The sequence below is a fragment of the Geotrypetes seraphini genome, chromosome 2 (assembly GCF_902459505.1).
Source record: "Geotrypetes seraphini chromosome 2, aGeoSer1.1, whole genome shotgun sequence".
NCBI lineage: Eukaryota > Metazoa > Chordata > Amphibia > Gymnophiona > Dermophiidae > Geotrypetes > Geotrypetes seraphini.
In genome coordinates this window covers 218054133-218126221 of record NC_047085.1, presented here as the reverse complement: position 1 = coordinate 218126221, position 72089 = coordinate 218054133, and positions in this window count along the sequence as shown.

Genomic DNA, 72089 nt, shown 5'->3' with positions numbered 1-72089 from the left:
CGTGTAATAGCGCAGGCTAAACCGCTGGGCGCGTTAGCCGCTACCACCTCCTCTTCAGCAGGTGGTAGTTTTTGGCCAGCGCGGGGGTGAACGCGTGATGAAAAGTCATGCGCGTTAACCACCGCTAGCGTGCCTTTGTAAAAGGTGCCCTTAAAATGTATAACACTAAGGAGACTTAACTAAAGCCACGCTAAGAAATGGCCAACACAGTTTTTAGCTCGTGGGTTTCCCACACACTAAGGCCTCTTTTTAGTGCAGCTCTGAGATGGCCAATAGAATCACTTACTATACTATTGTCCCTTGATACTTAAATTGTAGAGATCTATTTGGGATCAAGTGTACAATATATTAGAAAATTCAGTGGCATTGACACGTTTGGTACTAAAAGGGCTAAAAGCGAAATATCTGCCCAAAATAACAAACTTCTCTTTATGACAGGGGTTGCTGTACAACTCATTTTGAGGAACTGGGAGAACTGTGATAGATTAAATTACACTTCCTGGTGGGAATCTCTTTGTTATTCTTTTAAAATGGAGCATATGATGACCATACAACAGGGACATTATAAGAAATTTATGGATGTTTGGGAGCCATTGACAGAATTCTGCAAGAAGTGATTGTTGATTTTGCCATTTGATCATGCACGTCTAGGGAGGGTGGGGAGTTATTTATATTTAGAGTGCAATTGTTGGTTATGCATAAAGTGGGAGATTTATGTATGTATTTTGTCATAAATATAATTTGATAGAATTTAAGTGTTGTTAAAGTGTAAAATGTCTGTAAAATATGTTGTACTTATTTTTGGCTTTAAAATGAATAAAGATATTAAAAAAAGAGAGGGCCAATAGTGTCATTTTTCTTAATGACCATGTGAAAATTGCAAAATTAGCATGTGGCCATTAGCATATGAGCCCTCAATGCCACCTATTTAGTAGATGTTAAAGGCTCCCACAATAATCTTGCGTTAAGCGGTCTATGACTGCCGGCCAATGCCCAGGCGCTAACCAATTAGTGCAGGGCATGCCTACTCTCTGTCCCCAAACACACCCCTGCATAAAAGAACAAAATGCATTATTTAGTGCATGGGTGGTGCATGCTGAGCGCACATTTTAGTGCCTAGATTGCCTAGTTGAGTTCCATGCAGAACTCACAATGTGAATTAATTGGCTTAATTGGTATGGTAATTGGCCATGCCATTGAAACTAATTAAAAAATTAATAATCAATTAAGATTTCCACATTGAACTCAGAGTGGTGCTTAGTGACACCTAAGTCAAGGTGCCTACTATTCCTTCCTGAAAAGTAGGTATGATTAGGGGTGGAAAGTAGGTAAGAGAATACTTAGGTGCCAGTGGGCACTTATGTTAGGCACAGGCCTAATATACTGGTACATAACACTAGGACAACTAAGTTAGGCACTGCTAGGCATAATTCTATAAATGGTGCCTAGTTATCTTAATTCTTTAACCATACCATATTCTTCATTATGAATATTAATATCACTGTAAGATAATAGATTTTACCATCAATTAAAAGGACTGCATGAGAATTTACCCATTCAAAGGTGGTGCTCTTTTATTTAGCACCTAGTCCTTGGAATCAGCTTGGTTAGAGATGAATTTTAAAGATTTTAAAACCTTTTTGAAAACACATTTTCTCAATTTAGCATTTGGGCAAGATATTTCCCAGAATTACCATATTTATTGATTGTTTGTATTGATCCTTTTTGGGTTGGATCCAGGGAATTAATTTGCAAAAACGACAATCTAAAAGGATATTTCTATTTAAGATATGTCTTTTCTCTTTTTAATGGAGTTGCTTTCTTTTAATCTATATATATAAAATCGGAGGTATGTATGTGTGTATGTATGTGTGTGTGTATGTGCCGCGATCACGCAAAAACGGCTTGACCGATTTGAACGAAACTTGTTATGCAGATCCCTCACTACCTGGGGTGATATGTTCTGGGGGTCTCGTGGCCCACCTGCACACATGGACGGAGCTACAAACAGAAAATCAGATTTCACCCATTCATGTCAATGGAAAAAATGTAAAAAGCTGCCATTCTCACAGTAATTCCAACTATAAAACACTTTCTATGACACTATAACCACTAGGGACATCGTTTCTATTCTACCACGGACACCATACATATAGAGTTTGTATGTTCTAACTGTGTTTGTAACTGTTTCCTTCATGCACCCCAGTTCATAATGTTATTACATTACATGAGTACTCGCATATCCTGAACTAGGAACACAGGTTCCATTCTGAACCGGGAAAAAACTGCATGGAGTTTCTTTTCAACCTGAGTTTCCACATATTGAGTTGTTTAAATCAATACTGAAACTTTTGGATGCCACTTATTCCAACAGATCTTCCTTTTCAGTTTAAGAGATTGCAAATTCCACTGAGACTTGCATTCTCTATCACAATCAACAAATCACAGGGACAGACTATTACATACTGTGGAGTGGATTTAAGATACCCCTGTTTTTCCCATGGACAACTCTATGTTGCTTGCTCAAGGGTGGGTTCACCCAAGAATTTATATGTTCTTGCTCCTGGAGGTGAAACTAAAAATGTTGTTTATAATCAAGTTTTGCGTTAGTTGTATTGTATTCATTTTGTCAAATATTTCACATTATAATTTGAATATTGTACTTTTTATAAAGCTGTAAATAAATAATTTCATTCACCACTATAAAGTATCTTTATTTGAATCCATTTACAGTGTTATTGCTATAATTAAATACCCGTGCAACGCCGGGGCATCAGCTAGTATGTTATATTATAAACCGCCATGAACAGTTGCATGCTATGGCGGTTTATCATATTGTAATAAATATAAACATACCCCCTCTTTTACAAAGGTGTTAAGCTTTTTAGGGCACGCTATACACGCACGAAACGCTAACGTGTGCTTGTTATCCTATGGATGCATTAACGGTTAGCGCACACGTTGATTTAGCATACACTAAATCCATGCTCAAATGCTTAGCGTGCCTTTGTAAAAGAGGGCCATAGTGGTTGATTGACAACTGCACTTAATAGCGCCTAAGAGTTAGGCACCATTTATAGAATCAGGCCCTTAGTTCATGGCTCCTAAGCGCAGTCCACTTGCACCAATTTTAAACCTGCAAAAGGATCCCTAAATGATAGGGTAGATGTAATTGGCCTCTGAGAAATCTGATGGAAAATTGAGAACTACTGGAATACTGACACCAGAATATAAACTATATTACAATAATAGGATAGATCAAATTGGTGGAGGAGTGGCATGTTGGAGGGAATTCATAAATGGCACACAAAATTTGGCATCAGCAAAAATAAATAAATAAATAAATTGCCATTAAGTGCTATTCTATAAGGCCTGTGTCCTACTCTGGGTGTCTGACATATCCATACCCCTCCCTTTTGGGTATCCAGTATTATCCCTATGTGCACCGAGCATTAAAACAGTGCACAGCCAGATGTGCGCACCAATCTTAATTGGTACCAATTAAAACCAACTGGTTGTGTGCCTCTAATTATTTTTGCTTGTTAATGGCACATTATCCAATTAAGTTGCACACACATCTTAGATCAGCACCTACCGTTGGATAAATAGAATCCAGATGTGTATATTAAAAAGGGCATTGGATCATATAGGATAAAAGAGTATCTATCTAACTTTCCTATCTTGCTTATCTATCTTTAATACAGGACAATTGAAGCCAGAACCAGTAGGAAGAAAAGGATTTCCTTAACTCTACCCTATTCATTCTTTTATCAGGAGCCTTTTAGACTATTGCAGAACACCCAAGCAATATCTTCTATCCCGGCTAGGATTGGGAAAGGGCCTCATCACACTGGGCAGCTGGGTGTTTTAAGAAAAGCAAACATTCAGCATGAGCCCTAGCCAATGAGAGGCCTGGATCCTGACAGGCTGATTAAACAGAGGCACTACTCACGCACAGGAAAGAAACACAGGCAGCCAGCAGGAGCCTTTTCCTAAGGGCGGCCAAGAAGGGCTGCAGAAACCAGGATTGCAATAAAACCTTTGAAGCCCAGAGGATCCATCTTAATGAATCCCTGGATGAGGACATGGCCTCCTGTTCAGAGGAAGCTAGAGCAGTGGGAGAGGAGCATATGGACCTGAGAGATAGTTACTCTGTAGCCACTGAGGAAGAAACAGAAATGCATTAAGAGCCAGTGGAAGGCAGTGGAAAGATGCAGTGGCGTACCTAGGGTATGTGGCACCCGGGGCCCATCATTTTTTGACACCCCCCCCCCCCTCATGTAAAATTTTTTTTTTTTTTTTTTTTGCAATAACCATGAAATGGAATAAATGGTCAGAATAGAAACAGGCAGTGAAAATTTTCTTTTTTTTTTTTTTCCAAAGTATTTTTATTGAGAATGGCAAAAGGTCCAGACAAGCAACCATGGTCTGTACAGAAACTTATACATTATCAAAAAGAACACAGAATGAGAGTAACAGCAACAACAAGCATGAACAAGCCTCTCCCAAGAGAAAATTGCCAATGAGAGGCATAGCAATACACAACAAAAGGCCAAAACTTGGGGCAAGCAAACAAATCCCACCCCAGAACCCACAAGAATAATAAGCCGGACTAGACCCTCAGCCATATTTTATAATGAAAAAAACCCCCACAAGCAACAACACCCAGACCGCTCACCAGACACACCAATCCGCACAACAAGCACCCAAGAAACACCCAGCCACCACCCAGACAAAACTACCAGACACACCTACCCCACCAAGCCCAGACCCAACCCCCCCTCCCCAGAGAGTGCAAGCGCAAAGTGGACCGTGAAAAGGGCAGCTGCAGAAGTGGAAAGCCCCAGATAAGTAGGTTAGCTAAAGAAAGCCCACAGATAGAAGAAATCAGGATAACAGAAGTTCCAACAAATGCTCCCACAGAAAATTTTCTTTTATTGAACCTCATTTATGTAACCATTATTCCAAACATAACATAACATAAATTATGTCTGAATTGTCATGACATCAGAAGTACATATGGAGTAGTTGCAGGTGATGCTTGGGACAGTTCTGATTATGTTAGTTTGGTTTTATGTGTTTTTTTAATAGAAGGGTTTTTATTTCTTTTTTTAAGGTTTTGTAGTTTGTGGTCGAGGTCAATAGGTTGTAGAGTTGGGGGTCAAGTGTTGCAGCTCGAATGGCTAGGAGGTTGTCGAACAGTTTTTTTCTTTTGACGTTTTTGGTTGGAGGGTGTGTGAATGGTGCGTGAGTTCTCCTATGTCTGTTTGAAGTGGATTGAATTATTTAGCTGAAGAAATTAGTTACCCCCCCCCCCCCATTCCACACACATTAATTCTCTTCCATTTTTGTTCCCATTATAAAAAAACACTGATAAGTTCCCAGGAAAAAAATACATTAAAATAAGAAGTGAAAACAAAGGCCCCTACAGATGAGAACATAACATAAGAATAGCCTAACTGGGTCACACCAATGGTCCATCATGCCCAGTAGCCCATTCTCATGGTAGCCAATAGTGCTGCCCGATTCAGAGAAAAATATTTCATTCGATCCGATTCACCCTGTTGAATCGATTTTTCGATTAGATTCACTGTTAATGACACCGCTTTTTAAGTTTAAACAAAGTATAACAATAAATTTCACAACAACAATAAATTTCACAAAGTACTTAAAAAAAAAAAAATCACATTTTTCCATTAAAGCAGTTCTGGAGACATTTGCTTGAACAGTCTTTTTTCCCAGTCCATAAGCAAGCAATATGAAAAAGATTTCCTTAATTATCTACTCAAACATTTTTGCTATTTACTTTCATTGTACCTATACTATTATTCAGTAGAAAAAATGGACTTAACTGTGCAGGAAATGAATCTCCTCATACACCCACCATATAGTGCAAAAATGTGCAAAGGTCTGTTTTTTTCTTTCGATCACTACATAGCCTAATGCCACACAAGCAGCGCTGTTACAAACATATTCTGAAGGTCAATGCTAAGGTTGACAAAGTTTCCTTCCTTGGACCAGAAGGAGATACTGACAAACCACTGGAAGAGATTCTAAAACAACTACCCAGAAATAACACCCAAAGACCCACTCAGTGTGTGAACCAGTTGAGTGGAGTGGACTAACTGGGGGTGGAAATGGGCCCAGAGTTTGCTCAGCAGAATTTCCCAGACTACCTCTTCCTCTCAACACACTGACATGCTACCACCACCACCAACACTAGGAACACCTCACCGAGTATGCCAGCAATGCTTATAAACTTTATAAAACACATTATTATATTTTCTTATAAAGCATATATTTTAACTGAACTCAGCCTTGCCATTCACAAAAATAGAAAAGTTCCCATTTCAAGCTGTCTCATGTACACTTTTCAAATCTAACATATTGTAATCACAAAACAGAAAATAAAATTATTTTTTCTACCTTTTGTTCTCTGATCAATATTCAAATCTTGTTGGTCCCAGGCTCTTGTTGTCTTGCTTGCCAGGGTCTCCTTTCTCCGTGCTAACCATCCGTCTGCCATCTCTGTTCTCCCCTTCCGTTTCCCTTCCCTCTCCCGGAGATCTGGCATCTTTCCTTTTTTTTGTCTCCATCCACAGATTCACCTTTTCTCAACTCCCCACCACCCCAGGATCCACCATCTCTCCCTTTCTGTTCCCAACTATCCTCCTATCCAGTATCTCTATCCCCCCTCCACACCATCCCCTGTTTCCAAGTTCTCTCCCTTTCTGTTCCTTCCCTCCCTAAATCCCATTATGCACCATCTCTCTCCCACTCCTCTGTTTTTAGACCCATTATTTCTAACCCCCAAAGTCTGGCATATGCATGTATCTTTGAACCCCCCCTTCCCTCTCTCCCTCTGTGTACTTTTACACCAGGACCCCCCTCCCCCGAAGGTCTGTCCCCCCTCCGAAGGGCTACACCCCACCCCTGAAGACCTGCACCCCCCGAAGGACTTTACCTCCCACCCGAAGGTCTGTCCCCCTCTGAAGGCCTAAACCCCACCCCTGAAGGACTGCACCCCCCCCCGAAGGCCTGCACTCCCTTGAAGGTCTGCACCCCCCCGAAGGCCTGTCCCCCCCTTGAAGGCCTGTCCCACCCCCTTGTAGGCCTGTCCCCCCTTTAAGGCCTGCCTGCCTGCCTTTCCCCCCCTTGAAGGCCTGTCTCCCCCTTGAAGGCCTGCACCCCCCTTGAAGGCCTGCACCCCCCCTTGAAGGCCTGCACCCCCCCTTGAAGGCCTGTCCCCCCCCTTGTAGGCCTGTCCCCCCCCTTGTAGGCCTGTCCCCCCCCCTTGTAGGCCTGTCCCCCCCTTGAAGGCCTGCCTGCCTTTCCCCCCTTGAAGGCCTGCACCCCCCTTGAAGGCCTGCACCCCCCCTTGAAGGCCTGCACCCCCCCTTGAAGGCCTGCCTGCCTTTCCCCCCTTGAAGGCCTGCACCCCCTTGAAGGTCTGCACCCCCCCAAAGGCCTACACCCCCCCCCGAAGGTCTGCACCCCCCTGAAGGCCTGCCTGCCCCCCTTGAAGGCCTGCACCCCTTGAATGTCTGCACCCCCCCCCCGAAGGCCTGTCCCCCCTTGAAGGCCTGCCTGCCTGCCTGTCACCCCCCCCCCCCTTGAAAGCCTGCTTGCCTGCCCGCCCGCCCCACCCTGAAGGCCTGATGCCCCGACCCACCCCGAAGGACCGCTCGCCCCCCTGGCCTCCCCGCACCACCTATGAACAGCCGCAGCAGGATCGCGAAGTCAGCGTCGGGTACCAGCCCTAAGGGGGTGTTCCCGGCCTTGCCGTTCAGTCCCCCGCCACCCCCGAAGGACCGCTCGCCCCCCTGGCCTCCCCGCACCACCTATGAACAGCCGCAGCAGGATCGCGAAGTCAGCGTCAGCGATCCCTGCTGCTTCCTGCGCCACGGTCCCGCCCCTCCTCTGACGTCAGAGGAGGGGCGGGATCGCGTCGTAGGAAGCAGCGCAGGGATGCTGACGCTGACTTCGCGATCCTGCTGCGGCTGTTCATAGGTGGTGCGGGGAGGCCAGGGGGGCGAGCGGTCCTTCGGGGGTGGCGGGGGACTGAACGGCAAGGCCGGGAACACCCCCTTAGGGCTGGTACCCGGGGCGGCCCGCCCCCCCCGCCCCCCCCTAGGTACGCCACTGGAAAGATGTGAGTATTTTACCATAAGTTCCTGCTATGTATTAGATTAGGAGTAACTAGCTAAAGTGAAGCCAAGTAAAATGCAGGGAAGTTTCCCTAGTTGCTAATAAAAGTATGGGGAGTTGAGAAAGTTAATAGCTCTGATGAAACCAACCATTTCAGGTTTAGTGGGAAGCTGCTGTATGGGGAAGGGGATTAAAACCTTTTCTTTCCTAAGCCGTGCTAAACAGCCATAGTGCCCAATGGAAAGACACCAAGCCAGAGAAACTGGAGAGCATTCTGCCTGGATGGCATAGCAAAGCCCCTAGAATACTTCAAGTCCATCCTAAGGTGGAATTTTGGGAAGGATTAATTAATCTAATCTTGGGTGGATAGGTTCCCTTCCCACTGATCCAGGGCATAGTGTTGGGTTAGGTTAGCGAGGGTATATTGCTACTATAGATGGCAGGAGAAGCATTCTAAATAAATGGGGGAGGGGAAGAAGTCATTATAGAAGAAGGTTTGAAGAAGGGGCTTACATAAATGCTCTCAGCAAGATGAATATAAGTGTGAGAAAAACAGAAGGACTGGGGGGTCCAAGTGGCCCACTGGGTGAACCGGATAATAAATCAGCCAGAGGAGGATGCCATATGAGGATATCATTTTTTTTTTGCCAAGAACTGTGCTGTATTTTGGGACTGATTTTTACTGAGTACATTATTGAGTTAGAGTGAGTGAACTGCACATGGGCATGGACTGTGGTGGTCACAAGACTTTACCTGGTGCACTTTAAACCAGGCAGAATAAACGCCATGTGGAAATTTAAACCTGATTTTGATGTTTTGCAATTACTTTTTCACATCCAATCCATCTGGCCACTCTAGGATCGCTCGGCCTGGTGCTGCGCCAGGGTATAGGGACCTGGCATCTAGTCTGGTCTGCTCCCCATCTACAATTGAGATGCAATTTCAAGAATCAGGCCCAAAACATTGGAAGTCATCTAACTAGGGGAAGAGAACCAGAAGACACAACAATTTTGAATGAGGAGGGCTGGAAACTGAACAGGGAAAAATGTAGGGTAGTCAAAGACACACTTACATGGACACAGAAGTCAATCAGGCAATAAAATCGGATTTCCTCTAGCCACCATCACAAGCACTGAACATGTCTAGAAGGCAAGTGAGGTTGGGCATATGCATGATTTATAGCAAGTGCAGATGCCAATGTTTAGACTTCCAAGTGCCCAAATGAAGTAAGCAATGTGACATGTACCAGCTCTACTCCACACCATCCATCAGTGGCATAAAAAAGCACCCTACATTAATATAACAAGTCTTCAACAATTTGTAAATAATGTGTGCAAGCCATAAATTTAAAGTACAGTGGTACCTCGGTTTGCGAGTGCACCGGTTTGCGAGTGTTTTGCAAAATATTAGCAAAATCGGCGCCTCAGAAACTGAGTGTGCCTCAATTTACGAGCGCCCCCCCATGATCCAGCACCATCCCCCCACAATCCGGCACCCTCCGCTTGCGTCGCATCCCCTCCCCGCCGTGATCCGGCATCTCCCAGGTATCCACCCACCCACCCACCCAATCACATTTCTTACCCCCGTTTGGCACCAGCACCGGCACCAACGCACAGGACATGTCGGTGAGAACGGGAACCCAAAGGCCTTGAACATGCTCAAGGCTCAGCATGAAGGAGGCAGATCTTCGGGCATCAGAACCGGCATGTCCTGTGCGTTGGTGCCGGTGCCAAACGGGGGTAAGAAATGTGATCGGATGCCTGGGGGATGCCGGATCGTGGCAGGGAGGAGGTGCAATGCGAGCGAGGGGGTCGTCAGATCGCGAAGGGGGGGTAGCCGGATCACGGGGGGAGGGGTGAAACGTGCAAGGGGATGGCGGATCACGCAGGGGGGGCCTTCATGAGCGGGGGGAGCATTGCCAGTTCTTGGGGGGGGAACAGCGCCGCTGGCCTCGGGGGGGGGGGAAATGTATCAAAGCGAGTTTCCATTATTTCCTATGGGGAAACTCGCTTTGATATATGAGTATTTTAGTTTATGAGCATGCTTCTGGAACGAATTATGCTCGTAAACCAAGGTACCACTGTAAATTGCTTATCTGAGCAATGAAGCGATGGAGCAATGAAATTTCATGCAGTCCACCATTGTTTTTCTAAAAAACAGAGCAGTGAAATAAGCTTTCAGATCCCCCGATTGTGGCCATCGTTCCACGGCTAGAAACACTGCTGCTTCAGGGCACGGGATCAGCTAAATACATAAGCATATTGTTTAAAAGGTAAAGTTTACAATAAGGACTCAAAAATTGGTGGTTTTGAGAAGAGCTGGTGCATGACACATTGTTCACTTCATTTGTGCACTTGGAAATGTTTCTTAAGCCATCTGAGGGTTGTTGTTTTTTTTCTTCATTTCTCAAATTAATTTGTGGATGACATATACTATTCAGTCTCTTCTAGCATTAGTGTTATTTATGTGCATGTTATAGTAATTCCCCCAGTCCTTTCTGGGTTTTATTTCCATATTGATGCCATTTCTCTAAGTAAATGCCAGCATTTCAAAGTAGAAATCACAATAATATACAATCATGCATATTAAGGATTTGAATCAGTTAGTACTCGTTGTTATAAGGCTTATGGGGACAGACTTAAAGATCTCAATCAGTATATTTTGGAGGAAAGGCGGGAAAGGGGAGATGTTTAAATACCTGCGTGATATAAATGTGCATGAGTCGATTCTCTTTCATTTGAAAGGAAGCTCTGGAATGAGAGAGCATAGGATGAAGTTATAAGATGATAGGCGCAGGAATAATCTAAGAAAATACTTTTTTTTATAGAAAGTATGGTAGATGGATGGAATAGTCTCCCAGAAGAGGTGGTGGAGGCAGAGACTGTGTCTGAATTCAAGAAGGCCTGGGATAGGCATGTGGGATCCCTTAGAGAGAGGAAGAGATAATGGTTACTGTGGATGGGCAGACTGGACGGGCCATTTAGCCTTTATCTGACATCATGTTTCTATGTTTAAAATTTTTATGTATGCAGAATCAATTTTATGCATATCAACTTACACATTAATATACATTCAATTTATTTACTTAAGTTGTTATGTATTAACATTTTTAAATTAAAACACACATCTAAAAATAAAACCGATAAAAGCTTCAAAATTACAAAAGTGTGAAATAGCTGAAAAAAAACAAAAATATTTTTGCATATAATTAACATATCTAAACACTCATCACAACTCCATATATACCCCCACAGAGCTGACACTCATAGATTCTTGCCAACTAAGGGCTCCTTTTACGAAGGCGTGTTAACGGTTTAATGTGTGTAATAACACACGCTAAATTGCCGGCTGCGCTAGACGCTACTGCCTCCTCGTGAGCAGGCGGTAGTTTTCCAGCTAGCGCGGGGGTTAGCACGTGATTAAAAGTCACACAGGATAAAGCCACTAACGCGACTTTGTAAAAGGAGCCCTAAATCATATTCTTTAATACCTACAGAAACCCATATGCAAAAAAGTTATTTGTTAGGTCAGCAGGCTAAGAATCATGAGAATCCAAATTCCTCTTCTACCACTTTGGCTCCTTTTTGACATTGGGTAAGTCTATTCACCCTCTATTGCTGCAAGCCCCCTTATTCTTGATGGGACCTGTTCAGTTTTCATTTAAGGGGGTCTTTTACTGAGGTGCGCTAGCCAATTTTGCACATCCATAGAATATAATGGGCACGTTAGCTCTTAGTGCGATAAATTGGCTGGTGCGCCTTAGTAAAAGACCCCCTAAATGCCATCTGTAGCCTTTGAAGTTACACTTGAAAATTCAGCACAGACTATTAGCTAGATTTTGGTGGGCTTAGTGGAAAAAGCTGTGAGTATTCAAATAATAGTGATATTCAGTGCCATTACTGAACAACTGCTCCGATAGTAGGTTTTTTGTTTTTTTTTACCTTCCTAGGTTATCCGGATAGTTATCCAGGCATTGAAATTGAATATTGCCAGTTTTGGAGTAATTCCTGGCTGTATCCAGTTTCGGTCCCTAGAGTAAAGGGATGCTATCCAGATAGAGTCAGGGTGGTATGAAGGCTATTGACCAATCAGTATCACTTACCAAAGTAGCAGCACCTGTGATCCAGATAAATGCCACTGAATATCTGATGATCTGCACTTACGGCCTCTTTTACAAAGCCGCGCTAGTGACTGCGCTGCGCTAATGGCCCCAAAGCCCATAGTGCGGCTTTGTAAAAGAGGCCATTAGTTCAAATTAGCAAGTGTTAGATTATTAACATGAGTATATTAGTAAATGCATCCCTTTCATTGTAAGCTCTCTGGGAGAGGGGAATGTCTACTTTATCAGGTTAGGAAAGAAAATTAAATATCAAATCCATATAAACTCATCACAAATACTCATATCTTTTTACCTCCACACTTACAAACATACACTTACAAAGCTTCAAAAACAACATATGCACACAGACACAAACTCCTTTATATGCAGCTAGGCAGCAACCTCAACTACACATATATATTCCCACTCAATCATCACACTGTTAGACCCTTGTGACTACACATTCTTACTATATATATGTCTATCATTTGAAACCCTATTCATTACTCCAAATTCAATTCAAAACCCCTACATAGTTCTACATATCCACACAAAAGCACATTGTAAAACATACATTTCTGTACTCACATAACTACAATATCTATACATATCTGCCAGACACATAGAGAGGCATAAACAAAACATACTTTTAAGTCCGATTTGGGCATTTGATGCTAGATGCCCAAAGTTGGTAGTGGAAAAATGCCCATTTTCGAAAAATATGTCTATAAACTTTTTTTTCCGAAAATCATCAATCTGAACGTCCAGGCTATTGTCCGTCCAGACCACTAGGACATCTATCTTTATACCACATTTTCAACCAAAATTTTGTCCAAGTCCCAAATACCCAGAACAAGACCATTTTTATGTTGGAGGGGCCAATCTTATAATGGACTGGCCACCCGGATATACAGTAGCAACAGAGCAGTGGGGCATCTTACAGGGCACTGCTGTGAATTTCACAAAAAGGATGCCACATAAACATCTTTCCAGAACTCCCTTATAGGTTATGGTGAGTCCCCAAAACTCACTATACCACCTGTCTATAACTCCAATAGCCCTTATGGCAGCAGGTGGCTTCTATATGGCAGTAGAGTAGGGTTCGGAGGGGTTTAGGTGGGCACACATGTTGTGGTTAGAGTGGCTTATGGGACTTGCTACTCCTCTCTATGGTTCACTAGCGACCCCAGGCTATTTAAGATACCTGTGTGCAGCTTTACTAGGCTTTCCTATACCAGGTGCTGATGTTCTGGAGACAGGTATGTTCTTTTTTATTCTGATTTTTGTAGAGGTTTGAGGGGGTCATTGAACACTGGAGGAGTGTGTGTGGGGTCTTTCCTGTGTCTCTGTAGTGGTTACCTAGTCACTTTGGATACATTTTTGGCACTTATACCTGTTTTTACATAGACTCACAACATTTAAGTTTTGTCCAGGATGTCTGGTAAAACATTTGATTATCCCTGCAGGACGACTAAGTCTAGGACAAAATATCTCCCATTCACGTACTTCCCTAACCACTCCTCCAGATATGCCCCTTTCAGCTCTGGGTGCACAGCGGCATTCATAGGCAGAAAAGGTCCTGTGACATGTCCGGAAAGTCATTTTGATTATCGACACTTGGACAACTTGTCTTTTAGGTCATTCAAGTGCTGACTTGAGTGGGTTTTTAGATGTGTTTAAGTTTTGATTATGAGCCCCATATTATATATGGTTTCATATTCCCAATACTATCTTCCTACACCACCACAGAAAAATACAAATCCAAACACTTGGCTAACACACACTCCCATAAACTCAAATCCTTCATATCACTTCTACAAATTTATATTAGACAGCATTCTCAACTCTAAACTATGCTTCATTTAATTGTTCGCTAAGCTCTAAACAACTAAATGCTAAACTAACTCTAAAACAGCTTTAATATGAAACTGAGACTTTAAATGCTAAACTATTATCTAAACTTCCTTTACTAAGCTAGCAGAGTAACTTAAACACACTGAAATAAGCTATTCAATTCTAAGTTTCTCTCACGTTCGAATGCAATTTTTCAGCAGAGAAAAAAAATTAGTTTCACTCCACCCAGCAGATCCTCTTTCAGCACCTCTTCAGTTAACAAAGTCACCTAAGGATTATCAGTCAAAATGAAATTCTCCTCCTCTCAGCGGATCATTTCTCAGTATCTCTTCAGAATGAGTACTAGTTTAACACAATGGCACAAAGAGGTCATTTTACTAAAGGGTATTTGGAACTTAAAACATGGTTAATGTATGGACATAGGCTACCAAATGACTGCATTAAAGTTTTATGTTAATTATTGAACATTATGGAATTTTCTATTGGGGCAATAAATTTACCACACACAAAATGGCTTATCTAACATAACAAAGGACCACTCTATGCCTCCTAAATAGGAGTTGCTATGGGCCAGATTCTAAAAGAGATACCTGAAGTTATAAACCTTAATTACATAAACCACCTTAATAGTTTCAATTATGAGCTTTAATAAGCTCATAATTGGAAGAAAAAAAAAATTGGCTAAAAGGAACTTACCCAATTCTATAACAAGTAGGTGCCTATAACATGGCGCACAGCAGTGCCTAACACCTAAGTTGGCATGTTTAGGGGTAGAGTCATACATAGGCACTGCTAGGTGCGATTCTCTAAAGAATTTAAGTGCCTGCAATATAGGATAGTAAAACCCTGACCTACATTACCAGTGCCTAAGTTCTTTAATAGGTGCCATTAGGTGCGATCCTGAAAATGGCGCCTGATGATTTAGGTGCTTTTTACAGAATCTGGTCCTATGTGCTTCCATGTTAAGCAAGAGCTTGTACCATGCATTGATAATAATAATAATAACTTTATTCTTTTATACCGCCATAACCAAGAGTTCTAGGGGATTTATTCTAAAAGGAGCTGGACATTCAGGCCCAGATTCTGCAAAGTGCATTCTGATTTTAGGCAGCTGTAGGCGTCCTACAGCTGTCTAAACAGCCAATTGAGACACACTTAAAAAAAAAAATGCTCCCCTTGCCGCGATAAGTATAGCGGCCGCATCTTGCAGCATTTTGCTGGCCTACATTGTAAGCGTCTCTCCCTCTACTAGGGAGATGCATAGGGCCACCTTGGTTCGCCTAAGGCCTTTAGGCAAGCTTAGGCGGTCTTGCGAGCCTCCCTAGGCTCGTGGAGGTGCCTTCAATATAAGCGAACTGCCTGGGAACATTTAAAAAAAACAAAAACATACATCCCGATTGGCTGATTAGACAGCTGTATGATACCTACAGCTGCCTAAAATCAGGACGCACTTTGCAGAATCTGAGCCTCAGCAAATTTGAATGAAACAGTAGGAATGCAAACATTTCATAAAATACAGTTTCAATAATAAAACTCTCATTAAGTAATATACTTATTGAACAAAGTAGTCTTAATTAATTTTTGAAAAGAACAATAAAATAACATGGCTTGATGAATACATTTACCTAGCCAAAATTGCTGTTTATCTGCTTGAAACGCTAGGGTTTTATCTAAGAAGGTCTTATATCTATATCCATTAATCTCTGGATAAGCTAAAAAGGTTAAAACTTTTAGTTTTCCTTGATGGTCTATACCAGGGGTGCCCACACTTTTTGGGCTTGCGAGCTATTTTTAAAATGACCAAGTCAAAATGATCTACCAACAATAAAAAAATTTTTAAAACCCCACAAAGCACACTGAAAGGCAGAGAAAATGTTAATTATCATTCATATTCCGGGTTTTTTTCAAAGAGGTCAAGGCAGATGACTCTATGCAATGTCATCTCAATAACAACCATACAAAAATAGACAAATATAACCCCTCCCTTTTTACTAAACCACATAGCAGTTTTTAGCGCAGGGAGTTGCGCTGAATGCCCCACGCTTCTCTCGACGCTCATAGGCTCCCTGCGCTAAAAACCGCTATTGTGGTTTAGTAAAAGGGAGCCATAGTGCAAAATATAGACAGCAGATATAAATTCTCAAAACAGACACATTTTGATCACTAAATTGAAAATAAAATCATTTTTCCTACTTTTGTTTGATGATTTCATGAGTCTCTGGTTGCACTTTCTTCTTCTGACTTCTTCTCACTTCACACTGGCTGCACTTCTTCTGACATCTTCTGATTTCAGCCCACTCCTTCTTTCAGCCTCCTATATGCTTTCTCTCTTCCATACCTCATTCTCTCCCCCAACTTTTTTTTTCTTTCTCCCTGCCTCCTGTTCTTTCTTTCTTTCTCTCTCTCTCTCCATGCCCACTTTCTTTCTGTCTCCCTGCTTGCCCCCTTTGTTTCTTTCTCCCTGCCCTCCCCCAAGCCACTAGGTTTGCCATCGCCACCGGGGAACAGGCCTCCAAGCCACCGCCCCCCAAGCTCTGCATGCAGAAGCCTTGCACTGACCAGCATTCTGCTCCCCTTCAATTCTGATGTCGGAGAGGAAGTTCCGGGCCAGCCAGGCAGCGATTGGTTGGCCCAGAAATTCCTCTCCGATGTAAGAATTGATGTCGGGGAGAGGAATTCTGGTCAGCGTTAGGCTTCTGCAGGCCCAAATCTCTGGATCCCCAGGGCCTAGGAAAAGAAAAGAAAAAAAGCCAGTCTTCCATGAGAGCCGTTCCAGTCTCTTTTTAGCACGACACTCAACTTCCCATTTTCAGGCTCAAGACGTCAGAGCAGCAGCAGCAGCTCCAGCATTTTTGGGCAGAGCACCTCCTGCTCCCGACCGCCTTTCTCCAGTCTGGCTTATCAATTCCGCCAGGGGCAGCCGGCGCTCAGCTCTCAAGGGTCGTGACTTCCCTAGACCTCCCTCCCGCCTTCTCCCGAAGGAAGTGACTTCATCCCCCAGTCGGAAGACTGGTTCTGGCAGTCGGGCAGGAAGGGCGCAGCAAGAATGAGTGTGCGTGGGGAACCTTGGGGAGATTCCGGTGGGGAACCTTGGGGAGAGGAAGGCTGATCGGCCGGCCGATTAGAACGGCAACACGAGATCGACTGGCGTTGCCTTCCCGATCGACCGGTCGATCGCGATCGACGTGTTGGGCACCCCTGGTCTATACAAACCAAAATGAGGAAAAATGTTAGCTGGAGAGAATCCCGATATTAGCTTAAAGCAGATGTAGCTTTGGTTGTGAGCTTTCCACACATCAAAATTCTGTGTTATAGCACGTTAAGCCCAAAACCTAATGCCCTTTAGTATTTGGTACCCATAGTCAAATTGTCATTTAGTTGATTATAAGATCATGGGGTTTATTTGTAGCAAGAGAGTTACATTTTGTTATAAATAGTTTTGTTTTTATTTTTTCTTTATTTATTTATCAATTTATATTTTAACAAAATCAAACATTTTGTACAGAAAGATTGTATGTTATTACAACTCTTTAAGAGAAGCTAAAATTTTAGAATAACTTCATTATATTCAAACAATCTCAAGTCCTCTTTTTCATCCAAGAGTCTATGAGTGAACATAAAGAAAATTCAAAAGATATATTCTAAGCAAAAAGGGTATCTGTCGACTGGTTCGAGGAGCTTAAATCTTATTTATTAATCCAATGTTCCTTCCTTTTCCAGTCGTTTCAGGGTCAAGAAAGTTATAAGATGGGCCGGTTCAAAAAACACATATTTATTTTCTCGATACCTTATAATACATTTACATGGTAAATATAAGAAGAAAATACCATGTAACTGATTAACACCTGGTTTCAATAAAATAAATTGTTGTCTACGATTTTGAGTTTCCTTAATAACATCTGGGAAAACTTGAATTTTCAAACCTAGAAACTCCTTATATTTATTTTTAAAGAACATTTTTAATATCCATTCTTTATCTGGTAATAATGCCATGGATAATAGAAGAGTTGCTGGTTTAGCCAGCCTTTATCAGACATTTCCAAGATTGCTGTCAAATCTAATTGAGGTTCCTGCTCAGCCTGGTTCTGATTCTCCGCTTGCTGTTCCAATGCTTTACTGGGCAAATAATACACAGTTTTATTAATTGTAATGTACGTCCTGTGGCGTTTGGCATTTCCTGATGATATGGAAAAGAAATGTATTGACTGCACTAAAATATACAGCAATATAAAAGAGAAAGAAAAGGGTTTTCAGCGCTAATAATCAGGGTACAGGTCTACAAAAGCAACAATGCCTTTTATAAAATAACTTACTATAAATCTTAAATTGTTTTCATTCTCAGTTTGGGTCGTATGGTTAAAAATGATTGACAGTCATTAATGAAGTTGAACACTTTTGCATCCTTTGTATAAAAATCAACATATTGGCTTAACCCCAGTTCTCTAATTATTTTAGCTTTAGTTGATTTAGACCATTTATCCATAAATTGAGGTGACTAGGGTTAGTATGATTCAACCTTGGAGGAAATAGAATTGAAAAGGGGCAGCAGGACTCCCTCTGTATTCTTGCTTATGAATCAGATCTTTTAATGAACTTTTAGGAAGATGTTTGGTTTAATTGACTATCATTCATAGCACAGTTTTGTTGACTGTTTCAAATTGTTCTTGTGCCCACGTAATCATTTGCCAAAAGTGGATTTTTATCATATTTATTTGTAAAGTAATAGCCCAGAGGGTAAGACATTGAAAATGAAACTGGTAAAACTATGTCAACTTCTAATTAACTCACAGTTTAAACATAGCAATGCTAAATGTTTATGACAAAATATCACATTGGTGATTCTTGTCTTTTTTTGTTTATTATTCACATGAAAAGATATAAAGCTCATTTTAAAAAAATCCTTGTTGGATAGTATAAATATTTCTTCTAAAGGGAAATACATCTTTTTTTCTAATCGTATATATGATTTGGACAGGAACAGAAAACATTAACCCCCACTTTTACAAAACCATAATATGTTTTTTTAGTTCTAGCTGCAACAGTAACAGCTCCGATGCTGATAGGAATTATATGAGCATCGGAGCTTTTACCGCTGTGGCCGGCGCTAAAAACCATGCTACTATTTTGTAAAGGGGGGGGGGGTGTAAATATGATAAGATACAAAGGAATAAAAAATCTGATTCAATTATTTTTACAATCATAATCCCCCTCTTTTACAAATGCATAGTGTGGGTTTGCTAAAACCTGCGCTATGCTTTCGTAAAAGAGGGAAAATATGTCACATACCTTAGGACAGAGTAATTAATTACACTATTTTAAATGAAAAATCCTTATTATCGAAAGTCAAAGAAATGTGTGAGCATTGAAACCCATTACATCTTTCTTGGTGGGGCAGAGTCCAAACCATTAAAATGATGATTTTGCCTGTAGTTTGATACCAAATGAGTATGTTGCTGTAGATTACCATGTGCAAAACCGCGCGATAGATGAAAATACTAACGCAAGCTCTGTGGAGGCGTTAGCGTCTAGCGCGCACGGCATTGTAGCGCGTGCTATTCCGTGCATTAATGCCCTAACGCACCTTAGTAAAAAGAGGCCATAATTTTATGATAGTCAGTCTGGTTTACTAAAGCTTTTTTCTTGTTCATTCTTATGGCAAAAAATAGTAAACAAATTCATAGTTGTGGTTTTTTTTTTAAATATATATAGGAACACAAAATTTATGAGAAGTCTAATACAGGAAAAGGTAGATTTTATACTTCATCAGCAAATTGTTCTCTTCAGTCTGAAATGAGAACAGGTCGTAAATATGTCATCAGTAGGGACACTTTCCTTTATTATTCTATTGAAGGATTAATTGACTTACATTTTTTTAATCAAACTTCTGAAAAGAAGGTTCAGATTCCCAGATAAGTGTATCTGTTCACTGTTATGAAATAATAAAATAAGTAAAGATAAACATTTTTTTACAATTTCTATGATTGCTGGCTGTGGTATCTGTTTTAAGCTTATATTATAAGGAAAAGTAGGTTTTTTTTTGTTTTCTTTGCAAAATAATACCACAAGTAGCATAGAATACATGTATATCAAAATGCAACTGCTTATACCAGCCCTATAGCTAATGCAAATGCCCACACCTAGGGCTCCTTTTCTCAAGGTGCGGTAGGCGGTTAACATGCGGAATACCACACGTTCAACTGCCTGCCACGCTAGTCGCTAACGCCTCCATTGACGAGGCATTAGTTTTTTGGCTTGCCACGGGGTTTAGCGCATGATGAAATGTCCAACGCGCTATCCCCCATAGTGCACTTTGATAAAAGGAGCCCCTAGATGTATACCGGTAATAGTTAAGGGATAGTCTCTTATAATATCCCTTATAGCAGGAGTGCCCAAAATGTCGATCGCGATCTACCGGTCAATCGTAAAGGCAACGCCGGTAGATCGCAGAGCCAATGTTCTCTCTAGCATTCCCCCAGTCACTTTCTCACCTTTAAAGTACTGTAATTACGGCAGCCTGCAGAGCGAATGTTGCAGGCTGCTCTCAGCCTCTGTAGCATGTTCCCGCTGCTGCGGTCCCGCCCTTGACATCAGACCACAGAGAAAAGCTAAGTAATAGCTAATACTTATTATAATAATGAATGATACCTGTTGAGTGTGAAAATATTATTTATATTTAAAGACAAAAAACACAAACAAAATATATATTTATATATATATATATATATATATAAAATATTTATTTAATAAAACTTTTGATCCAATGACGATGCAACACATAAAGCTTTTGTGTAATGAAAATTTACTGTTTCTGAGGATCGTGGAAATTTCTGAAGGTTGTTATTCTATAAGGGATATTATAAGAGACTATCCCTTAACTATTATATTGTCTGGAATAACCCCCACTACTATCAACTATAATAGTGCTAGTTATATGACACACCTAGATGTATGCATGAATGTATATAAATGATTGCAATTTTAAAGTATACATGTGTGTTCCACACAAACTATATCCATGCATACATCCATTGGCAAAGTACAGGCCACTAAAGTATGGTTCATACCTATTTGCTAGTCAATATTATATGAGGTCATTTACATGCATAAATGACTATTTACATAAATGTCTATAAAACCACCATGATAACATAAAAACTGAGAAGGAATAACAAAGGAGGTAATTCCCCAATAATAGAACCAAAAAGAACATTGTTTGAAAAAACACCCACAAAAATAATAATGACAATTATTAAAAAATATATACCGTATTTTCGCGGATATAACGCGCGCGTTATACGCGTTTTTACCTACCGTGTATACCCCTCGCGCGTTATATGCCTGAGCGCGGTATACAAAAGTTTTTAAACATAGTTCCCACCCCGCCCGACGCCCGATTCACCCCCCCAGCAGGACCGCTCGCACCCCCACCCCGAACGACCGCTCGCACGCGCTCCCACCCGCACCCGCATCCACGATCGGAGCAAGAGGGAGCCCAAGCCCTCTTGCCCGGCCGACTCCCCGACGTCCGATACATCCCCCCCCCCGGCAGGACCACTCGCACCCCCACCCCGAAGGACCGCCGACTTCCCGACAATATCGGGCCAGAAGGGAGCCCAAACCCTCCTGGCCACGGCGACCCCCTAACCCCACCCCGCACTACATTATGGGCAGGAGGGATCCCAGGCCCTCCTGCCCTCGACGCAAACCCCCCTCCCCCCCACCGACCGCCCCCCCCAAGAACCTCCGACCGCCCCCCCAGCCGACCCGCGACCCCCCTGGCCGACCCCCATGACCCCCCCACCCCCCTTCCCCGTACCTTTGGTAGTTGGCCAGACAGACGGGAGCCAAACCCGCCTGTCCGGCAGGCAGCCAACGAAGGAATGAGGCCGGATTGGCCCATCCGTCCTAAAGCTCCGCCTACTGGTGGGGCCTAAGGCGCGTGGGCCAATCAGAATAGGCCCTGGAGCCTTAGGTCCCACCTGGGGGCGCGGCCTGAGACACATGGTCGGGTTGGGCCCGTCTGTCCGGCCAACTACCAAAGGTACGGGGAAGGGGGGTGGGGGGGTCGTGGGGGTCGGCCAGGGGGGTCACGGGTCGGCTGGGGGGGCGGTCGGAGGTTCTTGGGGGGGGCGGTCGTTGGGGGGGGAGGGTGGGAGGGGGGTTTGCGTCGAGGGCAGGAGGGCCTGGGATCCCTCCTGCCCGTAATGTAGTGCGGGGTGGGGTTAGGGGGTCGCCGTTGCCAGGAGGGTTTGGGCTCCCTTCTGGCCCAACTACACAAAGGTACGGGGAAGGCGGGTGGGGTTGTCGTGGGGGTCGGCCAGGGGGGTCGCGGGTCGGCTGGGGGACGGGCGGAGGTTCTTGGGGGGGGGCGGTCGTTGGGGGGAGGGGGTTTGCATCGAGGGCAGGAGGGCCTGGGATCCCTCCTGCCCGTAATGTAGTGCGGGGTGGGGTTAGGGGGTCGCCGTGGCCAGGAGGGTTTGGGCTCCCTCCTGGCCCGATATTGTTGGGGAGTCGGCGGTCCTTCGGGGTGAGAGTGCAAGTGGTCCTGCCGGGGGGGGGATGTATCGGACGTCGGGGGGGGGCATCAGGCTTTCAGGATGGGGACAGACCTTCAAGGGGGGACAGGACTTCAAGGGGGGACAGTGCACGGAAGTCAGGGGGGTGAACGGAGAGTCGGGCATCATGCGCGGTATACCCGTGAGCGCGGTATACAAAAGTTTTTGTACATATCATCGTGATTTCTGCGCGCTATACCCGTGTGCGCGTTTTACACGGGTGCGCGTTATATCCGCGAAAATACGGTATATATTATATACCTGTATATATGAGTTTCAGTATACAGGAACTCAGAGTAACTGAGAAATCCCCAAGCTTGTTGGCAAAGTTTCAAGAGAATTTGTGGGGATTTCTCAGTTACTCTGAGTTCCTGTATACTGAAACTCATATATATATATATTTTTTTTTGGGTGTTTTTTCAAATGAGGTTCTTTTTGGTTCTATAAAACCAACAGCCATGCATGTAACTGGAGCACAATTATTGTTACTCCCTCAACGCTGAATTTGAATTCAATGTTTCTTCCAGGAACTTGTCCAAACCTTTCTTAAAACTAGCTACACTATCCGCTTCTACCACTCATAGATAAGTTTCTGGTTTCAGTTGTTTTGATTCTTATCTGTATATACATGGTTGGATCAAAGAGGTCCCATTGTCTGGGCATATCCTATGTGGACACAGTGCAACAAAGCTCCTGAAGCTGAGAAACACAAGTTGATATGGTTTGCCCTAAGCACACTCCTTTATGCCAAGAAAAATACTGGCTTAAATGGCAGTGTGCCTAAGAATTCAATGAGTGTCTAAGATCACTAAAAGTCCCTAAATGTGATTCTATAAACAGCACCTAGCGGATGGTTGACAATCATATTCAATGGCACCTAGAATTTAGGTACCATTTATAGAATCAGGCCCTTGAAGAGAAATTATACAAATGGTGAAAAATGGTAAAGTTAAAGCACCTACCAGTGCCTAAAAAAATCTGTGCTGGCATCACACCTCCATAGGTGCTTTAGTCTGCTTAACACCACTGTGTGTGTGGCTAACACCTAAAGTAGCATTAGGTGGCCTAAAGCAGCTTTATAGGCACAAATCATGACAAAGATAGGTGCCGGAATGTAGGCCTAGAAAACCCTGGCCTACATTTCCTGTGCCTATCTTTCCTAAAAGCAGTATTCTGTATACGGCACTGTCACATGATTGACATGCGATTGGCGGCCACTTTTTAGGTGGCTGACGATACCGGCACCATATAGAGAATTTGAGCCTTACTGTCTACAAAATAGGTGGTGGTAAAAGCTCATGCACTAATCCTTTTTAATGGTCATAACATAAGAACATAAGAACATAAGCAGTGCCTCCTCTGGGTCAGACCAGAGGTCCATCGTGCCCAGCAGTCCACACACGCGGTGGCCCAACAGGTCCAGGACCTGGACTGTAATCCTCTATCTATACCCCTCTATCCCCTTTTCCAACAGGAAATTGTCCAATCCTTTCTTGAACCCCAGTACCGTACTCTGCCCTATTACATCCTCTGGAAGCACATTCCAGGTGTCCACCACACGTTGGGTAAAGAAGAACTTCCTAGCATTCGTTCTGAATCTGTCCCCTTTCAACTTTTCCGAGTGCTCTCTTGTTCTTTTATTATTCAAAAGTTTGAAGAATCTGTCCCTCTCCACTCTCTCTATGCCCTTCATGATCTTGTAAGTCTCTATCATATCCCCTCTAAGTCTCCTCTTCTCCAGGGAAAAGAGTCCCAGTTTTTCTAACCTCTCAGCGTATGAAAGGTTTTCTATCCCTTTAATTAGACGTGTCGCTCTTCTCTGAACCCTCTCGAGTAACGCCATATCTTTCTTAAGGTACGGTGACCAATATTGGACGCAGTACACCAGATGAGTCTCCATCGCAGTACTCCAGAATGGTCATGTGCTAATTTTGCCATTAGCACATGGCCATTAATACAAACATTTGGAAAATTGGCCATTGTACTGCTGCACTAAAAATGGTCTTAGCATGCGGGAAAGACTCGTGGAATGGTGTGCAAAGGACAATTTTTAATGCTGCTTTGTAAAAAGGCCCCTATTCAGGACCACTACTGTCAACTAAAACAACTTTTTGTTACAAAACAGATATGACCTTATTCCTCTGTATCCTCTCATCCTCCTTCCAGCTGTCCCTCTTAAATGACACAAACCAAATTTGATATATTTTCTTTAGATATCATTTATATCTCAGAATAGTCTAAAATAGATAAATTTATTACCAAAAGTACTTAAAGGCCATGGACATTATTTCAACTGGTTTATGATTTATAATATGTCAAGCTGCCTTGTCAATCCAGGCTAAAAATATATAAAACAAATGACTCCTACAGATACTGTTGATTCAGGAGGCCACCATTAAATCAACAATGAATTTATAACAGAAAAGAATGTAAGACATATTTTTTGTTCTATAATTTCTTCTTCTATATCAGATCATCTTAGAAGTGTTGTGTTAACAAGCACAACATCATGATTATGAATTTATTATCATTCTGATCATGCAATATATTCATATTTTAATCATGCAAAGATCAATTGTCCGCTGATTTGTCTAAAAGCACTATTCCTTCTTCTTTGGCTCTCTTTCACTATCCAATATTCCTACTCGCCATTCCTCTTCTATATCTTCTTTCTCCCTGGATCCCTTCACCTCTGTTCCACCATTTAGGGCTCCTTTTACGAAGGTGACTAGCGGTTTTAGCGCATGCTTAGTGCACGCTACAATGCCTCACATGCTAGATGCTAACGCCTCCATAGAGCTGGCATGAGTATTTTCCATGTAGTATGGAGTTAGCACGTGCAGCATTGTAGCGTGCGCTAAAATCGCTAGCGCACCTTTGTAAAAGGAGCCCTTAGTGGCTTGCAAATTAATCTGCGGGCTTATAACACTGGCTGAGCCAGTGAAGATTGTTGTGGTTTTTTTTTTGGGGGGGGAAAGGGTTAGTTAAATATTAGGAGGTAGGGAGGTGAATGGGTAGTGGTTTGTTAGGCAAGGTAAGCAAGGGGAGGGGGAGTGGAAGCAAGAAGTGAAGGGATAGGTGTAGATTGAAAGTGAGTTAAGATTGGCTGGGGAACGGGCTTTGTTCAAATTCAAGCTAAAGGCCCACTTTTTTTGAAACTGCTTTCAACTCTTAACTCCCCCTCACTGCTGTCAGATACCTATACCCACTATAACCTCCCCCACCATGAAATGTCCTGTCTAATTTAGATTGTAAGCTCTTCTGAGAAGGGACTGTGACAATGTACAGTGCTGCGTAAGCCTTTCAGCACTATAGAAATAATAAATAGAAGTAATAGGGATTGGAGGAATTTTGTGAGGAGAATTGGCGGGCAGTTGAACATTAGGGGTTTTGAGGGAGTGTAGGGAGGTTTAGGTTGGTGGGGAAAATTGTTAAACCCTTCCGTTCCCCCCTTCACCATTTTTGGGGTCAGCTCTTTGGAGGGTTTTGGGGGTGGGGGTTGGTTGCAGTTTTGTTGGCAAAAGAATTATATGTTGGGGGAACAATTTTGGATCAGTGTGGTTATGTAACAGATTTGGTGGCTAATTTTGTTTAATTGCTCATGTGTGACACCACCATGGGTGGCGGCCAGACTCTGTGGTACCATAAGTCTTGCCAAAAGGGAATGGGTGAGAATTTTGGAGAGGAGCTAGATCAACACCGAGTAGCTCCACAATTTTGTGACTAAGCTACACTGTATTGAAAATGTTGATAAATTGATTTTATTAAGATTGGTTATTAATAACAATAAAGCTGTGGCCCATTTTTGCTACTATATGTGAGTTGGTGTTTTATTTGAACAATCTGAGTGATGGTGCGAATTCTAGTGTTAACTATATTCCATATCTTCCTTGCTACCACCTAGCTTCTCAGGTAGATTAATCTTTGGTGGTGCAGTATAGCATTCTACCTATATACAGAAACAATCACTGCTTTATAATAACCATGATTATAATTTTGAGTTTCAGATTTCAGTTGTCCCAGTGTTGATTGGGTTAATTTCTCATTGGAAAATGAAAAATAAGCAAAACTTCTAGGTACCAAAAATGACTATTTAATCTTGCAGTTGGTCTGAAATCTGACTAAAAGAGAAAGTATTTTAAATGTAGTCCTTACTGATACACAGGACTTGGTCATGGAGTAATGGTGGTAAGACCAATGGACAAGAATTATTACAAAGTGGTTAAATGTATTATAATATCTCTTAAAATACCAGGTTAGTAGCTTAGTAAAAGTGCCCCAAAGTTCATAAGCAGTTAATAACAAAACATACTCAAGGAAAGACTCAGCATATCTCTGAGGGCAAGCAACATGAAATCTACCTACTTTTTAGAATTCTACTACATTCTTATAACCTGGATTCTTCATCAAAGGAAAATGACATACAGTGGTGCCTCGCATAACGGACGCCTCGCACAGCGAACGCTGCGCATAACGAACTTTTTGTCTTGCTCCCTATAACGAACTTCGTTTCACACAACGAAGTCGCCCGAGGGGCCCGGGGGGGGGGCGGAACTACTCTCGCCGCTTCCTAATGTGAGCCGGGAACAGCAGCACCCTCCTGTCTGAATGCAGTGTTCCATCATCTCCCTCCACCTTACCTTAGATGCCGAGTTTTCCGGCTTTCTTTTTCGGCCAGCCACACACTTTCAAAGAGCAGCACATGCGCGCATGCTCTGTTGTTCAATCTTCTCCTCTGACGCAACCGGAAACCGGAAGTTGCAGGAGAGGAGAACATTGATCAACTCCAGCAGCTGTGCGTGCACAGCTTTTTGAAAGCGTGCGGCTGGGTGAAAAAGAAAGCTGGCAAACTCTGCATATAAGGTGAGGTGGAGGGAGGGAAATGTAGGGCTGCAGAACGAATTATTTTGTTTTACATGTATTCTTATGGGAAAACAGGGCTGCAGAACGAATTATTTTGTTTTACATGTATTCTTATGGGAAAACGCGTTTCACACAACGAACTTTTCGCATAACAAACTTGCTCCTGGAACGAATTAAGTTCGTTGTGTGAGGCACCACTGTACTGCACTTGATGGTCTTTAGTATGACCCAGTACTTGCCCAATTCTATATATGGTGCCCAAAAAAATTGGTGCTGATCACCATGCCACATCACGATTCTATAAAAATCACATTCTATATATAGAATCACACTTAGCACCTGTACTGTACATTGTATAACATTTAGTCATACCCATTTAGGCCAAGGAAAGCCAGGCCTAAATACCTAAATGCCAGGTCTAAGTTGTGTGCAGATTGGGTGTACTTTATTCTTTAACAGTGCACCTAAATTTTAGGAATTCCAATGATCCACAATTGCTCCTTCCTTGGGTATGCCCTCTTTTGAGATTCATGCACTAGAAATGACATGCTCCACATTATAGAATATGCTTTGATCGCTTCACCCCTCTATTTATCCAGCACCACTGAATTCCTATTCCTTTTCATATTCAATTCAAAATCCTGATCCTAACCTTCAATTCACTGCAACAGTCCAGCCTATTTCTCTTCTCTCATCCATTCTTACTGTCTCTCAAGAGCCCTACGTTCTTTGAAGATCAACTTCTTCATAACCCTCCAGTCCACTCAATTCCTTATGAGCTTACCCTATCAAAGATAGAGCCTTTTTTTGCATTTCACCATCTCTTTAGAATTCCTTCCCCAGATCAATCTGCCTTGAGTATACAGGTTTGAAGTTTAGAACTCTCCTGAAGACATATCTAAAAAAAAAAAAAAAAAAAAAACCCAAAACTTTTCTATTCAGCTGGATGGTTATGAGGTTGTGAGGGTTTATTAAAGATGCAGTCAGTAAACTATTTTGTGATTTATTAGTTGGCATTTGAAGAAAAGAACCTGCTTAACCTTGTTTACTATTGTATTCTTGCAATTTATCAATTGACATTTGCAGAGAAGAAATTGTTTAATTATGTAGATCTTATGATATAGTTTGTTTTTTATCCCTCGTATGTTGTAATGGATATAACCCATTTACCTCCTCTTCTATTAAACTGTGCTAGCAGCTTTTAGTGCAGAGAGCCACACTGAATGGCTCGCACTGCTCCTGATGCTCATAGGAATTCTATGAGCGTCGGGAGCAGCGCGGGCCATTCAGCGCGGCTCCCCGCGCTAGAAACTGGAAGTGCAGTTTAATAGAAGAGGCCTTTAGTTTTTTCTAAACGGTATAAAAAAGTTTTAAATAAATGTTTTATGTAACATAATAATTCACTTGTATACCGCAACTACCTTGCAGTTCAGTGTGGTTGACAATATAATAAAGTACTGTACATTCACAGTGAATTATAATCCCAATTTTTTTTTTAATTTAACAAATAAGTATGTTTTATAACAGTTTTCTAAAAGCTGGATATGCCATTTTGGGGGGTTCAGGGAGGAGGGGGCACTGTCAGGTTTTTTCATTTTTTTTTTTGTTAGGCAGATATTTTGCTTGTGAAATTCATCTTGACTGGTTGGAATTGGGATTGATTGTGACTTTATGATTATTGGGCAGTCTATATATGAGTTGCAGACCCTGGGATGGGTGGGGTGTGGGGAAGGTGGGAGGGAGTAATGTCCCAGTGAGTCAACAAGATTCCTATCAGCAGCTGAATAGGAGGGCCTAGAAATTGAGACACTATGATAGAAATTCTGCTGGAATCTACCATTTTTCCCTTTTTTAATTTAAATATATTCCCAATAAATCTAGCTAGCAGTTTCTGTGCTCTAATCTCTAACTACAGATTAAACCTTAAAACTGCTTTTTGTTCTGGCTGGCTATGTAAAATAAGTCTTGCCTGCAGTAGAAAAGACAAGAGTTAGTCAGAAATGTTTATCCCCTCTAATGACAGAGCTAAGCAGAAAAAGAAGAGAAAGAAAAAGGAGGGAAGGCTTTGTTTTTTGTTGTTTGTTTTTAGATGGAGGGGGGTGGGTTTTAGGTTAGAAGACAGAGGAATTACACCACACTATGGATAAACAGTCATTTAAGTTTAAGTCCCAAATAATTAAATAATTAATAAAGCCTGTGCTCAGGTCTAGAGAAATACAGCCAACAATTTTAAATCTCAAAATTAAATAAATATATATTAAAGTCTATGCTCATGCCTAGATAAACACAATCAACAGTATTAAATCTCCAAATTAAATAAATAGTAAGGTTTGTGCTCAAATCCAGAAAAACAGCAGTTTTAAATCCTAATAATTTATTTATTTAATAATTATTTAATAATCTATTTATGATCCTAACAGGAATAGCCATTCAATTGATTATCAGTAATTGGAAAACCCATGATAGAATAAATTATACTTTTTGGTGGGTGAATGTGTGCACTACGTACAGATATGAACAAATTAACGCAGAGTGTAAGGGTTTTAGTGATGTTTATAATAAAGTTTGGAGCCCATTGACTAAATTTGTACAAATATAATAATATATATTTATCATATCTTTTCTTTGGTTCATTTATTTTTACACATCCAGAGGAGGTGGGGGGTTGGAAGGTAGGGAATAAATATTGATAGTGACATTTGGGTAGCTTTATTTTTTATTTGTGTTAAATATTAGGATATATTTTGTTATTATATGTAAGAAACTGAAATTATTGAATGATATTAATGTTACCAGTACGGATATTAGTGTAATGTATGTAATACCTACTGTTCTTTTATTTGTATGACACTGTTTTTGATTAAAAATCAATAAAGAATTAAAAAAAAAAGTCAATGATCAATTCTAGAGTAAAAATATTTCAGGTAGCAAAATCTATTTGCAGTCAGTTGAGATATTTAAGAATAAAAACTAGACTTTTAAAAAATTTCCAGTTCAGCTCCTAGTAGAACAGCACATGGAGTTGAAATCATGCGGTGCACCATTTTGTGAATCGTGTCAGTTAGCAGCGATTGTTGCTAAACCTGTGAAAACAGGTTTAGCAATGATCACTGACTTTAGTGAATCAGGGCCTTAGGAACATCCAGGAGCTGGAGTAAGGGGTGAAGGTGGGAGACTAGAAACTAAAAACTAGCTTCAGTCTCCACAGGGAATTGCATAATAGAAGTTCCTGGTGAACTGCAAAATCAGTTCCTGTGTGGCATTTATCCTGCACTAATCATTAGTGTACACTAAATCTATTATCTCACTTTAGTAAAAGGACACATAGGGATCCTTTTTACAAAGGTGCGTTAGGGTCTTAACGCGTGGAATAGCGTGCGCTAAATTGCCATGCGCGCTAGCCGCTACCGCCGCCTCTTGAGCAGGCGGTAGTTTTTCAGGTAGCGCGCGCTAAAAACGCTAGCGCACCTTTGAAAAAGGAGCCCATAGTTGTATGCATATTTATATAAATGCCTCAAAAAAACAAAGACAAGCAGGGGCATATATTATTTTTTTTTTAAACTGGATATAGTGGCACTCATGAGCAAAATACCAAAACACACATTCTGCAACACCAATGCTCCTCATACCTGACCATCCTTGAACTCAAGATATGGCTAAGGGCATTTACAAAACTCTAAGATGTCCAAAAATGGCATAAATCAGCTCTTGGATGTCCTAATCGTCAGGGTGTCCAAGTGACAATTTTTTGAAACTGTCTTTATGGATGTCTCGTGTGGCATTCCAGCTGCTGTGCATCTGAAACTAAAGGGGTATGTTGGAAGCAAGTTCTGGGCTGGCTTTGGGCAGGCTTAGGCTTGGACATCTTGTGGTAATAATCAAACCTCTCAAGACATCCTAGATGGAACTTAGACATTCTATGCTTGAACTGTTTTAAAAATGGCTATGTGCCAAAAAGGTAACCAAACTGGTCAGATGACCACTGTAGAGAGTAAGATATGACACCGCTATTGCGGTGATAGACAGATGGGTATAGTAGGTTTGGGGAGAGCTTTGGAGGGCTCATTATACATTAGAAGGTAATTATGGTGAGATGTACTTCTGGCACCCCTTATGTGAAGTTCACAGCACATACAAATCTTGGGATTACACACAGGTTTGGAGTATTTTTTTACATAGTGTACCATTGACATAATGTACAAAGAGTTATGCTTTTGGTGCTATGGCTAGATTTGTCATCTACAAACCAGACTCCTGTTGCAGGCTTAGTAGCCAAAACACAAATCATATTGAGTCACCTTTCAATAAATTTATCAAGTTGATTGCCATAGAATTATAGGGGGGGGGGGAGGTTCCATCTCCTCCACTGTGCCTTTTGTTGATTTTGGATTTGTAGTAGATTGGTCTTCTGTCATTTGTCTTCGTCATACAAACCTTTTAACATGCAACTTAAAAGGGACATGGTCATGAGAGAGGCACGGGTGGGTCAGGAGCATTCACTGAATATGTGTACAATATTGCAAAATGCAAGATTAAAGCATTGCAGTTAGTATAAAAGTTGCAATAAAAATATTGAAACAAAAATGCTGCAGCTCACAGTGGGTAGCCTGGAATGATCACATTATTCCAGTACTGAAGAGTTTACACTGGCTACCAATTCAATTGCGGATTGAATACAAAATACTGACAATTATTCATCAGGTAATTTATGGGGAGACACCTTTGTCCCTGAGACAGCTTTTGAAACAATATATACCTTCCCAGAAATTTGTGATCACAATCCACAATGAGGTTATCGATTGATGCATTAGGCGAGACACACTATAAAAAACACAAGCAACAACTATTTCTGTTGCTGGTCCATATCTGTGGAACACATTGCCAAGGTTTTTAAGACTCTACAGAGAGAAATTGTCATTTAAAAAGCATTTGAAAATGTACCTTTTCATTAGCTCTAAAGAGAAATTCATTTTACAGTTCATATGGGGTGAACTTTTTATTAGCGTTATGCTACTTTTAGTTATTTTATTTGGAAGAATAGGATAGAAGATGCATGCTATAATATGTCTGAGTATAATAATAATTTTATTTTTATATACCACAAACAGTTCAGAGTGGTTTAAAGAGGAAGAGACTATATGCAAACAGCGATATTATATTAAAAAAAAACTTTCAAAATTACATTAACATGGTAAGATTAATCAATTTTTCCTGGAAGTGTTTTAGAAGTACATCATGGTAGAAATGGAGTCAGAGAAATTTGTCAAAGAGATAAGTTTTTTTAGAAAATATCTTTATTCATTTAAAGCCAAAAATAAGTGCAACATATTATACAGACATTTTACACTTTAACAGCACTTAAATTCTATCAAATTACATTTTATGACAAATACATATATCATCCCCCCCTTTCTACATATCCAACAATTGCACTCAAATTAAAAGTATCTCCCCACTCACCCACCCTGGACGTGTATGATCAAAGGGCAAAATCAACCATTATTCCTTAGGAATAAGTTTTGATTGACTTCCTAAAAGATTGGTAAGAAAGAGCGTTTGAGATAAAGTTGGTTAAACATTCATTCCATTTGCCTCCTTGGAATGATAATGTTCTATCGAGGAATGTTGTGTATATTTTGTATGTTTTTATTGTAACCCGCCTAGGGAAGAAATGTTTAAAATAAATATTTTAGAATTTAAGAGATCGGCCCCTAATTTACAAGTGAGGATTTACATCAGATTTCAGTTGGTGTAAATCCTCACGCACAAAGTAGTGTGTGGATCTAGGCACTATGTACTATGCACTATGGTGCCCAACTTTGGGGAGAGAAGAAATCCATTGAGACATTACATGTGAGGAGGGATGTCATTGGGGGGAGGGTTTGCTATTAATAGGGTCTCATTGGGAGTTGTACAGGAAAGGAGGATGGCATGGGAAAAGCAGTGCTATGGAGGAGAGCTGCCTCTGAACAGGGTTCTTTGCAGATGGAGCAATGTTTTGAAATTTGCTCCCACATTTATGGGAAGGGAGGATTGTATATTTCCCCCCACCCCCACCCCATGTGCAGCTCTCCAACATTACTGCTCCCTCTAGGCATGGAGAAGCTTTGACGCACAACCCTGCTTCTTTTACAAGAGGCTGTACATTTGGCAATACTCCTTGTAAAACAATATGAAAAATTCCCCACATCATACAATTGTCTGAGTTTCTAACTTTTGGTAAATCAACAGCCAATTGACAATAAAAAAAAAAACTAATCAGAGCAAAGAATGATTTTGAAAAGGAAACAGGTATTTCTATTGCCAAAACTAGGATGTTCTTTCAGAAATGGATGATTATGTGAACATTTTTCCAGTTGATAAAAATATAATTGAAAGTAACACATGCATGTGGAAGCCTTTGTTTAATTAGAAATTTAATTTTCATGCCTCTCACTAGTATTTTCAAAGAAAACAGATTGTTCAGACAACATTTAGTCACACAGTAATAGTGCAGCAATCTTTTATCTCAATGTGTGTGGTATGATTCCAAATTGGAGAGCAGCTATTAGGTGTGTCTCTGTGTGTAATCTCAGCAACCACCATATTTCACTTTCTGTGTTACAATCAAATAAATCACCTGCTTGCCAACAATTTGTTGATAATTTTCTGTCTTCGGGCAAATCATCTCTCTAGAAAGGGAAGTGTGAGTCTATTTTTCAAATATGTATACTCTAGTCTAGTATATAGCAAAGTTCCTTTTAAATAAGGCTTTAAACTTGTACAGTACACTGCCTGCATCAACTGATCAATGCTACTTACTAATAAGTTAGACCAATTAGGCTTTTGCAGAAGCTATGATAGTTTGGAGAAAAAAGATAATGCTCCAGTATGCAAAAGAGTTGTCTTAGCAATTGACCTTTGGGTTTCATTACCACCTACTATTCTTAATGATGTAACTCTCCGTGGCGTAATGGGAAGTATTGATTGCCTGGAAGAATAATTATCTGATACCGTTCTGGTGCTATTTCAAGAACAAGCTACAAGAGATAATAAATGGAGGACATTGGATCTTCTGATTGATTGTGATATTATTATAGTGAATAGATCATTTCAAAGTAGTCCATGCTATGATAATGTCACGACTTGATCACTGTAATGCCCTATATATTGATCAGACCACCAAGACTTTGTACCAGCTCCAAGAATGCTGCAGCATGACTGATAGAGACTTGCAAGCAGTGTAGCTACATCAACCCCTTCCTGTAAAAATTGTACTGGATACCAGTACCAACCAGGGCCAAATTTAAAACTATCTTTCATTTCATGACCCTAGAAGTAAGTGAGCCAGAGTAGCAAAAATAATGTTAAAAACCTCAAGATAGTTTTGAAGGTTAAGATCCTCTCAAGGAGAAGTCCTAAATGTACCGTTGTAAAAAAAAAAAAAGATTATGCAGTGAACCACATGCCAAACAGCCTTTTCAGAAGTAGCCCCTACACTCAGGCACTTACTCACAAGATGGCTAAGCCTATCTCAAAACTAGCTACTTCAGGAAGCAGGTAAATTCTGGCTCTTCTTCCAAGATTTTAGCAGCTTTTGCAGTGAGACAACCTTCATTGTAGCACAAAACCATCCTCCTACCACGAGTATTTGGCTCATCCACACATTTTGGGGCTCATAATAATAATTTAAAAAAAACATCTAAAAAGTAGCCTAAATGGCTACTTGGACGATCAAAAAGCCTGATCGTCCAAGTACGCATAATCAAAGCTAGTTTTAGACGTATCTAAAACCAGCTTAGGCCTTTCCCCTGCCTCTAAACGCATAGAGCGAAAAGAGGCATTTTTAGAGATGTGGAAAGGGCGGGGGGTGGGAGGGAGGTGGGCCGACCTACACCTAGGCGTACAACAGGTATAACCAAATGTTTTGACAGGTTGCCTAGTCGGCACTTATACGTTTTGTCTTAGACCAAGTCAAAACAGGTATAAGTGCTGAAAAAGGGGCCACTGAGCTGATGGCGGCTGGAGCGATCAGCTCAGTGGCACTGCAACCTACCCACCCCCCCCACTGCAACCATCGGGGCAGGAGAGATGACTCATCTCCCCTACCACGATAGCGATACCACCAAGTGCTGAAAAATGCAGCACTTGGAATCGCTAAAGCGGCAGATGGGTCATCTCTCCTGCAGCGATCCACCCCTCCCCCTGATACGATCGGGCAAGGAGAGAGCCCAAGCCCTCCTGGCCCCGCCAACAATGATACCCTGGGGATACCCTCTAACCCCCACACCCCACTAAAATACAGGCAAGAGGGATCCCAGGCCCTCCTGCCCTTGATGCAACTCCCCCATGACCACCCCCCTTAACCCCCGATTGGCCCCCCCGCTGACCCTCACGACACCCCCACCCCCAATCCCAACCTCTATACCTTGAAATCGTTGGCCGGATGGATGGGTGCAAAGCCCGCCCATCCGACAGGCCAGCCATCTCAGGAATGGGGCTGGATTGGCCCAGGCAGCTCAAACCCCGCCCACAGGTGGGGCCTGAGGCGCCTGGGCCAACCAGAATAGACCCAGGAGCCTTAGGCTCCTCCTGTGGGTGGGGCCTTAGGCACATGGGCCAGGTTGGGTCCGTGCGCCTAAGGACCCACCCACAGGAGGGGCCTAAGGTGTTTCTTAAACAGAATTGCACATAAACACGATGGGACAACCAGGTGGGTTCAGCTATATTTTATGAACAGTATACCGTATGGGGCTCATAATTGAAAGAGAAAAACATTAAAAAACCAGCCTAAGTTGGCACTTGGACGATCATAAATGAAAGACATCCAAGTGCCGATAATCGAAACGGGTTTTGGACATGTTTGCAAACGACTTAGGCCTTCCCACTGCTGCTGAATGACCAGAGCTAAACAGGATGTTTCAGGAGGAGTGTCGATGGCAGGATTTGGGTGGTACATGGGCCATACTAGACTTGGCCGTACTGAATGTAGAACTGAAAGTTTTACAACACAGCCTGGACGGAATTTGGACGTGGTGATTTAGGCTATTTAAAACATGGTCTAAGTCACAAAAACCTATATAAAGTGACCAGATAAGCACTGCAAACACATAGTACAGACCCCCATACATTACCCCAGTGATCAATGACCCCCCCCACCCCCCTAAAAATCATAATGACAACTTTAAATATCTGCCTCCAGAACATCAGCACCTGGCAGCCTGCCATAGGAAAGCATAGAAAAGCTGCACAGAGGCAGATTAAGTTGTTTTGGGGCTGGGTTAGGGACCCATGGAGAGGAGGACCCATGCCCATAAGCCACTGTAATCAATGCATTCATGGTAAAAATTGTGCACTCCCCCCAAAAACCCCAAAACCCTTTTGTACTGTCATATAAGTGGTTCCTGCAGCCATAAGGGCTATTGGGGTTGTAGACAGGTGGGTATAGTACATTTTAGGAGTGTTTTGGGGGGCTCACCATGACCTATAAGGGAACTGTAGTGAGATGTTTATGGGGCACCCTTTTTGTAAAGTTCACAGCAGTACCCTGTAAGATACCCCACTATTCAGGTGCTATGTCTGGGTGTCCAGTCCATCACTTTGCTGACCCCTCACACATCCAACAGGGCTTATTCTAGGTGCTTTTGACTTGGATTAATATTTGGATGAAAATGTGTGATAAAGATGGATGATTTAGCAGCTTGGACGATCAGACGGCTGGATGTATAGTTAGACGATTTAAAAAAATATATATTTTGGACGTATTTTTCGAAAATATGTCTTAAGCTGTGTCTGACTTTGGATGACTTGCGACTTAGGTGAAAACCGACTTAGACGTTCCTTTCGATTATGCCCCTCCATGTGTGGATTAGATGAATGTTCTAATTGTAAAAAAAATGGCCTCCTTCAGGGTAAATATACCACAATGTAAAGTTGGTTTCACTACAGTTATATCTGAAATGGCATTTTATAATTGAGGCATGGGATCTTCTGATGGATTTTGATAACAAGATAGATTATAAAGTTAATTAGTAGCTTCCTGATGATACTGGTCCTTTGTCTGAATCACTGTGGCTCCACCTTTATTAGCACGGAGAATGATTGGCTCCAAATTAAGGTTAAAAAAAAAAAGCTTTCCATTCTTACTGTGAAATATTTTTTCAGTCTCCATCAAATGGATGAATATCCTCAAGCCATCTCAATTATTGCCTATGGATTTCTCTTTTAAGATATTATCCAAACCTTTTTTAAACCCTGCTAAGCCCATTGATTTCACCACATTCTCCGGCAATGAATTCCAGAGTTTAATTTCATGTTGTATGAAGAAATATATTTTCCAGTTTGTTGTAAATCTACTACTTAGTAGCTTCATCACATGCCCCATAGTACTAGTAATTTTGGAAAGAATAAACAAGCGATTCACATCTTCCTTTTTCACTCCACTCCACTTATTTTATACACCTCTATCCTATCCTATCATCCCTGTGCCGTCTCTTCTCCAAGCTGAAGAGTCCCAGCTGCTTTAGCCTTTCCTCATAGGGAAGGCATCCCATCCCTTTTATAATTTTCAGTACCCTTCTTTGTACTTTTTCTAATTTCAGACAGTATTTGAGGTGCGGCTATACCATAGAGTAATACAAGGGCATTATAACTGTTGCATTTTGAATCACTTGAGTAATCCTTGAATGCCTGCTTTTTCTTCTGAAATCTCAATTGTTGTCATTCAGACCACGGATAAATTTGTTTATGTTGATAATCATGCTCATCTCTCAAACTACTTTTTTATCTTTGATGGAAATTTTCACAAAAGGAAGAAATGTACTATTTAGTAATTATAATAATAATAATAACTTTATTTTTATATACCGCCACAATCTTGCGACTTCTATGTGGTTCACAAAGAAGAAGAGCTATACAATCAGCAAATTACAGTAGATTAATACAAGGTGGTTGAAAGGAAAATTATACATAGGTTGAATTATAAGAAATTAACTATTTTACATCTTACAATTGAAAATAGTCGGACACCAGCGAATATCAGGATACAATTATGAAGCGAGAATTTTAGCAGACAGGGAATGTGGATACCTAGTGTGAGAAAGAAATTCAGGATAAGGTGTGGAAGCTATGTTCACGGGAGAGTGTCTGGCTAGGACAAGAATTTCTTAAACAAAGTGGTCTTTAGTTCTTTCCGGAAGATGCTGTAGGTCAACCTAGCGGTATCGATGAGATAGCCTAGCCATGATTGCTGTCTACCAGCTTGAAACTTGAAAGTTCTGTCCAGGAAGGTTCGATATCTGAAGCCAGCGATTTTTGGGTATGCAAACAGGTTGTGGTTTCTGGTAGATCTAATGGAATTCAAAATGAGGTAAAAGGTAATTGGGGGCCATTCCCCAGATTAATTTATAGCAAAAGCAGGAGAACTTGAATAGAATTCTTTCTTCGATTGGTAACCAGTGCAGCCGTTTGTAGAAGAGTATCCCCTAGCCTTTGTAGTTTTTGGAAAAGTAAACAATGTGTGTTTATCTGTTTTATCCCACTTGTGATTTTTATAGACCTCTATCATATGCCTTCTTGGTTAAGAACATAAGAAAAGCCTTAGTGGGTCAGACCAATGGTCCATCTAGCCCAGTAGCCAGTCATCATGGTGGCCAATACAGGATCTTTGGAAAGTGCAGTTTAAAGCCTGGCTTCTTGCAGATGGCTGGAAGAGTTAATTAATATTTCCAGCACTTGAAGAAGGGGTGGGGGCTGAATTACTCTCTTAGCAGTGCTGCCCATATAACAGAGGCTACTGACAAAAAACAGAGAGAAAGGAAGCCTTCTGTAAAAGGAAAGTGAAAGACAGGTGAAAATCCTTGGTCAATATAGTCCCAGAAGAAAGGGAAGGGAGGAACCCCAATTTAATGTTTGCAAAGAGAGTGTTGAGATGCTACTTCAGTAGCTGGGGGGGAGGTGAACAGGAAAATCTGGAGTGAACCTGCTGACAGGGAGAAAAACAAGGTGTTCTCTGCGCCAGAGGTTTGGTTTAACCTGTGAAGACAGGCTGCTGAAGTATCCTTCTTAAGGAAACATAAAGAGGTCAGTCTCTTAGGAGGGGCCAACTGCAGAAAGAAGGGCGAGACCTAGAGGAGGAGATCTGAGCTTAGGGGAGCTGAGCTGGTGGCCCGGGATAAAGAGACTGGGGATGGGAAGGAATCTCCTAAAATGGAAGTAAGGGCCAGTGAAAGAAAGTCAGTCTCTTGATACATGGGCCCACTGAAGAAGGAAATGAGATACTGGAAGGGGGTTAGAGCTTTTGGGGAGCTGAGCTGAGGGTCCCAGAGTACGACTGTGAATAGGCAGGAAATCACTAAGTTGAAAGTAAAGAGTCAGAGAAAACTGGGAAAAGAGAAATTTCCTTAGTGAAAGTTTAACAGAAAACAAGGAAAGCACAAAACTTGCCTCGAAAAAGTAAAAAAGTCAACACACAAAAAAGAGGCAAGTGAGATGTCTAAATCCAACCAATATTGCTGCATTTATTAGACCATAACATTGTACAACAGAAGAGATTGCTTCTCTGTGTTAGACAATCTTATGGACTAATAAATATAGCAATATAGGTTGGATTTAGACATCTTACTCGCCTCTTAGTGAAAGTTTGCCATAAGAGGGAAGAAGAAAAAGGCAAGCCTAGGTAAATAGGGTTTTTTGGGGTTTTATTTTTCCCCAAGATGAGCCCAGAGAGCAAGCTGGGAGAGAAAAGATTCAAAAGAGTTTTGGTTACTGCTACAGAAAAGTAATTGCTTATGAAATGTTAAAAGAAAGAAATTATGTTAGCTTGGCAAAACAGCTAGAGGGGCATAATCAAAAAAATAGTCTAAGTCCCCTTTTGGCCTAACTCCTTAAACGTTCAAAGCAGAAGCAGGGAAAGTGTCCATAATCAAAACAAACGTCCTCCCACAGGAGGGGCCTAAGTATCCCGGGCCTATTCTGATTGACCCAGGCACCTCAGGCCCCACCTGTGGGCAGGTTTTCTGCCACCTGGGCCAATCCTGCCCCATTCTGGATCCGGCTGGCCTGCCGGACAGAAGGGCTTGGCACCCGTCCGTCTGGTTAACATTAAAGGTATGGGGAAGGGGTGGGGGTGGGGATAGGGGGGGTCGGCCGGGGGGGTCCGATCGGGGGTTCTGGGGGGGCGGTTGTTGGGAGGAGGGGGGTTGTGTCGAGGGCAGGAGGGCCTGGGATCCCTCCTGCCTGTATTGTAGTGGGGGGTGAGAGGTAGGGGGTCGCCGGGGCCAGGAGGGCTTGGGCTCCCTCCTGGCCCAATCCAGTTGGGGGGGTCGCCAGGGCCAGGAGAGCTTGGGCTCTCTCCTGGCCCGTTGTATCGGAGGGGGGGTCGCCGGGGCCAGGAGAGCTTGGGCTCTCTCCTGGCCCGTTCGTGTTAGAGGGGGGGTTGCCGGGGCCAGGAGGGCTTGGGCTCTCTCCTGGCCCGTTGTATCGGAGGGGGGTCGCCAGGGCCAGGAGAGCTTGGGCTCTCTCCTGGCCCGTTCGTGTTAGAGGGGGGGTTGCCGGGGCCAGGAGGGCTTGGGCTCTCTCCTGGCCCATTGTATCGGAGGGGGGTCGCCAGGGCCAGGAGAGCTTGGGCTCTCTCCTGGCCCGTTCGTGTTAGAGGGGGGGTTGCCGGGGCCAGGAGGGCTTGGGCTCCCTCCTGGCCATATCGAGTCTGGGGGGCACGATTGCCAGGGCAAGAGGGCTTGAGCTCCTTCTTGCCCCGATATCGTTGGGGGGGTGATTTATCACAGCAGGAGAGATTGGCCATCTCCCCTGCCGCGATGCGATCACTCCTGTACCTGAACTGACACAACCCGCGGCAGGAGAGATTGGGCATCTCTCCAGCTGCGGGTCTCGACAGTTCAGGTAGAGAGGGGTGATCGCATCACGGTAGGGGATATGAGGCATCTCTCTTGCCGTGATGGTTGCAGTGGGTAGGTTGCCGAGCCGCTGAACTGATCACGCCAGCGGCCATTAGCTCAGCGGCCCCTTTTTTCGGCACTTAGTCCTGGTTTGACTTCGTCTAAGTCAAAAAGGTCTAAGTGCCGACTAGGCAACCTGTAAATTGTTTTGGTTATATGTGTTGTACGCCTAGGTGTAGGTCGGCCCACCTCTCGCCCACCGCCCACCCTTTCCCTTCCTCTAAACACGCCTCTTTTCTCTCTGTGCGTCTAGAGGCAGGGGAAAGGCCTAAGCTGGTTTTAGATACGTCTAAAAACCAGCTTTGGTTATGGGTACTTGGATGATCAGGCTTTTTGATCGTCCAAGTAGCCATTTAGGACACTTTTTAGACGTTTTTTTTTATTATTATTATGAACCCCCTAGTGTTTTCTGAAAGAAACCCAAGAAAGGAATTGGAGGAAGGGGGTGGTAAACCTGGCATAGGAGTTTGAAGCTGCCTGTGATTTTATTTATTAATTTTTTTTCCAGAATTTACTATACTACCTTAACTGTGTGTACAGTCTAAAAAATAACATATAGGAAAATGAACTATAATTCCAGATAGGAAAGCATCAATAACCTAGAATTAATACCAAAGTGAGACACCAGGAGGCATTATGGAGCAAGAAGAAAAGCTCCTCTTGTTCCATACCTTTGAAAAGGGTGGAAGTGATGTTTTGTAACATTTGTAAGTTGTGTTGTAATGAAATGATTAATTTGCAGTATAGAAAAATAACAATTTATAATTATTACAATGTTTTGATCTTGTGATGATTAACAGGAACCCCAGGGAATGGAGCTTTATATGCTTTTTCTTTTGAATGGAAAAAGGCTGGAAAGCTGTTGTGTTGGAACCTCATGATTTTGTACAATATTTATTTATTTATTCAATTTTCTATACTGTTCTCCCAGGTGAGCTCAAGAACGGTTTACATGAATTTATTCAGGTACTCAAGCATTTTCCCCTCTCTGTCCCAATGGGCTCACAATCTGTCTAATGTACATGGGGCAATAGGTGTATTAAGGGCTCCTTTTACGAAGGTGCACTAAGGGTTTTACCACAAGCACTGGATTAGCACATGCTATAGCGTGCGCTAGCCGAAAATCTACCATCTGCTCAAAAGGAGGCGGTAGCGGCTAGAGCACATGGCAATTTACCGCACGCTATTCTGCGCGTTAAGGCCCTAGCATGGCTTTGTAAAAGGAGCCCTAAGTGACTTGCCCAGGGTCACAAGAAACAGGCTGTAGCTTTAACCACTGCACCACACTCTCCCCTCTATAAAGTACTTCAGTAACAATTCTGGGAGTTATTGGTTCATTTTTCAAGTGGAATCCTTGGAAGGGTAGGAACTGGGTGTAATCTGGGAGGAGAATAGGAATGGTAGAAGGGAACCGCAGAACGCAGCATACAGGTTCCCCTCTAGTCCATAGAAACCCTGGTGCTAAGTATTGCCAAGTCTGGTAAATGTGACAAGCCACTACTTCTAGACCTGGAGAGCAGTGTGAGCACCCCCGGAGCGTGACAGTATTCATCAAATTGTAAATGATTCTACATTTTATAATCACCATGCAGATCCAGTTAGCCAGATAACATAAAACAAAGCTGGGCTGGCTGGGCTTCTGAATAACTTTTCTGAAAATCAGGATATAATTGCATGAAGTTGTGAAATGATGCAAACATTTTTATTGAAAATGTTTGTGATCCAGGCAGAGATAACTGCTCTTCACTCTCCAGGGGCTGGTTTCCTAACATCCTGGTATGATTTTCCTTTGAAGTATATACTATTTTCAATTTTATAGTATATCTACAACAGTAAAGTACTGTTGCAAGGAAAAAAAAAATAGCTTTGGAGACTGAACTATTGTGTTTAGGTAATATAGTATTCCAAAGTCATTATTCTGCAACATTACTTGATAATGTTGTTATAAGTCAACATTTCCCAGAATGAACTCAATAATGTTTGTTGAGTATACCCGTAAATGTCTCAATAAAACAATATATGGTCCCTGAGGAGTCTAGAAAGCAGTCATCAATAGCTATTATACAGTGAATAATAAAATGTGTAAATGACAAGTCACTATGAAAGTGTCTCTACCTATTGGAGTGAAGCATAGTGGTCTATGTTTTGGGGCATGAAGCCTGTATTAAAGAAACCCCTGGGACCCATGGAATGCTCATAAAATTTTAACCAGCTTTCTGATCTTGGATAAATCACTTTTCTTTTCTATGTCCAAGTTTATTCAGTTGTAATAAACCAATCCTCTATCCCTTTTAGAATCAATCATGAAATGTGCATGACCTAACAAGCCTGGAAGTAGCTTCTTGGATATCTTTCCTGAAGTCGAGATTTTGTTTAAATGAAAAGTGATGATGAAAAATGTACAATATTGTTCTGGCTAGTACTTGGTTCAGAAAAGACTAAGTGCTAAAGTATCTTTTAGATGAAAAGGAAATTGGCTCACTTTATTGTACAGGGTAATGAATATGTCCTTGTACATTGCAATGAAAATATTAAAGGTGAAAACTACTATAGGTGAGGGTGAGAGGTGGTTCTCATCAGGTTTTGGTATCACATTGGTATCGTGTCATTAAGGGACACATAAAAATATTAGCAGGCACAATTAATAATTTTCAATTACACGAAGGGGTCCTTTTATTAAATTGTGTTAAGCATTAGTGTGTGCTTATCCCACATTAAAAAGGCTTTCCATGGGACTTATTCTGGCATCCCTCAGTAAAATGGCCATTTGTGTGTGCACACTGCACGTTAAAAAAATATTTTTAATTTTCTGGGAAGGGGACATGCTAGTGGATGGAGAGTAGGTGTGAAAGCACTAATCAGCACAGGAGACATTATCATATGCTAATTGATTTACTTTACCAAGTATACAATAGGTGGAAGTGGGGTCGTACATGTTTGGTTTATTTTAATGGTTGTGTGCTAATGGAGAAATTTGTGCATGGCCATTAGTTAGGAAAATTGGAAAATCAGCCTATTTCTGGCCACAGTCAAAGTGGCCTTGGCATGCAGCAAAGACCCACAGTAAGATCACTTTTGCCACAGCTTTAGTAAAAGGTCCCGTTAAATTCTTACTAACATCTTATTTATGATGCTAATGAGAAATAGAATATGCACCCACTGGTAGGAGGAGTGGCAATAGTGAGTCCAAAAAAGATGGCTGCATACATATGAAACTCTTCTGTGTACCTCCAGAATATAAGCAGTGATCTAGCAAACCAATGAGCTAGAGGCAGCAGCAGCAATTTGAAGGAGCCAGCTACCACGGGCAGAAATGATTGAACATTGCTTCTGCCATTAGACTCCAACTACACCATCAGAATATATCCTGGTAAACCAAGAGGGACTTACAGGGTTGAGAGTGATGGGGTAGGCACAGTCAAAGGAGGAACATGAATTGGAATGGGGGGCTTCTTTTGAGAGGTTGGGAGTGGAGACAGAAGGGGTGGTACCGTCTTTGCTTCCAAGAGTGGGAGGAAGGGAAGGGGAATCAGAAGAAGAGCTTCTGGGGGGTGGGAGGGAAGAAGAATGAATTAGGGGGGTGCAAAGACTAACTGTATTCTTTAAGCAGGTCCCAGAATGATATTCAGCCAGGGCCAGCATACAATGGGTTTGCTGAAAAGTTCTCAGCCCAACCAAGAAGGAAATGAAGTGGAATCATGAAAATTGCAAGTTATTCTACATATTCAACCCTAAGCTCAACACACTTGGCACATCATGTCTGAAACTTCTATAACCCTTCCAAAAAATACTCTGATGTTTGCTCACTGAAACACTGCTCCACTGCTGCAATCACTCAAACATTGTTGCCCTTTCAAACTTGTTTTAAGGTTTGGAAACTGAAAATAGATGGAGCAAGATCTAGTACAGTATATCTCAAACTGTGTGCCAAGGCACACTAGTGTGCCTCCTGAGATTTCAGGTGTGCCTCGGTACACTGGGAAGATAGGGAGGTGCCAGTGCCAGCTGACTGCCTACAGGACATGCCTCTCATGGCGAGAGTGGGCGCCAGCACCAATCCTTCTCTCTGGCCCTCTTCCCTTCTGGCACCCCCCAGTGGCATCTAAGGGCCCGCCTGGAGGGCTTTCATACATACGCAGACATCGACATGCACACATGCACATGATGTCATCACGGCAATATCCACACACTTCCAGGTGCCTAAAGCCACGGTCACTACCTTTAGTGTGCCGCGGCTCGAGAAAGTTTGCGGGACATTGATCTAGTGAGTAGGTGGATGGTCTATGCACTAAAACCCCACTGCATCAAAACATCCATTTTTTTGCCAGCCTTGTGAGCAGGTTAAACAATGTAATGCACTAGCCCCATCCTTAGGTACCCAGGAATAATGATAATTGTACAAATATTTCCAGTCACATATTGTTTATTAAAATTTAACAGAAATTTTGATTCAAAAGGCATTTGTACAATGGAGCCATATATAGTCAGGCATGACAAAGTTCTTCCTAGGCAATATGAACTTAGAGAACCACTCCCACTATATTCACTTATATACATAAGAACATAAGAGTTGCCTCCGCTGAGGCAGACCATAGGTCCATCTCGCCCAGCAGTCCGCACCCGTGGCGGCCCATCAGGCCCACTGCCTGAGCAGTGGTCCCTGACTAATTTTATAGCTAACCATTTAAATCTATCCCTATAATCTACCTCTATTTTTATCTATACCCTTCTATCCCTTTGTCCTCCAAGTACCTATCCAAGGCTTCTTTGAAGCCCTGTAGCGTGCTTCTGCTTATCACATCCTCCGGCAGCGCATTCCATGTATCCACCACCCTCTGTGTGAAGAAGAACTTCCTGGTGTTTGTTCTAAACCTCTCCCCTTTCAATTTCTCTGAGTGCCCCCTTGTACTTGTGGTCCCCCTTAATTTGAAAACTCTGACCCTGTCTATTTTTTCTATACCTTTAATGATTTTGAAGGTTTCTATCATGTCTCCTCTAAGTCTCCGCTTTTCCAGGGAGAAGATCCCCAGCTTTTTCAGTCTGTCAGTATATGAGAGATCCTCCATGCCCTTTATTAGTTTAGTTGCTCTTCTCTGGACTTTCTCAAGTACTGCCATGTCTTTCTTGAGGTACGGTGACCAGTACTGAACACAGTACTCCAGGTGCGGTCGCACCATTGCACGATACAGTGGCAGGATGACTTCCTTCGTCCTGGTTGTGATACCCTTTTTAATGATACCCAACATTTTGTTTGCTTTCCTTGAGGCTGAGGCGCACTGCTCCGACGCCTTTAGTGTTGTGTCCACCAAACTCCCAGGTCCCTTTCAAGGTTGCTCACCCCTAGCGGTGATCCCCCCATTTTGTAAGTGAACATCGGGTTCTTTTTCCCTATATGCATGACCTTGCATTTCCCTATGTTGAAGCTCATTTGCCACTTTTTGGCCCATTGTTCTAGTGTTGTCAGATCCTTTTGGAGATCTTCACAGTCCTCCATGTCATTTACCCTGCTATATAGCTTGGTGTCATCCGCAAATTTGATAACCTCACATTTTGTTCCTGCCTCCAGGTCGTTAATTAATATATTGAACAGGAGCGGTCCAAGTACCGACCCCTGAGGAACTCCGCTCGTGACCCATTGCCAGTCTGAGTAATGGCCCTTTACTCCAACCCTCTGTTTCCTGTCCGCCAGCCAGTTTTTGATCCATTGGTGGACCTCCCCTTGCACCCCGTGGTTCCATAGCTTCCTTAGCAGTCTTTCATGTGGTACCTTGTCGAAGGCTTTTTGGAAGTCAAGGTAAATGATGTCTATGGATTCCCCTTTATCCACCTGGCTTGTTACCCCCTCAAAGAAGTATAATAAGTTCGTGAGGCATGACCTGCCCTTGCAGAAGCCATGCTGGCTCGACTTTAGCTGCCCATGTTTTTCGATGTGTTCCCAGATGCTGTCTTTAATCAGCGCTTCCATCATCTTACCCGGGACCGAGGTCAAGCTCACCGGCCTGTAGTTTCCTGGGTCTCCCCTTGAGCCTTTTTTGAAGATGGGCGTGACATTTGCTATTTTCCAGTCCTCCGGAATCTCACCAGTTTGTAAGGATAGGTTTCATATTTGTCGAAGTGTCTCAGCTATTTCATTTCTTAGTTCCTTGAGTACCCTTGGGTGAATGCCGTCCGGCCCTGGTGATTTGTCGCTCCTTAGCCTGTCTATCTGCCTGAGGACATCCTCCTTGCTGACCTCTAGTTTGACCAGATTTTCATCCTTATCTCCTTTTACGATCTCCTTGGGTTCCGGAATGTTGGTTGTGTCCTCCCTCGTGAAAACTGACGTAAAGAACTCATTTAACCTGTCGGCTATCTCTTTTTCCTCTTTTACCACTCCCTTTCTGTCCCCATCATCCAAGGGTCCCACTTCCTCCCTCGCTGATTGCTTCCCCTTAATGTACCTGTCAAAAATCAACCAATCAGCCAACAGAGGGTGGTCTTATGTATTTGAACAAAGACATTCCTTTTAACATAGTTACCAAGTTCAAAGAAAAGTTTTACAAAATTATATAGTTGTTATAATATACCCCAAAACAAACTTCCTTCTCTAAAATTTAAAATTCAAACAGCTTTCTGACTAAGACTCTGTAATGCTGACAGCCTCAGGTTTCACAGACACACAAAAGAAAACCCAGACAAGCCTTCCCTTCACAAGTTTCTATGGTAGGCTAGCTTAAAGGTCAAATAGATCAAATTGCTCAGGATTTCTCAACTTCTCAGCGTTTAAAATATATAAAAATAAAATTTTCAAAACCATTTTCATATTTAAATACTCATACAATTCATATCCATCCAATCACACACACACATATGGGATCCATACAGTCACTCACAGCCACTGGGATCCCATATAGTCACTCACAGTCGCATGTCATATTTCATTCATATTTAAGTTATATTCAATACTTCTTTACAGCATATTTTAGAACTTTAGGCTTTCTTATTTATCCAGCAATGCCAGGCATATCTGTTTTCACTCAGGCCATGAGGTTTCTCCTATCCCCATGGGTATGGCAGTCCACACAAAGGACACCAGAAAACCCAGGCTTTTTTAAGCGGGAAACTAAAATATGTTTTAGACAAAGAAACAAAAAATACTGAAAAGAGAGAGAGATAGAAATAGATTAATACCTCCATGTATTATGTATACATATATCTAATGTCCCCATGACCTTGCTTAATCCAGCAAAGTACATAAAGAAAATATTATATTTTTCCTTCCTAATAACCCCTAGTGTTTTCCTGTTTATATCTCTAGGTTTTTTTTTCTGGCCTTTGCTGCAATCCATATTCAAATTTTTATATCTCTATGTACCAAACAACAAGCCACAGTGGTTCTCTATGGAGATCTCGGACCTCATCAAAGAGAAGAAAAAAGCATTCGTCTCTTACAAACAATCAGGGAAACAGCACTCTAGAGTAGAATATCTGGCCAAGTCAAGAGCCGTCAAAGCAGCAGTTAGGGAGGCCAAATTCCGCATGGAGGAGTCTCTAGCAAAGAACAACCAGAAAGGGGATAAATCTTTCTTCAGGTATATCAGTGACAGAAATAAGAACTCGGGCGGGATAGTACGTCTCAGAAAACCAGACGGAGACTATGTGGAGACGGACTCGGATAAAGCCCAACTGTTAAATAAATACTTCTGCTCAGTCTTCACCCGCGAGGTGCCGGGAATCGGCCCTCAGCCACAAACAAGGGTTAAACCAGTTGACCCGTTTAGTAATTTCAAGTTTACACCCAGCAGCGTCTACTGAGAGCTGTCAAAAATCAAGGTCAACAAGGCAATGGGGCCTGACAACTTACATCCTAGGGTGCTCAGGGAGTTGAGTGATGTCTTGGCGGAACCACTATCCGCACTCTTCAATCTCTCCCTTAGTACAGGTAACGTCCCGATGGACTGGAAGACGGCTAACGTCATTCCACTCCACAAAAAAGGCTCCAGGATGGAGATGGCAAATTACAGACCAGTGAGCCTCACATCAATAGTGAGCAAACTAATGGAAACCCTAATCAAATGCCAATTGGACAGGATCATGGACGAGGAGAATCTACAGGATCCCCGCCAACATGGATTTACTAAAGGGAGATCCTGCCAATCCAACCTGATCAGCTTCTTTGACTGGGTGACGAAGAAGCTGGATGCTGGTGAGTCCCTGGACATCGTCTACCTGGATTTCAGCAAAGCATTTGACAGCGTACCACACCGTAGGTTGCTGAGCAAGATGAGTTCTTTAGGATTGGGCGACACATTGACCAAATGGGTTGGGAACTGGCTTGGAGGTAGGCTTCAGAGGGTAGTGGTGAATGGCACCCCCTCCGAAATGTCAGAGGTGATAAGTGGAGTGCCACAGGGCTCCGTTCTTGGCCCGATCTTGTTCAACATCTATATAAGAGACTTGACAGAAGGGCTCCGAGGTAGAATAACATTATTCGCCGATGATGCCAAACTAAGCAATGTAGTGAGCAAAAGCACAACAGACAAAAATTCAATGGCAGACGATATGATGCATGACCTACTTCTACTGGAGCGCTGGTCTAGGTCCTGGCAACTCAGTTTCAATGCCAAAAAATGCAAAGTCATGCACCTGGGGAGCCGAAATCCATGCAAGGTTTACACCCTAAATAGCGAGATCCTGACAAGAACTAAAGCGGAAAGAGACTTAGGGGTGATTGTCAGGGAAGACATGAAATCTGCAAACCAAGTGGAGCAAGCTTCATCCAAAGCAAGGCAAATCATAGGCTGCATACGCAGGAGTTTCGTCAGCCGCAAACCGGAAGTCATTATGCCACTGTATAGATCCATGGTGAGACCGCACCTGGAGTACTGTGTGCAATTCTGGAGGCCGCATTACCGCAAGGATGTGCTGAGACTGGAATTGGTCTAGAGAATGGCTACCAGGATGGTCTCGGGACTCAAGGAGCTCCCATACGAGGAGCGGTTAGGGAAGTTGCAGCTCTACTCACTCGAGGAACGTAGAGAGAGGGGAGATATGATTGAGACATTCAAGTATCTCACGGGCCGCATCGAGGTGGAAGAGGATATCTTCTTTTTCAAGGAACCCGCGACAACAAGGGGGCATCCGTGGAAAATCAGGGGCGGGAAACTGCACGGTGACACTAGGAAGTTCTTCTTCACTGAAAGGGTAGTTGATCACTGGAATAGTCTTCCAATCCAGGTTATTGAGGCCAGCAGCATGCCAGATTTTAAGGCCAGATGGGATAGACATGTGGGATCTATCCGCAAAGATAAATAGGGAGGGTCATTAGAGTGGGCAGACTTGATGGGCCGTGGCCCTTATCTGCCGTCTATTTCTATGTTTATGTTTCTATGTTTCTATGTAGGCTTCTAATTAGGCGTGGCCTTATATATTACATGTGCATTACTAGCTAGATTTACCCAGAATCATATGAAAAGTAGGCATCTTATATGTAGAAAAAAAATCTACTATGTATACCACCACATAATTCTTTTTTACTGAAAGGGTGGTTGATCGCTGGAATAGTCTTCCACTTCAGGTTATTGAGGCCAGCAGCGTGCCTGATTTTAAGGCCAAATGGGATAGACATGTGGGATCTATTCAACGAGATAGGTAGGGGAGGTTCATTGGGGTGGGCAGACTAGATGGGCCGTGGCCCTTATCTGCCGTCTATTTCTGTGTTTCTATCTTTACATATCTTACACACTATCCATTCTAATACAGCATACCATAGCGCCCTCTGGCTACGAGTTGCCACTCCACAAGATGCATTGTCTTGTAGAAAGAGAGCTCTTTTCCACAGCTTCCTTCATTTTTCTTTCAATATCTTTTTTAATCAACAGAGCAATTTACAGTAGTACTCTGCATTAACTGTTTGGCCCCTTGGAGAATAATCAGTCATTACAACACCTTCCTGATCCTAAAACACTGTGGTCATTATCTTTCCTGCTGACTTCTGGGTCTTCAATTTCCGTAGCCTTGGAGAACAATCATGGTTTATTATACATTTCATTATATGTTTTGTAATATGCTTTATTATATATTCTTTTAACTTTCTACTCATATATAAGGTTTTTATGTTTTGAATCATTTTATTTTAGACCCCTGAGGCAGGCCTCACGGCTGAAACATGTACATATTGGGTCTTGAGTGAATAAAAAGATTGAGCACCACAGGTCTCCCCCTTTGTTTTTCTTTGCTCTACTTTGAGGAGGTAGGATCTCCTGTTTGGTTGTGTGAAAATATTTGATCATTTCAACTTCAAAGGTTTTACATTCCTGGATGGTTCTGAAATTTCCTTTTAGTATTCTCATCAGAAAGTAAGTTATTCCTGCAGTGTTCTGATCTGGTAAAATGCTGTCCTACAGAGGTGTCACCCTGGTTATCACTATCGTGTTTGCTGTTGTGTCTGTGTAGATTCAATTTTTTCTTATGTATTTGGCTTATCTCTCCGACATAGCATCCTTCTTCACATATTTTGCATTGAATAATATACACTACAATTGAAAATAAGCATGTGTAGCATGATGAATGTTTTTCTCATGTGGGATATGTGGTATGTGTTGGCTTAGGTAGCCATAGGAAATATCCACGTGCCACTGAATGTTCAACTCTGAGGAATTGAATCAGACAGGAGCCTCTCCTGCATATGGGATTTCTCATGTGGGATTTGTGATATATATTGGCTTAGGTAGCCATAGGAAATGTCCACTGGTATTAACCATTTAAGTGCCACTGAATATTCAACTCTGAGGAATTGAATCAGACAGGAGTCTCTCCTGCATGGTTAAAATCTTTGGAACATTGGACCCCCAATATCCAATATCCCTCTTGTCCATAAAGCCCTTAGGCCTTCAAAACACTTAGGATTAATTTCTAGATAGAGATGGAATGCCTTTTGGAAGGCTAGAGACTGCAGAATGGAATGTACAAGGTGCAGGAATCTTTATTTAAAAAAACATACAAAACTGTAATCCTTGAGAAATGGCTCTCATATACATGGAGTACGGACCCAACACAGTGCATGGTTCAGAGAAACACTCCTTCCTCAGGGGTCCGGGATGTCCAATATATCACATGTAGAGAAGTAAGATCCTACTTTCGCCAAAAACATTTTGCAGTTCTCGTCCAATCCATCATCCTCTCCAAACTTGACTACTGCAATGCCATTTACTTATGCCTAAGAAAAAAAAGTCTTCAAAGACTCCAGCTTATACAGAATACTGCAGCCAAATTGATCTTTGCAAAACGCAAATCTGACCATGTCTCCCCAATCCTGCCCAATCTTCACTGGCTCCTAGTGATTTCCAGAATCCATTTCAAATGCTCCTGCCTGGCTTTTAAGATCATTCACGGCATCCTTCCTCCCCTAATCCCACTATCCTTTAACTCCTCGAGTCCTGATTCCACCAGAACCGCCCAAAGATATAAACTATCCTTCCCCTCTCTATGCGGTATTCTCTATGCAGGTAAACTGGGAAAATCTCTTCTCTTCAAAATCACAAGTCTCTGGAACGACCTTACTATCCCGTTGCGGAACCTGGGCTCTCTCCAACTATTCCGCAAGCAACTGAAAACTTGGCTCTTCTCTAACATGTAATTCTATTTTCCCCCTTACTCTTCCATTCTATATATAAGCTCATGTAAACCTTTTCCTTTCTCTTATTATATTTTAAGTTCTTGTAAACCGTGCCGAGCTCCACTTCTGTGGTGAGGATGCGGTATATAAACTTAAGGTTTAGTTTAGTTTAGTTTAGTTTAGAGAGTAATGTGGAAAACAACATTGTAATAAAATCATTAAAATGTTTGAATCAGAGGCAAGAAATATTCCTTCTGGGTTGGCGCACAGGGTGAGTTCAGCTATCGAAAGTGCGTCAGCCCAGAAGGAGAATTTCTTGCCTCCAATTCAAAAATTTTGATGATCTTATTACAATGTTGTTTTCCACATTACTCTTTACATGTGATAAATTGGACATCCCAAACCCCTGAGGAAGGAGTATTTCTCCGAAACACGGACCATGTTGGGTTCATACTCAATGTATATGAGAGCCATTTCTTAAGGATAACAATTTTGTATGTTTTTTAAATAAAGATTCCTGCACCTTGTACATTCCTTTCTGCAATCTTTTCCTTGTTTTTGGTGTTCACCTTTTACCGTAGACCCATTGGATTTTTCTTTGTTTTGGAAGGGTAGGCCATTTCAGGGGTAGGATTCTTCTTGGTGGAGGGGGAATATGATCTTATTCAAAGGAAAGGGGGGAAGGTCATACATTGAATGATTCACTGGGTAAACGTTCCTAATATGTGCCAAGAAGGATTTCTCTCAGGGAAGGGATTTGAAGGATTTGATTTTATGTACCATAGGTTTTAGTCTTTAGGGATATAGCTCAGCAGTGGGGAAATAAATGGCTTAGTTATGCTGGAGATGATGATACTTGAGAGCAGATGAACACTTTCTTTTGTTAGAGTTCGGGGGAGAGGGAATTTCTTGAGCGAACTGGTTCAGATGAAAGGTTTAGTTTGCTCAGACAACTCAGAAGGTAGCTAATATGCAAAACAAAATTGTTTTGTTTTCCATAAGGGAGAGTTGTTTGACAGTTTTATTATTCAAGCTTGTAGGATAGTGTGGTTTAAGTGGGATGTAATAGTCTGTCTGTGAAATACTGATAAGCCAACGCAGAACATTGCATCATCTGTTTTGTGTCAGTAACAAAGAACTGTGAACTAAGGATCCATTTGTGCTCATTTGCAAGAAATGACATCTGAACAAAGACAATGAATTCTGTCATTTACAAGAACAAAGACAGTGAACTAAAACTCAACATAAGGATGTCTATTGCACTTCAGCTAAGCAAGAAGCAGGTGTACCGGATTGCACAGACCAGTAGCTACAACATAATGAAGGCTCCATGCTCATGACTGTGCTGACAAAACAACAGATATGTCACTGGGCGAGATGTCCTTTGTAGATATAGCTCTGGCCAGATTGTGGAAAAATGCATATAACTAACCTCTGAACAGAGTCATTTAGAACTGCAGAATATAAAAAATAATTCCAAGAAGGATGGGAAATCTGCACAATAGGCCAGCCAAAGTGACTCTCTAAATTTTGAGTGAAACCCAACCCTCCTCCCCCCATGAGTCCTCACTGGTGACTATCATTTAGTTAATACCACTGTTGACTTTCTAAAATACACATGTAACAATAAAGCAGGTTCAATTTGCTGCAATCAAAATGTGCTGTTAAGAAGACTAAAGAGGTTGCCAGACACCTTAACAGTAGAAAAACCATCCTGTGGAAATTTAGTGTGACTATCAGAATTTTCAAAGCCAGATTGGATGAAATCTGACTGCAAGTAATTGAAGCTATACACTTAAAGACAGAGAATCTACTGTGATATAATCTACTTCTATTTTTCTATGTTGTTCCTATACATGTTTAAGTTGTACTGACCAGCATATTTTTTGATATGAAGTTTTAAACTTATTACATAGACTTCCAATAGTTGAATCCACTGAAGGTGGAAGTGGACATATGGGCCTTACTATAACGTCCTTGTGCTAGACTTTACAGCAAAGATACAACCCACAGGGCTCTACACTTCTTACAAGCTATTCAATCATACATCTACCCCCCTACACACACACACACACACACACACACATCTCACCGAGCACGTTTGAAGTCAGTTCATCATTGAAACATTTTTTGTGCCTCTCTGCTACTTTGGAATTCATTTCTTCTGGGCTTACAAACAGGACAAACATTTTTGAAATTTTATTTTACTTTGAAGATGTATCTCTTCAAAAAAAAGAACATAAGTGACTTTTGATAGCTGACTGCACAATTGGGGACTGGATGGACAGAACAAGTCCCAGCCTGCTTGTTGCAGGTTTCCGGGTCTCGTTGCATCTTTGTCAGGTAGAAAACGATGTTTCAACCATCATGCTGTGGTTTTCTTCAGGTATGCTCTGAAGTCTGCAGTTTGACTTTGTAAATAGTGAACATCTTTAATCTACTAGATACTTTTTTCATTCTATGGACTTTCACAACAAAACTCAAATTTCTGACCAACTGACGTTCCCACCAAAATTCTAATTGGTGGACTGCCCTGTTCCCAATTAGGTCAGTGCACCCACTAATTACAAAGTCACACTGCAGACTTCAAAGCAAACCTTAAAGAAAACCACAGCATGATGGCTGAAATGTCAGTTTCTATCTGACAAAGATGCAGCGAGACCCGGAAACTTGCAACAAGCACAAAGCCACTTGCGGAAACTCTGAGAGAACAAGTCCCATCCTCTTTATCGATCTATGCTCTCTCTCTACTTCTTTTGTTTCCTTCTTTACCTATCCTATATTTATGATGGTGTTCCTTTCTAAATGGCTTATTATCTATGAACACTTCTCTATTATGCTTGTCAAGAAGTGTGGTATATCCAGTTGAAAAAAAACATAAACCTGGAGGAAAAGTCCATTGTCTGCTATTGAGAAAGAAATGGAGGAAGCCACTGCTTGCCTCAGATCAGTAACAGGGAATGTTGCTACTCTTTGGGTTTTAGCCAGGTACTAGTGACCTGGATTGGCCACTGTGAGGCTACTGGGCTTGATGGACCATTGATCTGACCTAGTATGGCTATTACTGTATTTCCCTGCATATAGGCCGCCCCAGTGTATAGGCTACAAAAAATGCATTTACATGTTTAAAAACTGGTAGATAAGTCGCCCCATTGTATTAACCATGGCTTATCTACCAGTAACTGGGGCGGCCTAAAACTGGGACAGCCTATCCAATTTTAAAAAATCATTACCCCCCCCCCCTTTCCTCCCTTGCTGGACTCGCTGCTCCTCAAATCGCGGTGGTGCAGGGCAGGAGAGATCTTTTTGATCTCCAGCCTCGCCCCGCTCTGCTTCCTGCATGCCTTTGCCATCAGTTCACACAGGATCACGAGTCCTGTGAGAACTGACGTCAAAGGCACGGCAAAGGTACGCAGGAAGCAGCACGCGGCCGGGCTGCAGATCAAAAAGATCTCTCCTGCCCTGCACCGCTGCAATTTGAGGAGCAGCGAGTCCAGCGAGGGAGGTAGGGGGGGGGTGATTTTTAAAAATTGTATAGGCCACCCCAGTTTTGCAATCCGCACCCACTGTGCCGGCTTGCAAAACCCATATATAGGCCGTGGCCTATATATGGAGAAATGCGGTATTATGTTCTTATTTCCTTGGTATCATAGAAGATTACACCTTCTTAAACAGCAGGTTAGAAAGATGAAAAGAATCTGGAGTAGGAAATGTTCTCTGGAGGGCCTAATCTCTGCATTGAGGGTCACTGTAACTATCATCAGGCTACAGAAAGTGCAGAGATCTCTTTACAGTTCTTTGATTAACTTGGCATCAAACTATCCCAAACAGCTTTTCTCATTACTTTCCCAGTTACAAACACCCACATTCTGCCTCTCACGCCACTCCAACTTTAAACACATTTGCACAATTTTTGACAACAAGATCACCTTATTAAGCTCAATCTTAAATTTTGATCTACTACAGTTAAGTTCCACTTAGGCTTTGCCTAGTAATACCACTGAGGACCAACAGGAATTTTCTTCTCCAGGCAAATGCCTCATTTCCTTTGTTGTTCTTTTTCTTTATGACCACGTGTTAATTAGTAGGTGGTCATTTAAAAAGATTAGTACATACGCCTTTACTGCCACCCATTTTATAGTGAAATATTGGATTGTTTATAAAGTTTTTTTGTTGATTTTTAAAAAAAGATACACTTTCATAACCCCTGGTATCTGACTCAGCTGCTGGAAGTATATCAACTAGGTCGAGCCCCGAGGTCACAGGGGACAGTATGAGTAGTTGGTGAAGGACTGACAAGCGTACATTGCACAAAAGTGAGGGCTTCAGTAATCTCAGTGACAGAGGTGTTACTATGAAATAATCTGAGAGAGTCACTTAGGATGCTCTCTGATACTCAGATATTTAAAAAGATGTTTAAAATGACTTTATTTATACAGATCTTTTCTTGAAAGCTGCTCACTTTAATAATACCGTTGAAAAGTTTTTAAAAATATTTGTTGTATTGTTTTTAAAAATTGTGTATGTATCTTGTGAACTGCTTAGATTTAAGCAGGGTATAAGTTTTTAAATAAATAAAATAATCATTTAGCAATGCTAACTGATTAATGCACACATGACCACTCTCTGCCCCAGACTAGCCACTTCTGCGAAAAATTTTAAAAAAATCATTTTTAGTACATGTTTTAGTACACATCCTTTTGCTTACCACAGCTTTGGAAAAGACCCCCTAAAGTAACACTAAATCACTTTCCCCCTCTTTTACTAAAGCACGCTAGCCAATTTAGCGCACGCTATACGCTAACATGTCCACAGAATATAATGTGAAATGCTAGCCGAACGCCCCTAAGATAACTAATCAATATAATATAAATAAATTTAGAAAGAGGGGCAATCTTAGTGTGGAGGGTCAGCGAAGGGAGAAAAACTCCAGCGCTTCACACAGGAGACAAAGGTGATTCACCCCTGCCTGCATACTATCATGGATTGCCCCACGTGTGCAAAATCAAAGTGCAAATCAGTGCTAACCCACAATGAGGTATAAGGGACACAAAGAGTGAAAAACTAGCCTCTCCTCTCTCTCCTCTCCCAGCCGGCTCCAATTGCTGTTTTTCATCTCAGCGTTCCTGATGAAGGGATATTACTCTCCCGAAACCGGGCTTGGTTGAACCTGACATCGTGTCTCGCACCAGGATCTTTAAGGCAGATTCAAGCTAAGTCGGCTGTGGCCTCTTTTTGTTTTCTTGGGGAGTAGGCTGGGGAGGGTTCTTTGAGTGTTTTTCGCTAGTTTTTCACTCTTTGTGTCCCTTATACCTCATTGTGGGTTAGCACTGATTTGCACTTTGATTTTGCACACGTGGGGCAATCCATGATGGTGTGCAGGCAGGGGTGAATCACCTTTGTCTCCTGTGTGAAGCGCTGGAGTTTTTCTCCCTTCGCTGACCCTCCACACTGAGATTGCCCCTCTTTCTAAATTTATTTATATTATATTGATTTGTTATCTTAGGGGCGTTTGGCTAGCATTTCACACTCTCTGAATCTTCAGACTATTTTTTGCCTCGCTGTGTATCTTTTTAAGTATCTTTTAGCAATTCTTGAGGAGTTATTTTGTGCACAGAATATAATGAACCTGTTAGCATTTAGCGAATGCTAAATCGGCTAGCGCACTTAGTAAAAGGACCCCTATGCTCTAAAAAAAAAGCCCTTCCCGTAGGCCAATATTTTTCTTTTTCTTTTTCTATTTCTAAGATTTATTCTGTTTCACCATGTCATCCCCACACTCATTTATTGTACTTGATAACTAGAAAATTAATTTGACAAGTTCCAATGAGTTTGTGCCTAAGATTTAGAAAAACACAAACATCAAGGTCTGCATTCATAATAAGAATTCAGTTCACAGCTTCAACCAGAAAACAGTCTGAGGATGGAGATCTCAAAAATAATATTAATTCTGATCAAATAGGGTTAGTCATCAAAGTAAATGTTAAGAAGTTCTCCAGATTGTGAGAACAATTTGTTTTCAGTTTAATTTCAGCTTTACAGCTGCCAGTAATAGGAACTCTGGTTAATATCTGAAAAAAAAAATTGATTTTTCTTTATTAGATCATACATACTGAGTCTATTCTTCCACTCACAGGATAATTATTTCAAGTGCTCAATAGTATTTTAATAAGATTATGGAAAGTTAAACCATCCTAAATCATGCATTAATAGGCTATAGATTTAGAAAGGCAGATATAAAAGAAAATATATTGAAGAAATCAATACATCGAATCGCTTGTTAAATGCAAAGATCATAGACTATCAAATGATTCTTTTAGCTTACATTGAATGATTCTGAACAAATACAAATGTCTCCATCTTTAAACTTGGACAAGGTTTCTGATAATTAGAAGAATTTGTGAAGATATACCAGTATAAATAGAGAAAGAACCAAAAGAATTTGTGAAAAAAAAAATCTTTAAAAGTTAGATAAACTAATTAAGAAAAAAACAAGTGGCAAATGCATAAGTAGATTGGAAATTACAAAATGTTATTCTGATCAAAACTAATGCCCCCTTATAAAAAGCCGCATTAGAGTATTTTTTTTTTTTTTAAACGTTGGCCGCTGCGGTAAAAGCTTCACACTCATAGAATTTCTATGAGTGTCAGAGCTTGTACCATAGTGCCCGGCAATAAAAAAAACCCTAACATGACTTGATAAAAGGGGGCCTAAGGAAGAGGGAGAGAACTACAATTAATCATGGGAAAGCTAAGTTATAAAGTAGGCAAAAGGCATAGGTAAGAGGATCCTGTTCTGCAGGTTCACACTGGAGATAGCCTTATGGAATACTGTGTGAGAGGAGAGTAGATATATGTGATAATGTTAAAACCTTAATAAATAGAAAGATACAATATTTTAAATTTCCTTTAACTGCACAGTAGTAGGTGCTCTATAAACTTAAAACCACTTAATAAACTACCTAAAGGAGCTCAGAACCACATTAACCGGATATTAGAGAGGTCAGGAGAGCTATGAAGAATGCAGTTCTCTTTTTGTTTGTCAACTTGTTGAAGCGGGTTCTCTGAGGAAGCCGTCTTGGCGAAACACATCAGACCCGGCTTTAGCAAGATAAGATTCTGCTTCAGAAAGATAACTCTTACCTACCTTGAGTTTTTCAAAAAAGCTAAGTTCAAAAGTTTAAAATATATTAAAGCTGTTGTGAATCAGTGAAACACTTTTGCACCTCTACTTAAATATTTTTTACACTATATGAAACAACTTTATAAACAACTCCAAAAGGGAGCAATGATAGACATTTGAAACACTAATCAGGGTTTCACCCTGGTTGTGTTCATCACACCATCTCATGGTTCTGAGCTCCTTTAGGTAGTTTATTAAGCGGCTTTAAGTTTATAGTGCTCCTATTTATTGTTTTTGATGAATGTTTCACCATTTTGGTACACTAGTTTGTAAATTTATTACCCAATAGTGACTCACAGGGAATCCAGTAGTAGGTGCTAGCACAAGCTTACTGTATCTTAAGAGGGCTTACCACGGAACTAACTCAGTGATCCTGTGGTAATTCCCAAATCTGTGAGTACTATTCATGCACTAAAAATATATATTTTTTAATGTTTTGGTTAAAAAAGCATGTTTGGGGTGGAAAGTGGTGTTTCTACGTTAATCAGTTAAAGCATCTATATTTTCATCACATGCTAACTGATTAGGGCAGGATTACTGTTTGAGCCTTTAGGGGGAAATTCTATAACCAGCACCTAAATTTAGGCATCGGTAAGTGTCCTGCCGATGCCTAAGTAAATGAAAAATGCAGTCAAAAACAGCAGTGTTGAAGCATCTACTGATGCCTAAATAAAAGGCTGCTGAAATGGCTGCTAGAATCACAGCTATGTAGTTGCTTTAGGCCACAGAATGCCAAAGTAGGCATGGCCAACACTGGAAGTGGCATTAGGCGGGCTAAAGTGGCTACCCAGCTGCAAATCACACCAAGATAGAAAGAGGAAATGGAAAACCCTAGCCTACATTTCATCTGCCTATCTTTGCTGCTAGACCGCAGCAGCCGATCATTGCACAGGAATTCACCCCCTCCCCCATCAGCTGAATGGCAGTGACTTCCCAAAACCACGATTCTGTAACCGGTATCCAAGTCAGATTTCCTGTCAATCATTCTAGGGCACCGGTTACAGAATTGCGGCTTTGGGAAGTCCCTGCCATTCAGCTGATGGGGGAGGGGTGAATTCCCCTGCCATGATTGTCTGAGCGGCTGTGGCAGGGAACTCCCAAACCCCATTAGAGGTTGGCCAGCAAGAGGGATGCCCACTCCCTCTATGCCACTACCCCTGAACCCCCCCATCTGTGGCAGAAGGAAAGCCCACTCTCTCCAGCTGGCACCCCTGCTAACATCCCAGGCAGGAGGGATGCCCAATCCCTCCTGCCGGCACCCCCCACTAATATCCCCAGCACACTCTACTCCTTTTCCTGGATCTTGCTGCTGCATGTGCAGAGGGGACTGTCTTCTTCGAGGTTGCTTTCAATTAATTTAGGCATTGGTAGGGTACCTACTGGCACTTAAGTTTAGGGGCCAGTTTTAGAATATCCCCCTTACTGAATATATAACAGAAAATTAAAAGTTTCATAAGTATCAGTCCTACATTTAGCATACAGGGCACATTGTTAATCCAGGGCCATCTTGTTACATGGCTGGGCTGGGAATGTGCTATCGGTTTGGTCATGCAATATATGGTCAAGTGCCCACAGTGGTGTTACCTGATCCTGGACAATCCTCACACATGACATTGAAACCCCCTGATCAGGTCTCCAACATAATTCGTGACCTTAGAATTACAGGGTTCTAAGTGACAATTTTCAGTAACTCCGATGACTTCCAGGTTCTATTTGACATTATCTTTATATTACCATCATGTAGTATTTGGAGAAACTCTGTTCTGGTGTTAAATTAATAAATAAATCTGCACATGTCATTGAACACCAAATTGCCCCACAAACCTCCACTTCAAATTCCTGAGAATGACTTTCGGTACAGTTAGAACTATGTAATTCTAAGGATGCAATATGCTGACACAATATAGAACCCCATGATCAGGTCCTTGATACTCCCGACACAGTAACCTTGACTATAACACTGGTCCCCTCCAAACACAACCCCAGCATCCCATGGTAGAAAACCCACCCCACTCATAACCTTGAGCCTCCTTTCAACACCCCTGTTCATAATCAGGTTATAAGCACAATGAGCTGATCCCTTCACTAAATCTACCCTTATACCTAAAAATAACTCCACTCTAAAGATTCCAACTCTCCTCAGTTCCACAATTCCCTCTTGGGGCCTTACCTGGAAGAAGCAATGAGGATCCTGTTCTGCTGCTGCCTGATCATTGCCCAAATCCGCATTGGTGTTCATAACCCCCTAGTGGTCATCTTGTGATACTACTAATAGGGATAATCTGTTCATATTTCATAGAAACATAGAGTATGATGGCAGAAAAGGGCCGACGGCCCAACAAGTCTGCCCACTCAAGAACCCTCCCTCCTTCGAGAATCCATCTTTTAAGCATTCCTCTGGAGCAACCCCACCTGGCTGTCCCATTGTCCTTTGAAGTCGAGCGTGTTACTGGCCTTGACTACCTGATGTGGAAGACCATTCCATCGATCAATTACCCTTGCGGTGAAGAAGTATTTCCTGGTGTCCCCATGAAATCTCCCCCCCCCCCTGAGTTTTAGTGGATGCCCTCTTGTCACCGTGGGACCCGTAAGACAAAAGATTTCTTCCACCACCTCAATGCAGCCCATGATGTATTTGAATGTTTATATCATGTCCCCCCTTTCTCTATTCTCTTTGAGAGAATATAAGCACAGCCTGCTCTAACGTTTCATGTTGGATATGAGCAGCAGTGAGAGAGGATCACTTTCACATAGCACCCCTGTGCAACAAATGCTGCTGTTAAGTATATCCCTGCGGCTTTCAGGGGGTAGGTTGCTCTCTGAGGTTGGGTTTAGTGAAGTGATAAACTCATTGTGTTAGCTCCCTAATTATGAATAGAGTATCAGTTATGTCAGGGGGTATCAAGATGTTGATGAGGTATCAAGATTGTGCCATGGGATTAGGAGAGTATCAAGGGGAGTACTACTACACCAGAAGTTGTACTTACCACCTGCTCTTCAGGTGGTGATAAGTTCAGCTGTGCTAGCATTAGTCATAACAGCTAGCAAGTGGTACCAATCTATGCATTTGCTGTCACAACCAGCCATACCTCCATCTGGCCATGCCACACCCAAATCCTGTCCACTCCATCATTAGGCAGTTAACATGGAATTTTAATGCAAAGTCTTCCCTTTTTAACATAGTAGACAGTAATGAATGCCTGTGCTACTGTCTACTGTACTTAAAATATTTTGTTCAATACTAAACACAGCTTAGTAAAAGGGCCACTATATCACGTATTTATTTTCCATCTGAATTTATTGAAATGCATTATTATTTAAATACTAGTTCATTAATTCCAGTTCACTGAAACTCTGTAGAAAACATTTTAAGTAAAGTTTGTACCAAGCATTTAGACAACAATAGAATTTATTTTCATATATTTGTTAACTTTACAACAGAAGGGAGGACAGGCCTTTTTCCTGCTAATTCAGAGCCCTGATGAAACGATATTCTTATCATGAAATGTTGGCCATCGTCAGCTTTTACAACACAAAATTGGACATGTTTTTGAAAGATGATTTCTGGTCTTTAAGATATGTCCCCAGGTACCTGGCTTCCGAATGACAGAGACAGAGAAAGTATGGGGCAGGAATTGGGACCTAATCCTTTTCAGTGTGCAATAAGCTTCGGCTTTTATCAGGCTCCAGCTTCAGCTAAAGTGTTCAGCTCTAGCTCTTCAGTACACGGGGCTGTGGCAACAGTTATGGACGGTACTTACAATTACACTACAACAATATAAAGTCCTTTTTGCATCAATCTATTTAAAGTTATTAATTTATGTATAGCATAATCACCACAGCATAATAAGAGTATAATAAGAATTATTATTTGGCTATTTAAATAAGAAACCAAAAACTGGACTTAGAGATATTTGGAGTATTGAGATTAAGCATCAAATTAATGCATCTCAATGGACACGTATTTGGTCTTGGAGGATGAGATGTACAATGTCTGCATCTATGAGGCAAACATGGTTTTTCCTGTTGCATAAAGCACTTTGGACCCCTGTTCGTTTACAAAAATTGGATTGCTCTAAGTCTAATAGATGTTGGCATTGTCATCTCGACGCTGGAACTTTAGATCATTTATTGTTTTATTGTCCATTCATTAAGGCTTTTTGGGAGTCTATTTGGGATTAAATAAATTGCCTGTTAGAGAATCATGTAGCATTGTCATATGACACAATTTTATTTGGCATGTCTATGAGAGCTAAATGTCAAATATCTGCTAATAATAACAAGCTTTTGATGATATTAACAGGAGTTGCCATCCAACAAATAACATATAATTGGAAGGACTGTAGAAGACTGAATTATTGTTTTTGGTGGAATTCAGTTTGTCATGTGTATAAAATGGAAAGAGCGTTGGCAGTTCAAAAAGGTAATTATAATAAATTTAAGGATGTGTGGGGACCATTATTAAATAATAGTAATGAATAAGTTACACTTTTCCCAATTTTAATACACATGTGGATTTGGGGTGAGGGGGGGGTTCTTGGTTTTCCATTAAGAATATATATATGAATGTCATAAGATATTATTTTCAGGTGGTATATATTAGTTATATATGAATTTGGGAGGGGTGGGGGTTAAATCTTATTGGTGTATGATATTGAAGATTTTTCAAGTGATGTTGTATTATAATTGTTTGATACTGTACACTTGATGTAAGTTATAAAATGAATAAAGAATTTAAAAAAAAAAAAGAGCTTTTCTGGCTGATGATGAAGCGTGGAGAGAGCTTAGATCAAGTTTGAGCTTTTACCCATAGCCCTGGTGTTAATACACCCCGTGGCTTCTGAGGCCTTTTCCCTTATCTGGCTTTTGTGGTATATGGCAGAGTGAAATTTCTGGCAAGATAATACAGCATAACTGGTGATGTGTTAGAATTACATTAACTTTTTGAGAACCATAAACTTATTCATTTTGCAATAAAAAGAACCCCAAACGGTATAACTAGGTAAACTAATGTAGCATTTTATTCAAGAAATTTAAACTTCAGAATGCTATTTAAAAACATTGCTTTCAGATATCAACCTTCATTTAGGTTTCTTATACTTTTTAAAATGTGACTTGATAAAATGGTGATGAGAAGTTTGTATTAGAGATGTATAAAAAGGGTGGATGGAATCAGTAATTGCAAAACTTTGCTTTGTAAGAAGCCTTTTTCTCTTTAATTTCATGGATGAATGGAATTTTCCATCTGAAAATATATCCAATCCTCCATGAAATTTACTTGTCTATAAAGTGTCCAGTTCTGTTAATGTGAACAAATAGGTCCTGGTTATATTCAATTAAACTAAATGTACTGTAGGTTTGATCAGATCCCTATCTGGACCTACAGTAAAAATGCTATGTACCAGTAGCATAAAAAAGTGTGTTCATTTTGTAATTTATTCATTGTAATACAAGCATGTTTGTTTCAGAACAAAGCAAACATTGACAAAATTGTATTAAATTTTTTAAATCTGTAAATAAGGTAAGACATAATACTGCCTGTTAAGAATTAGAATATAAACACGGGATCTATTCACCCATTCAGGAATGGAAAATAGTTTGGCCCAGCAGCTGTTTGGAAGAGTTGGGTACAAATGTTATAGCTGAGGATAGTAGGAAAGATGGGCTATTAATGAGTTTATAAGCATTACCTCCTTTACTAATATACAGAATGCTTGAGTCTCATAATTCCTGCCTCTATTTACAAACACATTCATTCCTTCATATAACATATATCACATGAAGGGAATAAAAACAGAAGGCAGTCAATGCAATAGCTTATTCAATATGGGTAAAAACCAAAAAAACCCAAAATAATAATGGCTTAGCATGGATACAAAGAATAATAACCTACAGCCCTAAGTCGTAAGACGTATCATAACCTACGGCCCTAAGACGTGTCATATATCATAGAAATAGAAACATGAAGGCAGATATAGACCAAATGGCTCATCCAGTCTGCCCATCCACAGCATCTACTCTCTCTTCCTCTCCTTAAGAAATCCTATGTGCCTATCCCATGTTTTCTTGAACTCAGACATTGTCTTTGGCACCTCTAATGGGAGATTATTTCATGTATCTACTACCCTTTCTGTAAAAAAGTATTTACTCCTCAGCCTATCACCTCTTAACTTCATCCAATGCCCTCTCATTCCAGAGCTTCCTTTCAAATGAAAGAGATTCACCTCTTATCTCTCCTTTCCTGCCTTTCCCTCAAAGTATACATAATAAGATCTTTAAGTCTGTCCCCATATGTCTTATGATGAAGACCAACAACCATTTTAGTAGCTTTCCTCTGGACCGACTCCATCCTTTTTATATCTTTTTGAAGGTGTGATCTCCAGAATTGTCCTCAATATTCTAATTGAGGTCTCACCAGAGTCTTATTCAGGGCATCAATGCCTCCTTTTTCCCACTGGCCATACCTCTCCCAATTCACCACAGCATCCTTATAGTTTTCGCCATTGCCTTTTCAACCAATTTGTCCACCTTTAAATCTTCACATCCTATCACACCCAATAGAGAATGACATGGTGGCGGTTTACCCGCGGCCACCGCGTTTAGCTGCGGGTAACCCGCCGAAACGGGGAACGAAAAATAGCAGTTGCTGCGGGGACGGGGACAAGGCCATTCACCGCCCCATGGAGCGGTGAATGGTCTTGTCCCCGCAGTGAGGCATGAAGGATCGCGCAGTCCCCGCAGCCCAAACCCGCCTGCCCGATCGATCCTAGTGTTTAGCCAGCTCTCTCCCTTCTCCTCACCTTAGTTTGTAGGTTTTCTTTTTCGGCGACCCGCACGCTATCAAAGAGCCACACACCCGCTGCTGCTCAGTTTCGATCTTCTGCTTTGACGCAACCAGAAACAGGAAGTTGCAGCAGAGCAGAAGATTGAACACTGAGCAGCCGCGCTTGCGCGGCTCTTTGGGAAAGCGTGCAGGTCACCGAAAAAGAAAGCCTGCAAACTAAGGTGAGGAGAAGGGAGAGAGCTGGCTAAACACTAGGATTGATTGGGCAGGCGAGTGGGGGCTGCGGGGACCGCACGATCCATCTGTAAGATATGTTACATGCATTTCTACTAGAAAGCATCGTTTTTTGGTTAACGCTGAGAACAACATGTGCCTCATCAATCACCTGTAATGCACTAGTTGCCATTGTTCATTATTTGTTGGAGTAGTGGTTGGTACTTAAGGTGTAAGAAGAATAAATGTTTTGTACTAAATAACACCATCTACCCTACCTGCTTATTTGGAACTTTGGTTATCTAGATGTGCAGTTCTAGAAACCGCTTTCACTATTATGAGCTGTCTACCTCTATTGCATGTTGAGGGAAGAGGAAGTGGTGGTTGCAAATTTACCAGGTGCAATACCATATTAATATAGCATATTACCTTGGAGATGAAGGAACAGCACATTGCTTCTGCCCAACCAGGCTCAAACTGGAAGGAGGGAGTGAAAGGGAAAAGGATTCTGGGCCAAGGGGATGAAGACGGAAAGAAAAACCCACAGCAGGAAATAAAGGGAAGGACAGGCAGGTGAGCCAGATGCTAGAAGCAGGGGGGGGGGGAAGAAAGAGGGAAAAAAGCTAGATGGGGTTGAAAAGAAGAGACACACTGGTATGGAAGAGGATGATAGGGGAAATCTGGACACAGGAAAGTAACAGAAAGAGGGGAAATTATGTGCATGGGGCATAGGGACAGAGACATAAAGGGGACATGCCATGGGGATGGTATATGGACACGGGGGGGGGTCAATGGCAGATACATAGGGGAGATATTAGAAATGGGGAAAAGAGGAGCACAGAAGCGAGATGGTTTGTGGGGATGGGACAGGGACTGAGCTCGCAGGCTCCAGTGGCTTGCACAAATTACATTGTAACGTGCCATGAAAATAAGAGAAAGGAAGCTAGATAGATAGGCCATGCGAGAGGAGCTGAAGGGTGGTAGAAAGGAACAGATGGTAAAGGAGGGAGGGAAAGGTGGTGGTGGAAAGGAATAGGACAGACATTGAAGGAGGGTGGAGAGGAACAGACCCTGAAGGGAAATGTGGAAGTCAGAGTGGGAAGAAGACAGATGCCAGACTATGGGGGAGCGGAGGGAAGAAGATGGGTGCTAGACCAATGGGGAGGGGGGTGAAGGGAGAGGCACAGTAACAGCAAATGGAAGACGCAGAGAGACACACAGTGGATGGAAGGAATTGAATGAGAAGATGTGGAAAGCAGAAACCAGACAACAAAGGTAGAAAAAAAAATTCTATTTATTCATTTATTTTTTGCTTTAGGATAAAGTAGTATATTAGTTGTGTTGATAAAAATTTATAAACAAAGTCCTGCCAGCTGAACATCTCTTTCTCTAGTTCAGCAGCAGGAACTTTGATTTATAAGAAAGAAATAAGCTAAATATTACAGTACTAAGGCTTATATGGATGCAGCGGGGTCGGTGACGGGGCGGTGAAAGGGATCGCGGTGACGGGGCGGTGAAGGGAACGGCGGTGACGGGGCAGTGCAGAGGATGGTGGGCCAGGGACGGGATGGTGACGGGGACAGATTTTTTCCCCGTGTCATTCTCTAACACTCAAGTCCCACTCCTCTGTCATGCACAAAAGTTTGTCACCTCCTAAACTGTATCATTCCCTCAGGATTTTGCAGCACAAATGCATGACCTTGCACTTCTTAGCATTAAATCTTACCTGCCATTATTTCAGACCATTCTTCACTAGGTCTTTCTTTATGTTATTCACGTCATCAGGGGGGTCTACTCTATTGCAGATATCATCAACAAAAATTCAAATATTACTTAACAGCTCTTCAGCAATATTGCTTACAATAAATGTTAAAAAGAACAGGCCAGAGAACCAAAACTTGTAGCACACCTCTGGTAACATCCCTTTCCTAAGAGAGATCTCCATTGACCACTACCCTTTGATGCCTTCCACTAAACAAGTTATAGACTCAGTGTGTCACTTTAAAAGCATTTCCATTAATTGACTTACCACAGAAGTCAGACTTAAGGGTTTGTAGTTCCCTACTACAGTGGTACTTCAGTTTGCAAGTGCACCGGTTTGTGAGTGTATTGCAAGACGAGCAAAACATTTGCAAAATCGGCGCCTCAGAAACTGAGCATGCCTTGATTTATGAGTACCCCCTGCGATCCGGCACCCTTCCCCCCACGATCGGGCACCCTCTCGTGTCGCACCGGCATCCCCCAGCCATCCGCCCACCCACCCGATCACATTTCTTACCCCCATTTGGCACCGACACCAACGCACAGGACATGCCGGTGCCCGAAGATCTGCCTCCTTCGCGCTGGGCCTTGAGCATCTGCGCATGCTCAAGGCCTTCGGTTTCCCTATCTGAGCAAAGTTATTTTTTTAAAGTCTAAAATCTTTACTTTTGAATCAGCCCTCTCTATACCTGTCTTAACATTAAACCACAAAACAGATGTAACATAATCTATTAGAACTAATTAGGAGATTCAAAAAATCAATAAACACATCTCACATCTACAACACAAAATTCATATCAGCAAAAAGAAAAAGCACCAGGGTAGTGTCTTACCATTTCACTTCTTAAAAATGAGCCAAACATTCTGATTGTTCTTGCATAGACCTCTTGATTCTTTATATTATATACCAAAATGGTTCCAAATAAAACAGTATTCAAAAACTTCTTCTCAGAATCCCATAGACTAGGTGAGTTCTTAATACATAACCAAATTTCTTTTAAAACCTACATCTAACCAAAGAGAGGAACATTAGAAATTCAATATGGGAAAGGGATCATGGGGCCTCTTATAGCGCACAGCTATTTCAGAACCCACTTCACCAGTCACAATTCTACAATCATTTGTTACTCCCCACAACCTTCCTATTTCTAAATTTTGTTCACTATACACCCTTTTCTTTAAGTTAGTTAAATATGGAATAGTCTATAAAGCATAATACACTAATAACATGTGGAACTGCACTTATCTATCCCATAGGATTCCACCACTGTCTGTATTTTCACTCCTGATACCAGGGCACAGCTAGCACACTGTCCCCTAAGGTGTTTCTGTGTGTACTGAGGAATCCCCTGAAGAAGGTTTAAGTACCGAAATGCCTTAGGGAACAGTGTGCTAGATTCCTGTGGTATCACAATCATGACCTCAATCATCAGGTTGTAGAATACATAATGAAAGTTCATGTCTTTGGCAATAGTCCATCACCTGCAGTAGCAATATATGGAATTAGAAGGAAAGACCAAGAGGGAGAGAAAGAGTATGGCACAGATGTCAAACATTTAACTGAAAATGTTTTTTATGTAGATGATGGCTTGAAATCCTTGCTCATAGCAAGAGAGGCAATTGTTTTGCTAAAAATAACACAATGTTAGCAGAAGTTAATCTCAGTCTCCACAAAATAGCTTCTAACAGTCCAGTAGTAATGGCAGCATTTCCTCCTGAAGATTATGCCAAAGACCTAAAAGATCTAGATCTTAGAGTAGACACCCCTTCACTTCAGAGAAGTCTTCATCTGCATTGGGACTTAAAAAGATACATTTTTACATTTCAAGTATCTACACTTCAGGTGTCTTATCTACAGTTAATAGTCTGTATGATTCACTGAAGTTTGTAGCTCCAGTAACCATCCATGGGATATACCTTTTTTTATTTTATTTATAATTTTGAATACATTACAATATCCAATACTTCAAAAGAAAAAAGGAAAATCACATAAAACAATACATAATCAAATATACATACATAATTCCTTTTAAGCCCACATTAATGGGGAGTATACCTTGCTATTTCTAATTAAATAAAATTCAAGAAAATAAAGGACAATAATTCTTGGTTCACACTAAAGAACCTTGAATCATTCCTTAAAAAATGGGATATTTTATATTAATTCTCCTCTGGGATATCCCTTTTAAGGAAGCTCTCTTAAAGCACAAGAGTGGGATGTTCCACTGCTACAAGAAATGTGACAAGAGTGGAAAATATGGAAAGATTCCTTAAAGACTTGACCAATTGCACATCCCATATACTTACATTTCTACAGCACTTAGTACAGACTGTCAAGGAGAAATCTGCATCTTCTCGGATGCTTTGGAGAAGGCCATAGCATGCCTGATCCACACTGCAACTTCATCAACCAGAAGAGGCAAAACCAGACACTCAGTGGCCAAGAAAGACAGATCTTCAGCTGACCAAGAGCAGCTTAGCACCACCTGGAGACTTTAAGGGTGGCAATATTTGCAAATACCAGTGGAAGCAAGTGCAGCATCTTGCTGAGATTTTTGGGAAATGATGGAAAAAAGAATAACTTCCTTCTCTTCAACCGACTGAAGGAAATCTTATCTTGCTGAAGGACAGCCAAGCACAGCATAACAGCTGGCCATTGGGCCCCATCAGCAAAACCTTCCCCCAGTGAGGATGGGAAAGTTTATAAGATGGAATTTAAACCAAGGAACCAAGTTTATAGCTGGAATGTAAACCAGCAAAAGACTGGATTATAAACAGCAAAGACTTTCATCAGATCATTCACAGAAGTGATCTTCCTGCATTGTGAAGGAACCTGAGACAAGGACGTCAAGGCCCATTGTCCATCCTTGAGACTGAAAGACTCTCTCTTTATGTTGTGTTTGTCTGTGTTGTAAGTCTATCATTATAGTTTCTCTAAGACTACCAGAGAGAGTTCATCCATGCATCAGAAATGACAAGACAATCCAGAAGTCATCAAGTCAAGCTTCAATGACTTATGGACTTTGAGAGAACTGTGTGGTATTATTAAACAGTAATAGTAGTATCTAGTGATACCAAGTGGGGAGTGTTTTTACCCCA